The 71,343-nt window shown below is 49.7% G+C and overlaps 1 protein-coding gene across 1 annotated transcript; it reads right to left on the reverse strand.

The window, feature by feature from the left end:
* Positions 1 to 9,083: 9,083 nt before the first annotated feature.
* TBX5 (T-box transcription factor 5) lies at positions 9,084 to 46,418 on the reverse strand. Its single transcript, XM_013295791.3, has 8 exons — positions 46,243 to 46,418; positions 44,477 to 44,571; positions 41,749 to 41,868; positions 40,861 to 41,008; positions 38,518 to 38,670; positions 29,760 to 29,851; positions 18,434 to 18,660; positions 9,084 to 10,099 (listed from the first exon to the last, which is right to left on the reverse strand). The coding sequence occupies exons 1-8, from the start codon at positions 46,387 to 46,389 to the stop codon at positions 9,516 to 9,518; spliced, it is 1,566 nt and encodes a 521-aa protein (XP_013151245.2). The 5' UTR covers positions 46,390 to 46,418; the 3' UTR covers positions 9,084 to 9,515.
* Positions 46,419 to 71,343: the final 24,925 nt, after the last annotated feature.

Raw genomic sequence — 71,343 nt, forward strand, 5'->3', positions numbered from 1 at the left:
TCTATTATCATTAATGTACAAATAACTTATCCCCTAGTTATCCCACTCATCTGTCCTGCAGGAGGACAGGCTCCCAATAGCACAGGATTTAATTAATATATTTCCACCACACTGAACTTCATCAGGATGGCTCAGATTCAAAAAAAAAAAAAAAAAAAAACCACAACCACAAGACCTTTTTTCCAGCTTAACCCTGCATGGGCACATATGTAACCTGTCTACAGGAGCATTCCTACTGAATCCCAGTAACAAGCCCCACTGCAGACAAGACTGATGGATAAAGCCTTTTGGTTAGGGGTTAGATGGTCCAGAGACTATGTTGTAGCTTCATTTCCTAAAGAAATGAGCCTAATCAAATCACTGCAGCTGTCTCTTGGGAGCTTTTCACATTCCCCAGCAAAATTCAACCACCTTCAACAGAAAGACAATTAAAAATTTCAAGTTAAATATTGTCAAGGGTCCTCAGTAAGAAGCTCTTGAGCTTGAGGAGTTTTTCAAGCTAATTCACTTTTTAAATAGTACCTGTTAAACTTTTCCTGGCTCACAAAGCCTCCAAGGTTTGGCTTCAGAGTAGGTGCTCATTTAGGTTATATATAGCTACCGTTACATCTCAGCTAGCTGCACCTCACAGGAACAGGGCCACCTCTCCAGTTCTTGGAAGTCAGTCCTGGCCAGAGCAGCAGCCTCCTGCCAACCAGTGGGAACAGGAGACAGCACTACAGCCTGGACCCAGCTAACGAACTGAGGGGGTTCATGTCCCATCCATCAATACCAAATTGAGTTGTCCTAAAAGCTGCCACAACCAGATGAGAAAGGAGATATCACACGCAGCTTTCCTGTACTTTATTAACAGCTGTGTAAATATGAGCAAAATCCAAGCAACCAGCATTAAAAATAAACCCATATAAGGATCAGCAATACCCTGGGATGGTGATAATCCTGCGCAGACCAACAGCTCACTTCCTTACAGGCAAGAGTCTCCAAATATTGGTATAGGCTGAACCACGATGTCTGGAAGACAGGCATTACGAAAATACTTAAGACTTTTTTTTTTTTTAATGCTATAGCAAAACTAAGCATGAGGTAGTCATCTTCTTGGTTCCTAGTCCTGACTTTGCTATGTTTCATTTTTTCTTTTGAATACTGATTAGAGCTGAGCAATATTTTGGGATGGTGGGGTGGCATGAGGTGAGAATTGTCTTTTTTCCACCAAAAAAAAAAAAAAAAAAAGCAGATTACATCAAATTGCCTTTACATAAACATTCAACAACCACCATGAGAACTACTTTTACCTCCCAACCCAGAAGCAACGTTTTATGTGAAAGTTTAAGCAGCTTTGATGTTTCCAATTCTAGGAGATGCTTTACATAGACAGGTATTTTATTGTTTCAGGTGATTTGTTTAAAAATGGAGGGAAAAGTACAACTATTTCTTTGTGAGCTTAGCAAATGATGTCATTCAAGCCTAAGCAGTGTTTTGGTGCTGGTTAAATACACCCAAAAAAAGCAGTTATCCACATTTGTCCTAATATTGGTATTTAATTTCCTTTGCAAACCATTTCTGGAGGCTTTGAAGGTCACCCAGCCACGCAAGGCTGCCTCACCTGTGGCCTGTGACCCTGGCTATGCAGTGCTGCCTCCTTCCCTTGCTACACCATCTCAGTGTAGGACACTTGGAAATGAACCAGAATAGAATTTTATTATTTGCTCCCCACGTAGGCAAGTGCTGCAGCCACTGCCAAGCTGGGTTCGTCATCACCACCTTGACTGGCATCGACCCAACAGTAATATTGGTGCCTGTCACTCAGCGAGGCTGTTAAAGTGTCTGTGTACAGGCACACGCTCTCATAACTCACTGACCAGCTCCAGACTGCTTACAGCATCATGGACCATCCGTGGTCCATTGACCTTCTGCCTTAAATTAAAAGCTCTCTGAGTTTGCAATTACTTCTCCTTCCCTGCCCAGGCAGCCCAAACGCCAGGCTCAGGCAGGGTAGCCAACACTACTTGAACAGCAGCAAATAGATCATGCTAACTTAGCTGCTCAAATAGGCTTCGGCTAGGCTTGCTTTCCACAGGTTTGTACCCCACAAAAACCATCCTGTGTTTTAGCGGGCTGCAGTGTTTCTAATTAAAAGCTCTGATGAAGAAGGTACATGCAGACATCCTCAGGTTTACAACGATCTTGAGATAGAAAATGCTGGGGGACTCCCAGCCTAAGTTTCTACTGAACACTGGGACCTGTAACTGCCTTTGACAATTTCCCATAGTGTTCTCCGAGTCCAAACTGGCAAGGTACAGACTGGTTAAGTAGACAACAAGGTGTGTGGAATATTGGCTGGACCATCAGGTGCAAAGGGTGAGCATTAGCAGCAAAAAGCCCAGTTGGTGGTTGGCTACTAGCAGCATCCCTCAAGGGTCAGTATTGACACCAATGTTTGTTAATGTATTCATATATTAATGACTGGGGTGATGGGACAGAACACTCACCAAGTTCACAGATGATACCAAACTGGGAGAGCCACCAACAGACTGGAAGGCAGAGCTGCTACTCTGACAGGCATCAACAAGCTGGGGACGTGGAATGGCAGGAGCCCCATGAAGTTCAAAGGTTCAAAGGCCAAGCCCTGCCTCTGGCATGGCCAACCCCATAGCTGCGGCTAGAGAGCAGCTCTGCAGAAGAGGACCTGGGGGTCCTGGTGAACAACAGGTTGAACAGGAGCCAACCATGGAACCTTGCAGCAAAGATCAGCTGCACCCTAAATCTATATGAGCAGAAACATAGCCAGCAGGTCCAGGGATGGGATCATAAAGGATGTATTGGAAGTCCAGACACCAAAAGCAGGAAAAGAGGAAATAGTACTTCATCATGACCACCTCATTACCTTTTGATGAGAATGTTCCCCTGAAAACCCCAGGGACAACAAACAAATTTCTGATTCATCACAGCCGAGGTCTAAGTAAAAACTGGAGTGAAATATTGATGACTTGGGGATCCCTGGAGCTAGCAAGGAGGATATCATAACGAGCAATGAGGAAACCCTGCAGTGATACAGGCACACATTAGTAATGGCATTCTCCACATGCCAGATCACACAAAGTAGAGGAAAAGCAGCGTATTATCATAATCATAATAAAAACAGTAATACATTTGTTTGGACTTATGCAAGAAAAACATCTCAACACCACCCTTCACAGACGTAAGTACCACAGGAGCCCTCAGTCCCTTATTAAAGGGCTCACTATGCGCTGCAGCAGGTTTCTGCCCCTTCCCCCCTCCAATTTAGGGCTGTATTTTCTGTTCATAATTCAAGCAACGTTTTTTTGCCTTGAGGCAGGTTACAATTCATTTGTTAGGTCCTAAGCAGAGGCCAAACCCCTCCTGACTTGTAGCACATCATATGCTCCTGAGCGAGAGCACTGCATGGGTTACATAAAAACCCATTCATAGGGACCAATTTCCACCTCCTCATCACATCCCCATTTTTCACTTACTTGTGCTTAAACGTGTTCCTGAGAGCAGCAGGGCTGTGGAGCTGACAGCATCACTAGGAACTGCAGATGTAAAACTTCTGTGGCAAAGCCCAACCCTGCTCTTGTCTCTGCCTTTAACCCCTGTGGTGGGAGGGCTCATCCAAGTGGAAATGAAGCTGGGGGCAAGCCCTGGGGAGCATCTCCAGCTGCTGCTGCCTAACTTAGGGCAGCTGCAGGTCCCACAGGACTTTCCCCCTGCTGATGGGCGGCGATGGGCATTGCCCAAGTATTCCCAGGAGCGGGGTGATGCCAACAGCACAGCCGCCTGGGATGCTCAGACAAGCAGCAGTGTCCCACCACCAGCCCTTCTGACTGTCAGTAGGAGCTGTCACACCTAAACATCTGTATTTGTCCCATAGGGGAAACACGGCAGGCACTTGCTGACCCTTAACTATCCTTTACTGCAGCTGAGCCCTCCCAGGTGCAGGGCAAAGCCTGCAAAACCCACTGCCAAGCGCAGGCAGAACCAGCCACTGGGGCTGGAGGGTTGGTTTCAACAAGGGAAGCAGAAGACATCAGAGCCACTGGGTGCGGTGGGCTCCGAGTGAAACACGTCAGTATTCTGCTCGGAAAGGACTTCAGGTTGAACAATTTCCTTTGAAATTTCAAGAGAGTAAAATCTTCTAAATGTAAACAAACTATTTCTCCTTTTTTGGGGGGAGTGGGAATTTATTCAAGCCACTTTCTGAATGTTTTCCGTTCGCTTAAAACTTGGAAATTTTTATGACTCAGAAAAATGCAGCAAAAGCATTCAGTTTTCCAGAGAGAACTCAAAAAAAAAAAAAAAAAAAACCACCAAATTATTTTTTGTCTGGTGATGAGTTCTAGTCCCGCCTCCAGACAAGTCATTTCTTTTCTCTGCCTCACTTTCCAGTAAAATTTCCAACTTCTCTACGTATCCTAAAACCCAACAAAGAAGGAAAAAATGGGGTGGGGGGGAAAGACTCAGAATCCCCTGAGAGTCTCATATAATCACAGGACTCCAGAAACTGGAAACTTTAAGAGAAGAAAAAACAAAAAAACACAAAAAACAACAGTTTTGCAAATCGCATGAGATCCATCATAAAATTGTCAGGGTTGGCAGCACCATAAAATCTATGATATTGTGGCCTGGATTTATGACCAAGAATCCTGAGGCTTTGGGATATTTTTTCCCTCAGCCCTCAAGGCACAAAGGTAGTTTTTGGGAGGTCGGCTCTGCCCTGGCAGCACAGCACCGAGCAGCAGAAGGGTTACTGCCCCTCTCAAGCATCCTTGTCCCTAGGGAAAATCTCACCAGTGCAGATTTGGTAGCTGCTGACCCCAGCAGGTACCAGAGTGGGGAAAAGCCACCTCCCAGAATCACTCAGCATCCCAGCTGTTGAAACCTGAAATGCGGAGGGGAGCTGATAGGGGCAGACAAAGAGCTCTCTGTGTGCCTGCGCAGGGCATCTGCAGCCTCTCCAGGTACCAGCCACAGTAACTGCAGGGAGTATTTTAGCCCAGGAAGGCAGCTGAGAAAACAGCATTGTGACCACAGCCCAGGAATTCGCATTCGCTCTTTAAAAGATGTTTTTAGCTGAGGCTGGGTTTCTTTCTCTCCTTCTCCACTTGAAGGAATTGTGCAGCCTGCACTTATTTATTACAGTTCATCTATAAAGCCCTGTTTTTCTTCTGCCTGGTGATGTTTCATGGCCACTTTCCATGCTGCCAGAGCACCAAGCTTGCTCCAAGGCTCCTCACCAAAAGGGAGAGGTTTGAGGCAAGGAGGTCCCCTGCCCATGAGGAGGAGGACAGGCCACCATTGCTTCCCCTACCCACCAGACCAGCAGCCCTCCTCCACTGGCTTTGCAGGGTTCCCTTTGGAGCCCAGCTCCCTCCTCACCAGCAACACAGCTCGCCCTCCAGCAAGTCCAGCTCTCCTGGGCTTCTCCACCATTCCTGTCACCAGGCCCATGGCAGAAGCACCTCAGGTCCAGCCCACCTCTGACACCCTCAGTGGCACTTATGGGAAACCACCAAGCAATGCTGAGGATTGTTTTGTGGCTCCTGGGACTTGTAGGCAAGAAGGGAAAGGCTAGTGGTGGCCATGCTTGTTCCCCTGTACCACGGTCTTCCTCAAGTTTCAAGGCCTCTTATGGATGAATTGCCAGTTTAGCTCTGAGTAGGGTGAATTTTGCAACCTCTTTTGTCCAATTCTTCCAATGACAGTAACTCCTATATAATTTTTTCCCTTTTTTTTTTTTTTTGTTGGTTTGCTTATTGTTATCGTCATCATTATCATACTCTGCCAAGGAATAAGTCTGTAAGAAGAGAAATGAAGGAAATTGCTTCAGGCTTTTTGTAACATAAAATCACCAACCAATCACACTCTCCTCCTTGACAGCTCCCAGTATTGTTCTGGGACAGCTGGGAAGAAGTACAAGCTGTTCCTCAAGGCTCAACATAGACCAGACATGCTCACATCCACGGTGGGATTCACCATGGGTCTTTGAACAAGTCACCTTTGTCTTTCATCTCCTAGCCACCTCCTCAGAGTTCTCCTGCTCATTCAAATGGCACAGCGGGCTGCGCTCATGCAGCACAACTGGGCTCCACCAAGGCTAAAGCCCAGAAGTGCTATATTGAAGCAGTAGCCAGTAACAAACTCTTTTAAGAAAAGGAAAAGGCTATGTCACATCCTCCCACCCACCTTTGCCTTCATCCCAGATTTTGCTGGTGTGACAGGTCCATCCTCCTGCCGCTGATGGCCTCCTTGCTCCTCATGCCAACTTGGCAGCACAAGGCTGTGTCCTCAGGGAGCCACCTGGCTTTTCAGCAGCCAAAACCCAGCGATGAGAGCCCACTGTGCCACCGCAGACTCCACCAAAGAGCCTCGGCGCTTCCCTGAAGACCCAAAACAGCTCAGAGGAAATTAGGCACGTTGAAAGCTTGAGGCTTTCCTTCCAAAGCTTGAGAAGGAATGTACCACGTGAGTTTGGCTTCCTTAATACTCTTTGAGATGCATGGCACACATTTCTGCTAAGACTTCTTTACTTACAGAGTAACTGCTGGCCATTTAATTACATGTAAATTACCATATAGTGATAAGATGATTACATGATTAGCAGTGGGGTAACAAAGCCTGGAAAGTACAATGTAATTGACAGCTAAATGCAGTGTAATTTTTTTATTCCTTAACTCAAAATGCAACTTAACTCAGTCATTAATCTGGGACAACTTCACATTCTGGAGGCACAGCATGTGATTTACTGAGCAATGCAACATTTCAGTAATTCCCTGGGAGGTGGCTTCGCGAAGATGAAGTATAACTTGAGGTCCCAGCCATGCCCACAGAAGGGTTACATGATGCCTGCGTCTCCTTCTGCCTGCAGATGTGGCCGATACCCAGAGCAAGCTCCCAGGGTAGCGCAGCATCGCATTTTGACTGTGTCTGACCCAACATTTATGAAACCCAGTTGCTGCAAGCAGAAGCCTGTAGAAGCAGAGACAGCTGAAGGAAGAAAGCTGCGTTGTAGCCAGCGCTGGGATAGCCCCAGCAGACACCACCCCCTAGGTCCCCTCTGCCATGGGACACTTAGGTGGGAGCATCACCCGTGAAAGGGCTTTACTAATCCTACTCACCTTCTGTCCCTTTGCAAGGTGTCCCTAGATGTCTGGTGCCCAGAGGCCACCAAGGCTGCCAGCCACGCATTGGCAGTGCCACTGCTGCAGGCGCACGAGCTGCTGCCAGTGGGCAGGCTGGGGACACCTCCTCTGTTCGTTCCCTTGACCTGGCCATGCTGCTCCCTGGGGTGGCCATGGCACACCAGCCACACGGAAGAGACGACTTCTCTGCTGGGCTTCTCAGTTGCAATCTCTTTAATTCTGTCGAGCTGATTTTCCCATCTTGTTTCCAACCCACGAAGCACCTAACATCCTCTCCTCCTTTGCTGAGGTTGGGACACGGCCCCACACCTCCCCTGGGCCAGATGTCCCCCACCGACCCCACCAACATGGGAATGGAGGGCAGCTCTATCTCCACAAGGGCTTCCCCATGTCACCCCAGCACCCACCCAGATTCCCAAGGTCGCTTCTAAATCTGCCTTGATGGGAAAGTGACCCCAGGAGAGCACGTCCCTTGGGGACGGGCTGGGTGGGAAGGACCTGTGGGACCCAGGCAGTTCTTCAACGGACAAGCAACAGCCCCAGACACAGCAGCCTCAAGCTCCGCCCATCACTGCCTAACAGCCATCCTCATAGGGATGATGTACCTGTTGTGGCACACCAGAAATAAACAGAAGTCACGCTCATGGGCATTAAGCAGAAAGAACAAAAAAAAAAAAACCACACCAAAAAAAAAAAAAAAAAAAAAAGTGGGCAGGTCCCTTGCCGTTGAGAGTGCGTGACATTTATTAGACATAAATTGGCACACAAGAACAGGAAAGCATAGCCAGGTAGGGATTATTTTCTTCTTCTTAGCTACATGGCTTTGGATACCTGCCTATAATCCCTTCCACGCGCATACCGGCATTACTGCACGTTCACACCCACGTTCTCAGTTGCTGACACACAGGTATACCTCTTTTGTTAATTAGAATTACTTTTAATTAAAAATATATGTAAATTATATAGTGTGCACAGCTTGGAGAGAAAAAAAAAGAAGAAAAGAAAGCAAACTTTGGTTTCAATAAAAATTTTAACCCCTTTGAATCAGCTGCTTTGCTGGCTTTGTGACATACTATGAGTTACTTGAACTCCCATGTATAAATAAATAGTACCAGGAAATTTTACACCTGAAAATTTTTGCAGTAGACATTTTTACTTACACACATTTGCTTTTTCTTCTCTTCTTGCCTCCCCCCACTCCCAGCCTCTCACGATCACAGTCTGCTCCTTTTAAACACATTTACTTAATATCTCACTTAACATACTCAGACCAGTATCCCTTTTTTTTTTTTTTTTTCCGGAAAGGAAGAAAAAGAACTCATGATAAAACGAAAGTCCAGGATTGCAAACAAGCATCATCATCATTTTTATGAGCAAACTTTTTCCTTTCGCTGTCTGCATGCTCCCCCCCCCCACTCTCCCCCCGCCGCCGCTGGCTCAGAGCCTCGCTTTCCGCATGCCAGTAAAAATTCGGCAGGAGACAAGCTGCGGATGTTTTCAACTTTGAAAGATACCCCACGCTTCTGTCAGAAACAGCTGATGGATCAGGAAAGACCGGGAGATGGGAAGGAAAGAACAGTGAGAGAATTACACACAAGTGGGAAAGGAGATAAGTTTATGGGGCTGGCTCCTGCAGGGACACGTTTTGGGGCGTCTTTAAGGACACATGGCACCCTGCAAGGAGCAATTCCATCGTGGTACAATGTCTGGGCGAGGTAGGTACCTGCTTTTCTTATTTGTGGGTTAACAAGGATAACACTAACAAAAAAAAAAAGAAACACCACTCCAAAATCCACCCTTGGTAAAAAGGGCTGGTGTGCCGGTGTCTTTTTTTTTTTTTTTGAGAAAATGGAAAGAAAAAAATATATATATTATTATTTATTATATAACATTGTCAACATCAACACCACAAAAAAAAAAAAAGTAACATCCTAGTTGTTTTCGTTCAAGCATTCTGACTGTGTTGAGAAAGGCAGCAGGAGTTTGGTGTCCCTTGGAGAACAAAAAGAGCAGGAGGGTGGGGGGGGACGAGGGCACAGGGCTGGCGGTGGCTGCAACACAAACTGGGTGGGGATGGTGGCAGGGGAGAAGTGTGCCGATTTGTTGATTTTTTCTTTTGAAACAAAAGAAAAAGGAGGGGGGGGGGGTAAGTCACACCGAGGCCGATGACTATTTCATCTGTGGTTTCAATCAGTGTCCGTCCCTCTCGAGTGCTATCGGTGAACATTCAGTTAAAACAGTCTTGCAAAATACTTTCACTTTTATTATCGACAGGGTATTTTTTTCCTTTTTCTTTTCCCATATTTATTTTTTTTCCCCCGTGGCTAATGCTCTTGCACTTTCCTGACCGCCTCGTTAGCTGTTCTCGCTCCACTCTGGCACCATGCCCACGCCGTGGACTGAGTGGTACTGGTGGGGCGAAAGGGTTCGAGGCACGCCGTGGGAATACAGGAATTCTGCAGGCTGTAAGCTGCTGGGGGGGGACTGGATGCCAGTTTGAGGTCCACACTGCCGGACGATGGGTTGGTGAGAAACCGAGGTTTGGTGCTGAAACATGCTATGGGTATCTCCTATTTGGGGGGAGGTATGATTGGCCACGCTGCTGAGCCGGGGCATCAGCGGCCCCGAGGTGAAGTGGGCAGAGAAATGCTGGTAGGGTAACCTGTCCATCGGCTGCATGGCAGACACTGTGCAACTGCTGTAGGATGGCACGCTCGGCCAAGTGTTACAGCTGATGTCTTCCAGGCTGGGCACAGGGTCCGTGGGGGGAGCGGAGCTGGCATACATACATGCTTGGCGCTGGGCTGATTCAGTCCTGTATGAAGTGTTCAGTCCCTGCTGCTGGGGGTAACTGGACCTGTAGAAAGGATCCTCGTCTGCCGGAGAAGTTTCCATGTAGGGCTTCTTGTAGGGATGCTCGGTGGTGGAACATTCCTCATCTGTTGGGAGAGAAAACTCCTGGTAGCGGACAACAATACCATGCCCTCGACTGAACCTCCGTCTCCACAATCCTCATTTTCCCAAGGACACAGCCCGCACAGGGCTGATCCAGGCACTTCTCTCAGTTATATCAGTGTAAATCCAGATGCCTTCCTTGGAATCGATCTGGATCAATCCTGCTGAAACCAAGTCTTGCACTTGGTCCTGTCTGCTGGACTGGGGCAGGGATTAGTTAGAAGCTCCGGGAGGAAAATTAAGGCTCTAAGATGCTGGAGGGATCCTGAGGCTTAGCTTGCTTGGTGATACCCCATGCACACCCCCACACCCCCATGTTCCTTGTCTCCTTTCTGCTGCCAGCACTTTGACCAGAGGAGTAACATCTGCCTCCAGATACAGCGCACCTAACAGAGAACCCCACTCCCAGCTGCGAGCCTCAGAGCTGCAAACCCAAAGCCTTTACAATGATATATTTTCGTGATAAATGAGACAAAAATGGAGATCACAATAAAAATCCCCCCAGGAGAGCATCAGCGATCGCACAGTTGAGACAATCAGACTTGGCGTTTTACAGCTCCAGTCTTTAGCTGTGCCAAGGGAGCTGGGCACATAAATCCAAGCAGGGCTGTGTGCTGGAGCCAAGTGTAACAAGAAAGAAAAGTAAATTTCACAGCTAGAAACAACAAGGCACAGCTTGCAGAGCCCTTTGTTTCCTGGAGCATCCCAGGCCAACAGAGGGAAGGAGATAAACAATTTAGGTGAAACCTCTAGGGTGAAGCAAAATGAATAAATAAATATGCACTTATTTATTCATTCACAGGGTCATCAAATGAAATCCAGCTCTGCTGGAATGGATGGCAAAGTTCCCAGGGACGAGCACTTCACCAAGAGATTTTAAGGACAGCAAAGCAATGGAAGGGGAGCTTGTTCTGACCCAGATTAACTTTGCGGTTGCTTCAAGAACAAGATTTCTGGTGCTGGCAGAGAAACATCCCACTTTGCTTACAGCCTTCTTGGCTGCACCCTTTCAACAAGGGTAAAAATTTCAAAGAATACTGCAAGAAATGGCCCTTTTCAAATTTTTTCAGCCAACATGTTTTGAGCCATAATCTTTTTACCTCCAAACTACAAAGGAAAAAAAAAAAAAAAAAAAAAAAAAACAGTTCCACAAAAGAAGAGGACTACAAGCATCTGTCCCCCAAGAAGCACTTGCAAAAACACAGGTGCTGTTTCCGGGCTGCTCCAAGGTGAATGCCCAGGTCTCCCCTTCAGGAGGTGCAGATGGGCAGTGCAGGCACCTTTTGTTTCTTGTAAGCACGCACAGCGCACACCCTTATTGCTATAAACAGCATCATGCTTTCTCCTGGAAGCTGCACCCACTCCACTTGTAATACAACCCATTACTCCAACTCAGGTGTCTACCAAGTCCAGCTGCCGTTAGTCTTCTCGGCCTGACAACCCCAGAAAACCTCAGGTACTGAGGTAACACACCTCCGAGACTTTCCCCTTGGTGTCCTTTGTTAGCAGCTGCCCGTAAATCCAGCTGGAAAGCTGCAGTCCCATTTTATCCTTTCTTCCTGACGGCAGCAAAATGTGGCTCCTTAGTCCCAGCGATGCAGAGCCCTGACAATAACGTTACCTTCCTCCTCTGCCTCCTCTTACACCAGGACAGAAAGCAGGATGGGGTGAGCGAGCAACACAATCGCACCTTTCCAACAGCTGCAATGGTCAGCAGAGAGGCACAAAAGTGTGTCACCCTCCTCAATCCTGATCAGGTTCATTTTATATAGGAGTGGCAGAGAGGATGCCGTCCCCTGAAAGGCAAAAGCTGGACGCACGGGTCCGAGCTCCCTCCTGAACACGGGGCTGTCACAGGAGGTACATCTGGGAGAACAGCCTGAGCTCTAGCTTTTACAGACAGCTCAAAAGTTTTGGATCCCTAACCCACTACTGAGTAATAAGAACACTACGGTGGAAAAACAATGTCTTGTAAAATAAAGCATTGTTCTGCTAATAAAGTTTTCAGCATTAAACCGCATTACTCTGCTGGCATTAGGAATCATTGGCTTGGGGTTTGACTGTTTATTTTATTTTTATTTTTTTAAATATACAACACAAAACAGTCAAACTCTGTTTTTCCGTTGTGTAAAAATGTGCCTGACTTACAACCTGTGGTTGCTGATTTTTCCATTTAGCCCAGACATTTCACCGTCTGCCACAGCCCAGCCAGGCAGAGCCACAGCACTATGGATCCGCTTCCAGAATTCATCACAGGTGAAGAGAGAAAAACAAAAACAACTTGGATTTCAGTGGAAACCCTATAGGTTTCTCTCTTCTTCTGTAAGCTCTCGCGGGCGCTCTGCTGGTCTCTCTAGAGCCAGGCTCACCAATGCCATATGTGGAAAGGGCACCATCGCTCCTGATTTTAAGATGTGTAAGGACACTGCACGCATCTCCAAAGAGGGCATTGTCACTAACGAAGGATTACTGCACACCCTAACAGCATCTGCCTGCCCTCTGGCCCCTCTTCCTGATGATTTTCCCATCTATGTCATCTCAAAGTGCTGGAGAGGGAAGAGAACAGTCCGTGTTCATCATCAGATGGGATGATGCAGACCAGAGATCCTCAGCTGGCACCAGCTGATGAATTTACACTGGTCCAGACTCTCTAGTCTGATCTGGCATCATCCCATAGCTCCTCACAGAGGCAACCAGAGCCAGCACAGAGCAGGCAAAGGGCATCCCCATGGTGCATGGAGCAGATCTGGGAGTGGAAAGAGGACATTCTCAAGTAAGAGAACGGCAAAAGGAGGACAAGTCAAACAGAGCTCTCACACAATGCTGAAGGCTGCAGTTTAAATTCATCCCCACTTGCTCTGGAGCCTGGACAGTCTTTCTCAAGACCTTAATCCTCTCTTTGAAGGTCCTCTCACCTCCTCAGCATCAGCGTAAGCAGAACATATGACACAACTGACCGGTCTGCCCTGGGTTTGATTCTTGATGTTGGTTCCCTGATAGCACTTCATTGTCCTTTTCCTGTTGTCACTGAGCCCTAGGAGGTTCTGGGCACTTCCAGGAGATGCTGACCATCCTTTGCTTTTGTTGTTATTCTTGGAAGCCAAGGGTGGTGATCAGCTCTTGTGACCAGCCCCTCGATACTGCACAAACCTCAAAAAGCAAAAGGTTCTGCCAAGCAGGGGAAGCTGCCAGCACTTGGGAGAAGCTGCTCCAAAGTGGATCCAAGGAAAACGGAGCCTGCAGAATGGGATGGAAACTGGCTTCCTCACAAGGAATTTGATGTTCTATCTAATGAAGGAGCTTGAGCGAGAGCATAAGCAGTTCCAAGATTTCCGGTATTTACTACTTCCAGCTGGGTTGTAAATACCACACAAATGGCTTTTTAAATGGAATTTTCCCAATTCCAGGATTAAGGCCATCCAGAATAAAATGCAAACATGTAAAATCTCTGGACTTCAGGGTGCACTGGGCCCACCGTTTCCCCTGGTGTAAATCAGGAGAGCTCCTTTCCCATTCATGACAGTCAGCTCCCTGGGACGGAAGACAATGAAGAATGGGACCCAACTGTTTTAGTTTTTAAAGCTCACCCACACTTCCAGGGCACTACAGCAGGTTCCTTCTGACTTTATGAGGGAGACACAAAGGGTGATTATCACCAACACGGTTGTTTTATCCAGTCTGGTTTCTAGTGTGAATCTAGCATGAGCCTGAACAGCCAATACTGGTGTGCAAGACTGACTGTCAACGATTGTCAAAGAAGAAAAAAAGGCAGATTCAACCAAAATGAACATCCCTAGAGGGCAAATAAGATATACATCCCAGGACATGAGAGCTAAGACACAGTAATTATTTCAGCAGTCGCACAGTTTGTGATACAGCTGCGTTGCATTGCAGGGGAACACAACAGAAAGGGTGGTGGGGCAGAGACAATCCGACCCAAAAAGCTGGAACCCCTTCCAGAGGCAGCGAGCTGCTGGCACTGCCTGCAGAGGAGGGCAGGATGCTTACATGGTGCTGCTGAAACTACAGGACTGCAAGCAATGTGGCTGCACAGCAAAAGATGGGTGCACACCAGCCCCCTGAATATCTCCCCACCTTGTAGGCAGGCTCTTCTTCACCCTGTGTCCCAGCAGCCACCTTTCCCTGGGCTCCAGTGCATCTACCCAAGCTGCAGCACAGTTCAAGTCTTGGCCAACTCGTTGCATCCCCTAACATCAGGAGGACAAACAGCATGTCCTCCAAGAAGACATCTCATACCTGACTTTTGTCCCACAGAGTCTTTGAGTGAAAGAAGGCTGGGTGGGATGAGGGAGAAATCAGTTCAGTGTCTCCACCCTAACAGTGCCTGTTCTTGGGGAGAAGAGGGAAAGGCATTGCTGTATCTCCACCGACCTCATCAGAGCAAGAAGGAGATGAAAAATACATTCTTTTTCCCGGTCAGGGTCATGTCCGAGCTAGGTGGCTGAAGGATACGGTCCTCGCTGGTTGGAGCCAGTGGATTCTGCCACGTTCCTCTTCTCCCTCAGAGTGCCAACATGACAACTTTTATAACCTCCCCAGGGAGAGGCTGTTCCAGTCGCCTCCTGTTCAGCATCACAAGCATCCCAGAAATCTGCCAAGTGGTTGAGATTGTGTAAGGCTGGGAGGGAGCAGAGGTTTAGAGGGATGGCTTTTTAGTTCACAGGAAATCTGAGGGAGAGGATAACACAAGGGAAAACAAGCCCCAATGCCTTAATTGGGACGTGGGGCTAAAATGAAAGACAGAAAGCAAGCTGCCTGCTGGTAAGTCCTTTTGGGCTTCTCTGAGCACAACAATGAGAGAGGGAGAGATGGAGAACAACCAGAAAAAAGGCAAAGCTCTAACTGGTCTTTGTTGCAGCCTAAAAATCCACATCAAGAACTGAAGCCACTCCTTGGTAGAATACAGGATTGGAGTTAATCCATCCGCTCAAGACCAGTGGCTCAGTGAAATGCCATAATCAATCTCAGTGTGGAGCTGGGATACAATGCAGGATGATTCTTGCCTTGAGGATTGCCATTCCCCAGTGTTCAGCACACTCAGAACATGCTGGAGCAGCAACCCCACTGCACCACACTGGGGTCATTCCCAATGCTGCGACCTCGCAGTCCCACCTGCACACCAGGAATTGCCAGATTTGGAGGTCTGGGATGTGTCCTTCCTTCCTTCCTTCCTCACCCAGAAGAGCATCACCTCCCTGAAACAGAGGACCCTTCAGAGATAACACCCCCTCGCAGCCCTGCTGCTCTCCCCTAATGTAACCGCATATCAGATCTCCTGAGCGAATCCATCTTTGCCTTGACAGCTAAGAACAACACTGTCAACCACAGAGCTAAATCTTTGTCTTAGGTCACCAAGGAAGTAGAAGTCGAATAAGGTGCCTTCGAGTCGCTTGAACACAGACCTATTCTTAACTGAGCCTAAACCAAGACTTGACCTCCTGATTAAAAAGGATACAGAGAACTACCATGAGATGTCAAAGCTGGAAGGAGCCGTATCTGAGAGACTATCTTGGAAAACAGTGGTGGCATTTGCTACAGAAGATACAGACGCCAGCTGGACTCAAACCCAGCTGCCCTTGCAAGCACTTATCCTTTACCACAGCCTTAGGAAAAGGAAATAATCTGCTTGAGATAAATCCTAAACTGACTGAAGAGGAGTCCATGTTTGGGGAGCTGTTGTCCAACAAAATCAATAAAACTTCCAGTCCAGAAATGGGGACAGGGGTGCATTAGGAGTAAACACGCTCCTGCTTACATTTTTTCTTAGATGGTGAGGCTTGGCTTACACAGAAAAGTAGGAAAGCAGGCGAGCTGTGAGGGAAAGCTTAATATTACACTTAGAAAGGAGAGGTTGGAAAAGGAAGAAAAAGACAAATATTACAGGTAAGGTTATTTTCCCAAGTTCAGTAAAGATCCTCACTCAGTGCTAGAAGAAAGTGCCACGCTCAGTTTGAGTTTGGGATGAAACCTTGGATCACTTTCTGATTTATCTGAACAGAACTGCTCATCTCTAGTGACTTTTTTTTTTTTTTTAATTAATTTCACTTTGCAAAAAGCTGCTTGGCAGCTTATGTTGGCTCTCTGTTTCCCATTAACTTTGTGTTTCTTTTCTTTAAGCCCTGGTGGCTGTTTTCGATTTACTAGATGTGTGGGGAGGGGGAAATAGGCACAGAGAGGAAAGCAGAGACTCAGGCTCCTGAGACGTACGGCTTCGCGGAAGAAGCCGGTGGTATCGCACAGGACACTGCTTCTCTTTGATTAAAGCATTTGGCGGCTTCGATAAAAGGCCCTTAACTGCTTGTGCCACTCAAGCCATCGGAGAGATAATGAGGGGCCATCGGCCGTACACACAAGGGCTCCCTTTGCCAGTCTCCAGCACTTTCGCAAGGGCCACGCAGGCCAAAAGGGGCCGGGGAGCTTATTACAGGGCAGATAGTCGTCTCTTTTGTGACAATAAGAGGAAGTGAGATAATTGGGGGATTGAGGGAAACCACCCATGGAGACACCACTTAGCGAGAATCCCAAAACTGGAAGGAAACCTCTGTTGATTCCTTATCACGTTACAATGTGGAGGCGAATGATGAATTGCCCTGCAGTGTGGGGACACGCAGCAGTCGGAGATTGTCCAAAGGGGTTGTTGCCATTTGGGCCAGCTTGTTTTGGTTAGTTTTTGCAAAGGGGAAGAGGAGCGGTGAAAGCTTGGCTCCCAGGGCAAAGGAACACTGAGGATGGATTGCAGGCTGAGGGATGCCAACGGTGAACGGGACCTGCCTTTCCATGGCTGACAGTGGGGCTCTGCAGCAACCCAGTGGTGTCCCAGCACCTCGCACCCACAGTCCCACACCAGCACGGGGGTAGCAAGGGCCACACGCGCCACCTCTGACCTTAGGGGACACTCTGGGAGGCCGCTGCAACTCCTTATTCCCTACCTTACAGCCAGCTCAAGTCCAGCATCACCATTTCCAATCACAGCTTTGATACACTCTATACGAGCACAAGGATCACCTGGTCAGCTGTAGGGGTCAGGAAACAATGCCTCTGTTTTCCACTGTTTAGCTTATTCTCAGGAAACTATTAAGATTTGTCAATTAGTTTTATGTATATATATATACTTGTACACCACACGTGTGCTTTTACAACATTCAGGGGATTCACCAAGGAGGTGACAGAGATTTCCACTGCCCTCCTGCCGCATCTGCCAGCACTTCCCAGCATCCGCCACCTTAGACTGTGTGTCTACAGCGCACATCCCAGCACCCCAGGGGTTACGTTACTAAAAATAATGACATGTGGCTGACTGATAGGACCATGCAGGGAAGCAGGAAGGGATCTGCAGTGGAGAGAGGCTAGTGGGCTGGAGAAATTCTTGGTGCATGCAAATGCCATGATGCATGCTGACTCCTGTGAGCTTTTCCCATGCAATGTAGACTAAATCCTGAGAAAGGGCAACACGGCTAGGCAGCAACCATCCCCTGCCCACCTCACAGGGTTGCATTCAGCTCTGGAAATTCCCTATTTTTTTCTGTAGGCCTGTGGTGGAGCTGATCTGAGGCTTTTGCTATCTCAGTCGTGCAAATGTTTCTGCATCTAAGCATTCCCATTGCTTTGGGAGAGGAAGGGAGAGACTGCAAAGTGCTCGCTCCTGCCCGAGAACAATTATCCCATCGATATCATGGGGCTCTTCACGCCAGGACGAGCTGAGCAGTCAGTGTAAAGCCCTCACAGTTTGATCCCTCAAGCTCTGTCAAAGCAGGTCAGTCGCACCAGAGGGGAACGAACATGGATATCATGATTTTCAATCCCACGCCCCATTCATTAGACCGAGCATTTAAGTGGAATTGCTTTCTGCAGACAGGCAACTGTCTCCCAACTGTGAGACTCTTAGTGGAAAACTGTGCAAAATCCAAGCTGTCAAGGTATCTCCACTTGGAGATTAAGCCTGTCTGAGGGGCTATGGAGGCAGATAAGTCATCGTTATCTCCAGCACCAGCTATCATACTGAATGTGGATTCAACGTGGGTGAAAGGTACAGCCACCCCTCCAAACCACTCACTCCCAGCCTAGCAGCAGAGACGGAATTTTAGGCTAGTGCTGGTGAGAGAGAGGAGCCACCCAGCCCATCGGGGGGGAGCTGCCCACCTCCAGAGCACAGCCTTCATCCCTTACTCATCCTCAAGTGTCACCATAAAGCAGGCTGGGGCTGTCCAGCCTGTGGACAAGGGGAAACATCAGAAAACCACGTTGACAGTCATGTTAGGAAGGGGAAAGAAGCGAGCAGGGAGCAGCCAAGGTCTGACCTTTTCTCTTGGTGCAGTGGTAGATCTGGCTGTGCTCCTGGGAGATCGGGTAGGGGTTGGCAGGCGGTAGCAGGTCCTGGGAGGTGCTCGACACCCCATTCTCACACTGGTACTGGGAGCCCAGGTTGGAGGAGGCAGAAAGGACCCTGGTCTCACCACTGAAGGGGCTGTGATTCGAGGACACTTTTTGTCTCACTGTGCTCCTGGGAACAACCGGGTACTCTTTACTAAAAACAAAGAAACAAAACAACAACAAAAAAAAAAGGCAGAAAAGGAATCAATTAATAAATAAATCAGTGGATTAATAAATGAAGGCAGCACATTAGTGTCATGGTGTTTGTTTAGACTTTCAGAGAAATAGAGACGTGCCTCCCGGGAGACTGCAGCCCCGTCACACTTTATCCATGCAGCACTTTTCTATTTCCCTTTCCTTTTAGTATCTCTCCCTTTAGATTTGTGCCTCTCCACCACAACTGCTATTTTACACCCATAGACAAAATAGATATATGCATTTATAGCAAAATACACAAGATCAGTATTTACATATTATGATAGCATTTCTAAACTATATTTTATTTATATTGTATATGTGGACATGCACATGCTTGTAATTAAAAACTTCATTTCTGCCAAGCTGACTTGGAGGTGGATTAAATATTTAGGTCTACTTTTTCTACCATATGGTAGCTGTCCCCATTCCTTTTCCTCAGGGTCTGCCAGCCTGGTTGTCCTGGATGGGGGATCCCTGGACCAGGGAACAAGCTCTGCTCCAGAGCGCTCAGAAAAGAGAAATAAATAAAGACCTGATGCATGCCAGAGCCACATGTCTCAGTGGAGCCAGGCTAGAGGGTGAGCACTAACAGAAAGTCTGGTTCGTTCCCTTGCTGAAATCTGGTTTGAAGCAGAGATGCTTTGCCAACACTGGCTGAAAATCCCCTCTCCTATGAGACCCTACAGTGTGTTTTGGAGACATTTCTCTAAGCACATCTGCAACGTGGCTGGACAAGATTATTCCTGCTCTGCAGGGGGAAGAACTGAAGCTCAGTAAGGTGTCCCAGAGAACTCCAGCGAGGTGCAAGCCTCCTCCTGGGCTGTCTCCGAGGCAGCTGGGTGCTCCCTGCACCCAAGGACTCGTCAAAATGCATAAAGATCAGGTGGTTCAGCACCATCTTGTGAAGTGCCACCAGGCTCAGAGCAGCCAGAGCCTGGGTCCCAACACAGGCTTTCTTCTTTGAGGACCAAGCTGGCTTTGAGGTACCCTACTCACCTGCCCCAAATCGTTATGCTGGAGCAAGGACAGATCCTTAAATGCCATAAGCAGGCTCACCTGGCCACTTACATGTGGAGGAGGAGCCTTGAATCTCCAGTTATGCCCCTTAGAGAGAACCTATCACTGTAGCAACTCAGAACTTATTTACAAACTTTAACAATACCAATTATATAAACCTACTCACAGCAGGAAGCTTTCATCCAAACCACTGCTGTGGTGGCTGCCAGAAACATCAGCAACTGAGCTGCAGTGGAGGGGAAACTCACCCAGGAGCTCAAAACCAAATAAATGTGTCTCTTATTGTGCCATGAAACCTTTCCAAACCCTGGCACTGGTGGCTTGCTGCGGAGAGCCTATTCCAAAGGTGGGGGTTCTTCCCCTGAAGCCCAGCAGCTCCTCCCCACAGGGCTGTCAGGAGCATGGCTTTCCACCCACTTGGGCTGGCTTACCAGGCAGCTTTTTCCCAGAACTGAAATCCAGGCTGTGCGTGAGGAACAAGAGAGAGACGGATGGGGAGGAAGCAGAGATTTATGCCTCAAGATACCCTGGCATCCATGGCTGTCTTGCGTATGCGGTGGGCTGCAGAGGACCTCTTTGCCTATGGACACCCAGCACTAGCACTTCCACCACAGAGGCTCTTGCTAGAGGGCAGCTTTGGTGGCTCTTCAGGAAGGTCAGGGTCTCCAAACCTCATGGGTGACCTTCAAATCTTCTAGGTTCTAGAGGCTCTCCCAGCCCTACCAGGTCACGGTGCTGAGCTGCCTGCTCCTGTCGTGCTCTACCTTCACACAGCAAACTCCATGGAAATAGTACCAGCAGGACACCCCAGAGCTGCATGCCCACCATGTTTCCCTTCCAAGAGACAATCCATAAGGAGGTGACACATGGGCCTTGCCCTTAGCTCTCCTCCCTAATGAGAAGATGCTGCCTGGATTGGCTGCTTCCTTATTCCTCAGCTCCACCACCACCACCACTCAATCCCCCAAGAAAAGACAGAGCCTTGGGGGGGGGGGGGGGGGGGGGGGGGGGGGCGGGCATGTTTCAGTGGGATACCTGTGAGCTACCAGTGGCGGAGAAGGAGAGACATAACATGGCGTGATGCTACATCATGTTCTCTTTGACTTTTTTGGAGGATGTACATCATGTTCTCTTTGACTTTTTTGGAGGATGCACTCTGGATGGGATGTCTCTGTGGGACATGGATTAGATCTGGATGGGGGTTTCTTGCAGTAAATCCTCACAGTAGCTCACAGGTATCCCACCACATCAGACCCTCACTGTCTGAAGCACCACACAAACACTAAGAAGCCATCCCCATCCCAGATACTTCTTACCTAAATCAACCCTTTCTCTGTCTCAATGGAGAGCTGAGAGGGGAAAATTTTAAAAACTCAATTGTTTTCTCTTGATAAAAAAGTATTTTCTTTCCATTAAGGAGCTGTATGCCCAGAACAGCAATATTTTTACCCTGAGTGCCAGCACAGGTGGTGTCAGGATCCCACGCTACTGTTGTGCGCTGGGGACCAAATCCCTTTCAGACTGCACTTCCCAGGGGACACGGCAGCCTCCAGGGCCATAAGAGAGGACCATTATGTTCTGCCGGAGACATGGCAGGAGCAGGGAGTCACGCTGGAGAGGGAACAGGTTGGAGACACCAAGTTTCCAAACAGCAGTTCCCAGGAGGTATCACCATGACTTCTCTCCAGACTGAAATGTTTCCATTTCAGTCAAAACATGTTGCGTGTTATTTTTGCCAAAAAATCAACTATTTGAGGAGGGAGAGGAAGGAAAGTATTTTTTAACTGAATATCTAAAATATTCTCTTCACTTTGCTGTTTTTCTATACACAAAGGCAGTTATCTCTGTATTTCTACTTTTTTCTTCCTTATAGGAACCAAGCTTTAATAAAAAGGTGTCTTTGGTACCTTGTAAAGCAACAGTCATCTTGACATTTATACTGTTCCCTGAGCCCACTCAATATGCAGTGTGCACAGCTACCATTTTTGGTCTTTAAAAATGCATCTTCTTTTTTTTCCCCCCAGTACCTAAAAGTCACCATTTCCAAAATAGCTGGTTGTAATCCTGAGCCACAGTTTAATGGAATGAAAGGTTTTGTTCACTGCTGGCACAAAATGACTGTTGTGTCCAGAAATTTTGCTCTCAAAAAAAATTGTAGCAAGGTAGGTAGGGGAAAAAAGCACTAAAGCCTGACTCAGACAGGCAATATAGGAAATTGTCCACACAGCAAGGCAGAGACTGTTTGTTCATGGGCCAGAATGTGAGTTTTACACAGGGGTGTTAATGGGCTACTTTTTTTTTTTTTTTGCGTCAAAAATTATAAAATTCAAAAGAAAAAAATCAAAGTTGGTTGGGGAAAGAATTTACAAGGAAGGAAGCTGTCACTGGTCTATTTAAAGTCTGTTGGAGGCTAATGATGAACACTGTTAGCGTGGTCGGTGTATTACCATAGCAGAGGGGGACAGGGAGGAAGGGGGGAGCCACATCGTGCAAGGTGCTGTGCAGCTCTGCACCACCAGGCTTCCAGCTGAAGGGCCATCAGGAGAGAACGTTACCTGGATTTTCATTAGAGCTTGAGGGAAGAAATCAGGGATGAGGATAGATGTTTCCCAGACTCGTGGGATCAGACACCAGCTCCACATAACTGCCTCCTAGTAGCGCGCACACATTCCTCTTTAGAGTTCAGTGTATAACCCTGGCCCTACGGATCAGGCCTTACAAGTAAATTCTTCCTGCACTTCCCGAACACTTCCACCCAAATCAGACCTCTGCCAGGTGGAATTAGCAAACTCAGTCTCCTTTTCTCTCATAGTATCTTCCCCCTCCCCCAGCCAAACGATGCCCTCGCCACGACAGACTCAGGAGCTCCATAAGATCACTTATGCCACAAATTCATATCTAGCAAAGAAGTCAAAGGAGCAAATTCAAGAAGGTTTTGTAATCTCAGAGCTGGAAACCATTTTTGCTTCTGCAATCTAATACAACTTGTGGAAAAATTATAAATTTAATTATAAATATAAACCATCACAGAGTGACATCCAGTCCACTTTCTTGCTTATCACTATGCTGTAAGAAATTAATACTTTTCAATCTATTTTCATGTGCAGACTTGATGCTTCCTAATGTATCAGCCAATGCATAGTAAACACAGCTACCAGCCAAAAACCTTGTTAAAAATCTCCTTGAAGCTCCACAGTTTATAACCAGGAAGCTTCTGCACTGAAGCATCCAACCCTACTGGCCCTAAGCAGATTATTTGTGATGAAGATGCTTCTGCTACTTCTGCAACAAAGCATTATATACCAAGGCCTTCCAGAGATGCTGCAGCTTACAGGAACAAGACTTCAAAAAACTTGTATGATCCTTGTGACCTGACATTTGATATCTGTTCAAGGTCAAGACGAGGCATGATACAGATTTCCTCATGGTTAGCTGCCACCAGGTTCTTACAGCATCCTTTGAAGCTCCTGAGCTAAGCACTGTCTAGGTCTTGTTCACAATGACAATTCCCAACCTAAAATCTGACAGAAGGTATAGCAGTGGCCAAACACGGTAATTCCCCTCCACTCTTTCCAAATTGCCAGGAGATTTTAACACCTCCTTGGTCAGTCACTGCAAAAGGACAAATGTTTGCCATCCATCCTAACAGTACTGTTCCATCCACTCACCCAGCACCCATGGATACAATGGTGCAGAATCAGACCCCAATTCCAGATGTGCAAATATAACTCAAAGGCATTTGGGTTTATATTTCCCAGGCCACCAGCTGTTGGTCCTTCCTGCTGAGACTCGAGAGTAGGAAAGAAATGGAAGTCAGCCATAGCAGATATAGAAAGAGGAATGAGGAAAAAAAAAAAAAAAAAACAAAAACTAACTGGAATAAATATACCATCTCACAAGAAAAATAATAAACCAGAGAACAATTGTCAATGTGCATTCATTACAGCTTATTTCCAGCATGTTGAAATAAAATTGAACCACCCTCAAGAGACTGTCTGGAGAGTCTGAAGTGGACAAACTACAGCAGGAAGGGTCTTGGTAGAAGAGGAACTGCTGAGTACTTCCTTCAGTCTTAACCTCAAGTACGAGCTCTCTCTGCATGGGGACTGCAGGCCAGCCCCACAGAAAATAATACCCTAGGCTGGATGTCTGGTAATGCAAGTCAGAATGATCACTGAGAAATATGGAAGGCTGTTCACTGCAGCATTCTCCACCAACATATCAGATGTCCTGACTTCTTGCCAGAATGTGAAGGGGTCCAATAACCCTGGTTTGGGTGCATGGTATGTTAACAACCAGTGCTTCCATCACTCACCTGAGCAATGCAGCCCAAAGAGATCACTGCAACAAACCCAAGAACCAGCCGTGAAAAGAACCAGCTAGAGATCTAGAGCCGTCATTATCAGACAAATAAAAAGCTAGATTCCTGCAGACAAATCCCACTGTTCATGTGGGAGTAAAAGGAATACGAGAGGAGACGAAGAACGGCTGTTGGCCAACAGCGGCAGCATCCCTTCATGCTGGGCTGAGCTTCTGCAGATCAGGTCCTACTGGGCAGATCCCCCAAAGATGGGGAAAAGGAGGAAACTGCAGCTACCCTGTGCTTCTTGAGCTGACTTTCTCACTTTAAAAGAGCTGCAGATACCCTCCAGTGAAGACTGTAGAGCCTTGGTTTGGATTTCCTCTGAATTCCATCAGATTCCCTAGAATACAGTTCAAGCCTACAGTTTCCACTGGGGCTTTGACCAGGAAAATTCCCTTGGGGACATTTGCTGGAGGAAAGCATCATCTCTTCAGCAGATGTTATAACTCTATGTCTCACACTGAAAATGTTTCAGACAACACATGGCTCTTGGGAGATTTCAGTGACAGAACATGGGAAACAAAAGTGGAAATGTAAAGATGCAATGAGAAGGTGCAAGAAGAGCAAGGCCATCTGCAGTGGACCAAGACCTACTTGCATTAACCAGCCTGGTACCTATCAGTCCAACACGGTGTTAGCATGCCAGTGCAGACAACCCTTTTGGAAGCCTAGAGGCTCGTCTGTTTATTCTACAGGCATCCCAAAAGACACTCTCTTCTCCATTATGCCAGCTCCAAATCGTGGTATTGATTTTATGTCCTTCGTGTCTGGCCCAGTTTCTGTTCTCAGCTACACCAGGGAATCCTTGGAATAATTCCTTTGGAGCCAGGAAGATTACTGTGGATTAATGCCAAAAGGCAGCGAACTGTGGCTCATGATCTTTGACAGAGAAAACACATACATAACATCAAACTACACTGCCACTCTTCTTTGTCAAGTGGATCATTCTGGATCTTTTTCTTTCTTTGAAAGGGCCCAGGATACCCATCAAGAGAGCTAAAAGCTACCCTTTCATGTAATCATCTTTGCTCTCAATAGCTTTCCCAATAAGAAGCTTCAAGGACTACATTGCATTAATTTCAATGAACAGTAACTAGGGCCCAAGATTTCCAGAAGCTCTTCTGCACCCATAATAACACTGAAGACAATGGGAGCTACAGATGATCAGCAAAAATTGGTTAAATAGTTTAACAGTATTGCTCTTTTACAGTGCTCTAGCCCCAGACCCACAAACACTTCTCCCCTGCTGTCTTTTGGCAGTCACAGATTAAAAAGAAAAAACAAACAAAAAACCCAAAAGCGATGACTTGCATGCAGCCCCCCCCAAATCACTCAGTAGCTATAGTTCATTAGTACAGTTCCAGTGACTCTCATGCATGGGGAATTTTAAGGGCGAAGTCCTACACTGGCATCTGCAATGCAGATCCCATCATCTCTCTGCATAAGCTTCACCCTCTGTGGATTTCTGCCACGTGTTTTGCTCTTGCTCTCCACACCAAATTCCCCTTGGCACAGGCAGATGTTCCAAGCGGAGACAAAAGGAATTTTTACAGTACAGAGGGGCAAGACATCCTAAAGGAATACTTTGCCTAAAATTCCCAGCATCACAACTACGTAATTTTTACCTGATTTATGCTTTTCAATTGCAGCAGAACCACAGGATACAGATGCAGTATAACTCACATTACTCTACACATTTTCCTCTAGTGTGTTTTCCTTTATTTATTTATTTATTTAATCAAGGAAATAACAAACTTGATCTCATGCTCAGAAACTTACAAATTTTTGAAAACCCGTTCTCCCAAAGCACTCATCCTGTCAGAGAAACTGCTAAAGGGCTCCTGTGTGTCTCGGGAAAGAAAGGCAGTAGGGGAAAAATGAACATGTATCGGAAGTCTGTGTTCACTGGAATTTGGATCTCTCTGGAGCTCATGGCTATTCTTTCTGAATGAAGTTGTCTGCTGCTGCTGAAAGGCTTAATATCACCACTGAATGAAGTTTTCTGCCTGGACAGACTTACTAACTTTTCTTCTGGGAGATAGGAGGAGAAAAAAACGACCCAGAGACCTTGCAAAGGAGAAAGCCAGGGAGAGGGATGGACTTGCAAAGACATCCCCATCCACCCTGCAAAGCTCCTGTCCCCCGAGGCCACCCAGGCCAACACATTGCTCTTGCTTGGCCAGAGCACACAGAGGCAAGCAGAGATCGAGGGACAGTCCTCAGCAAGGCACCCGAGACCTCGCTCTCGGCACTGGAAGTTGTCTGTCTTCCCTGCTTCCTCTTCCTTCCTCCCAGCCCCTACCATTTGCTAAGTGTGGATGTTCAGTGGATGAATTATCAGGCCAAGCCTTCACCAGCACCTAGACCTACCCCTACCCCACTGCAAGACCTGCTCTGAGGTCAGTGAAATCAGTTGGGACCCAGCAAACTGGTCTCCCTCCCATCCTCTGACAGCCGAAGGTGCAAGGAGACCACCAGAGCCGGCCAGATGGCAATTCTTTCTGTTAGGGTGGGCTTTATCTCATGCAGTTTTAGCTGTTCAAAAGCAGGCATCTACTCTACACAAAACATTCGGAGTCTGCAGGCAAGACAGGCAGAGGGAGGGCTCCTCGCCCACCCTGCCATCCATGGGGTGAGCTCTCAGGGCAGCAGCTTTGCCCTCTGAAAGTGCCCATCACGCTCTGCTTTGCACAGAGGGAGCCCAGGCACCAGCCCAGCCCAAGGATGCTGCTTCCAGACAGCATCTTCAACCACCATGCACCTGATCCAAGCCCCACGCAACACACGAGGGCCTCAAGGTTTAGGGCTGGAAGCACATCTTCCCCAGGACTCATGCCTCCAAGGCTGCTCCGAGGTGGGCAAGCATCGCGGGGTGAGCAGAGGGACATGCTTTGGCCATAGCTGGGGCCAGCCTTCCCCAAAGCAACCCATGCAGCATCACCAGCGATGTCTGCTGGGCTTTGCTTCTCCCAGGGCTGCTTTCAGCTAGGAGACACCCCTCTGCAACAGCCCTACGCAGGGGATGAAGAAACTTTTGAGATTTAAATAAAGAAAACCTAGAGGTGCCGAGGCTTTCCTCAGCATGAAAAATTAATTCCCTTATTCCTTCCATGGGTAACCCCCTTAAGGAGATAAGCAGGGACCTGATGAATGTCAGGTCACCAGTTTCCAGTACAAAAGGCTGTGCATTGTTTAAAAAAAGTGGGGGTTTTCCAGCTACTTCTTTTCTATAATGAAGGAATAGCACTAAAAATACATCCCACCATATTCTCCAAGGGCATAAATAGACAGCACTCCCCTAAAGCCAAGATAGACTTACTTATACCTGCCTGGTGGGGAGTGGGTCCATCACTGGGAAGCAACTTCACTACATACGCACGCACACATTTATATATTAAAATATATATTTTATATTTAATTATATTTTAATATTATTTATATGTTAAACCTATATAAACCCACAAAGGCAGGTCAGATTTCTCCAACATGCTCAATCCTGAATGGTTCTTTATGCTATATATGCAATTTATTTTTATGTATATAATTTATTTTATATATGTTTTCATATATTTTTATATATCGTTTTGTATATATTCAGATATACATAAAAAACCACAAAGGTGGGTGCATATTTGTCTAATATTTTCAACTTTGAATGGGTCTTTATTTTACTAGAACAATCTATCCCGCTCTCCCTTAAAAAAAAATGACATTGTTGTAAATGTGCTCAGTCGTTCCTACGCTATCGGTACAGAGGACAAGTTATTAAGGAAGTGAGCATCAGAAATCATCCTGTAAAGTCTACGCTGTCGACTTTAACCCTTTCGACCCTGCCAGCTCTGAGTGGGTATATTTATATATTCCAAGTGTTTCTGTTCACTGTATCACCAACTATGACCGCAGGCCAGCATAAAAATGCCAAGCAATTTTTAGCACAAGCTCAGCATGGCTAGATGCCATGCTCTTCATATGGCACGAAGCCCTTCTAATAGTCCTCACTGTTCTACCTCCTCCCTTCTCCTCCAAAAAAAACCCACGATGAATGTAAACCTTCACATCTTTCCATCGATCGTAATGAAAGGGTAGTTTAGCAGCAAAAATGTGCGGGGGACATCGTCACTTAGGTTCCAGTAGAGGTTGGGAGGCTGGCACGGGGCGGGGGGGCAGGGAGGGAAAGCTATTTCAAGTGGAAGTGCACCCATAAATAAATAAATATTGACATATTATGCCAGGATGTGTGCTGTCGTTGGAAAGAGCAGGCAGGGAACACAGGACACATTCAGAAGACCACAGAGATGATTTAGATTGAGAAGAGTAAGTGTTATACATACAATTTTATATATATATATATATAAAAAAATATATGGTTTTTGGCTTTTCTGGGTCTGAGCCTGAAAATGTTTGTACACAGGGGTACATTTGCACATTTGAGTAGGGTTACAGGCGCAAGCGTTCGCAGGATTACAGGCAATATTTGTTGCCTGCCAGTGCAGTTTGCACAGCTACAGAGAGCCACGCGCAGGTCACCAGGTATGGCAACCAGAAGAGACTCCGGCATCTGTACTCCAGCCTGCAGTGACCACCTACAGCCAGCTCCCAGGCAGGCTGTGGAGAGAGCCCACCCAACAGAAGGTCACAACGCAGGTCCCTACAGCCCTCCACCGAGAGCCAGCTCTGCTGGTCCCGGAGAACAAGGGAGCTGAGTCACGCGTGCCCTCCCGGACGGAAAATGCTATACTGAGCATCTACATCTGTCTTAGCTATCATCATGGGTGTGGCACCATTCCTGCAAAACATTTGCACCAGGAAGCAACTTGACACATGGACAAAGTTCTCAGTGAAGTGAAAGGCATGAAGTTAATTACCAGCAGGACCTGATATTTAGAAAAGGGCTTTAAACAGGATTTTTAAACAGGATTTAGGTTTGATTTTCAGCTTAAGTACTTGCATCCAAAACTGAGATTCAAAAAGACCTCTTCAGCCACCTGGCCCTGGAGATCCCAACGTTTTCTAACACCCGCCTTCTTCAACCTGAAACCATCACGTCTACGCTCCTGCCCTGCAGATCCAGAATCGACCAGGCAAACATGCCCCTCCTGCCAAAGACCCTCTGAAAGCCAAAAACCAGCACAACACAGGTCTCCACACCAAGATCTCTAGAGGCATCTCGAGCATCTTTAACGAACCCGCTCACTGAACAAGGCTGTGAGCTTTGTCTTTAAAGCACTGCCACCTGGGGCAAAAACACCCAACGGCTCTGCTGCCACAGCCTGATGACCAGAGCTTCTCCGAGCTAGTCCAAGTCTCTTGTTGCTTTCAACAGGTTCAAGGCCACATGCGGCTGCAGAGACATCTGTTTAGCACAAAGCTAGAGGTTGTTCTGATTGAGGATGTGTCAGAAAGAAATACAAGGTCCCTGTGGCCAAGAGAACAACCCGCACGTGGGAGCCTGCCTCTCTAACCCAGCAGCTAAGGCATTTATCTCTGGGTGGGAAGTCCTGGATTTTGGCCCCACATCCTGATGATATTTCAACAGCTTGACGTAAAACGCATATGCAGATGCCAGAGAGGGGACTGCCACCAAGTCTTGGCTTAGCTCAAGCCACAAGTGACATGCAAAGCAAAGCCCAGGCAGCTCTCATGGTCCTGAGCGCCACGCCAGAGGCACGCGTTACCTCTGCATCCTGGACATCCTGTGGAGCTCCATGTCGTCGCTGCCGCGGAAGCCTTTGGCAAAGGGGTTGTTCTCAATCTTTAACTGGGTGATCTGAAAGGGAGGAAATGCAACGAGTTCATTGCAAGTCCAAGGCATGGCCTGGGAGAGAGGGGATATTGTTTATTAAACCCAAGTCAATAGGGATGTGGGGGGAAACAGCTTTCAGGAACTCAAGTCATCCTTCAGCTCAGGCATTGACCGTTCCACATGGGCCTTCCCCTAGATCACTCCACTGGAAAAATACCTCCTGTCAACAACCTCTCGCTTCTCTCAAGCTTGTCCCATAACTAACACGTGGAACTGCACACACACAGAGATTTCTCTCTGGGGGAAATCTGCTTTCTTAGTGTTACTTTCTTTTTGCTTGGGGACAGAAAGGGCTGCACTAACCACGCAACCGGGGTGGAAGTCATACTGCTTGAACAAATCCCACTGACACCAACAAGTATTTTCTTGTCAGTATGCAGCCATGACCAAAACCTTATCTCACAGACTGGTGAGGCTCATCCTTTTCTGCGTTTCAGACCAGCTAAATGCACCCTAGGTGCTTTGCATCTGAAATCCTTCCCCAAGAAGCCCCACACCTGTAAGCACTGCATGGGCTACGACTTGGAGGGCAACTCCACCTCTGTCCATCATGTCTGGGAGGAATATTTGTTGCCCCATTAATTCTGGCAGGAATCAAGAGGGACTAGTTTGCTCGCTTAGTTGGCTACCTTCAGCATCTGAGACTTGCTGGGATGAACCCCTCTCAGTCTCTTAACTTTGGTTCTCTTATAACATCTTAGTTAAATAGCTGCTGTACCGAACACACCCGTATCCAAAGCAACTGTGCAGCTCAAAGAGATGCAATTCCCCCCTTCACATACCTCTCCTGAGGGCTTAGGTGAGCAGGTTTTCTCAAGCCAGGGGTTGTCATTTAAGCAAATATTAACCCGCAACGCCCTCAAATGCCCTGCTGATCTTGTACGAACTCACTCTGCCATGCCAAATTTGATGCAAATGCTTTGGTGTCTGCAGAGCAGGACAGAGTCTGGACCAGGTGTGACCTAGCTGTGATACCCTAACAGGCAGAAGAGGCAACACTTCCCCTTCTTTTCTTTCTCCATCACCACCTAGCAGTGCAAGCCCTCAGCCAGGAGTTGGGAGAGCCACTTGCCCAGGAGGAGAGACAACCCTGTGTTTGCCATCGGAGGAACTTGATGCACTCACCACATTTTATGGAAACACTGTCCCTCTTTCCTATTGAAAGTTGGCCAACAGGAAGGAAAAAGTCCAAGATTAATGGCGGGAGAACAGAGAGAGGTTCATGTTCACCAAGTCAAGCACACACAACTGGACCCACCTCCTTGCCAAAATTCAAAGAGAAAAATCTGGCCCAGTTAGTGTCAATAGCAAACCTCGCCAGGTGTCTGCATGACCAGATGATTTTGCTATTTTCTCATCTTATAGCATATTTTTTTCCAAAGGCCATTTGTTTATTTGCCATTTTTGCCTAACGCAGCCCCAATCTCACACAAAGACCCCATCACCCCTACACTTTTCCCTATGGGCATTTCCATTAAATCAGGACCTAATTTAGTACATAAACAGGGCATTGCACTTTTTTTTGTCACACATTTCAGATTTCAAAGAGAAGGGTAAACAAACAATCTATTTGGTCCAATTTGCCATTTGAGCTGTTCTCTAGCAGTAAAACAGGGGCGCATTTTGTAATTAAAACCCCTGAATAATTAGACAACCAGCTGTGTATTTTGCAAAGAAACTGCCTATCAATTTCCACGAGAGTGGTGGTGGCACTTTTATAATGAATAATAGGCATTATTCAACTTTTTGAATGTTTCTATGCAATTTGCGTTCTGCAGCACACTAAATGTATGAGTTGTCCTCACTTGCCGAACCCAATGGCAATATTTGCTCGCATAAGTGAAGTCCTTCACTGAGCGAGGATTTACAGTATTGGCACCAGCACACAAATGTACAAAGGGCCAGATTCATCCCAACCTAACCGAAGGCATTTTAACCAAGGCGCCTGCAACTGGGAACCTCGTCTCCCAGTGTTCCTGCTGGAATCAATGGAGAGAGATGGGGACTGCCAGAGGGCACTGGGGCTCTGAGGTGGGTAGCATTGCCTTCACAGGTCCCCAACACTCTCCATTCACCAAAGAAGCAGCCGTCAACACACTAGCCCCTAATTTAAGATGAATGCCCTGTTTGATGAATCAAACCTTTAGTCACCCACAAAATGGACAAAATATCATATGGGACCTCGATCTTGCAAATATATTGCTTCATAAGTAGAGAAGTCCCCTAACCCGCATCAGGAACACACTTGCAAGCAAAGGTGTTAAGGTACGTGTTGGCAGCAGAAAGCCCCAAGCAAAGCATGGCTGACTTCAGCCTCCTTAAAATGAGAGATCTGCTAGATTGAAGGCATCTAGAAACCAGGGACTACAGAAGGTTTTATATTAGGTCTCAGCTCTTTAGTGTGCTTCAGATGGATTTCAGCAGCTTTCAGAACACTTTCCCTAGATGATAACTTGTGGCATCAGCCCTAGCCCTAAGCCAGGAGAATCCAAGCCAGATCTACCGAAACCGTACACAACAAAATAGAAAACAGAGAAAAAGTTGGTGAATCCCTGCTTTAGAAAACAGCCTGTGGAAGATATTTTGTTTGGCCTGGTTTTGTCTGACTTACAAACTATTTCAGAGGTGGAAAAGCAAACAAATGGATGGAAATAACCTTCTCTAGATCAACTATGCCATAGCAAAACTCTTGTTTAATTGACACTAACTCATTGAGGAGGGAAAGAAAAAGCTGTCAGAAAGTCAAATGACAATTACATCATGAAAAATAAAAAACTACAATGTCCTGCAAGGTCATTAAGACAGAGTGCCCAGGGCCAAATTACATAGCACAGATTCAATAAAACTGTAGGGCTTTGTGTATCTGTTACTGAAAGAAACTGATGGCAAAATTTGTTTCTGACCACTGATTTCTAAAGCTCCTGTGGACCCTTCTGAGACAAGAGCTTTCCAGGGTGAAGCCTCCCAGATTTACACTTTTCAGGGCTTGTCTGACCCATGGGTTCATCTTCACTTTAACAGGAAGCGACAGCTCCAATGACATCTCAGCACCGCTCCTCTGCATTCTTTTCTCTGGGCTAACTGACAACAAAGCACTTCTGCTGAGACATTTCCAATGGCATCCTTAACTACAGCGTGGTAAAATTTAACTCTGCATCTAGTTAAGTTGAGGAAAGATTTTTTTTTTCCTTTTTTACTCCCATATGGACATGTATTTATATGGGTATTTGTGTCTACGGGCTCACAAATATTGGTATGGCCAGGGTCAAAACTACCACTTAGTACTACTTTTTATCAAACACTTGCCATAATAAGCTTTTTCTGAATTGCTTCTACTAACTTGACAAAATATTCATAGGGCTGAAATGTTCCATACCAGGTACATGCCCCAGGTTCCATTCTATTTACTTATTTTTCTATAAACCAAACTAGTCCCAGGGTTTTTTGAGCCCTTCAGCTGAGGGAAAACACACACCCTGACCCCCTTGGGCTCTTCTGGAGGCTCCTGAAACTGCCCGAAAGGCTGGGCATTCTGGGAGAGGGACTTCACATTCTGCGTGGGATGGGGATCTTTAGTTTCTGAGCTCTCTCCTTGTGAACATCTGCCCCACTTGGACAACTTAAAAGCCTGAGTGGGAAAAAAAATATCACCATTCAGGTCTCCCCATTTAGTGCTGAAGAGGTTGAGGTGACTACCCTTTGAGCTGAGCATGCATGGACCTCCCCGTGCTTTGGGGATACATGCTGTCCCTGCCCTGCAGTAACCATAGTCCAGGACCATCACTGCCACCACTCCAGCCGTCTATACTGGGAGCGACTGGGAGGCCGGGCTTTGGGCTTGAAAGCATAGAGCCTTTTTCTTTTGCACTCTTGCATACATATCCCAGGTGGAAACCAAGTCAGCGTGGAGGAGGAAGCCAAACCAGAGTAGTGGGAAGGAAAGAAGTTGATGAAGACAAGGTGCCTGCTGAGACTACGTACATCTGGCCGGGACAAAGACAGGAGCTGGACAGAGAGCTGGGACTCGGAGCCCGAAGTAAAGGCCAGGGGAAGGAGGGGCTACAGGCTGGAGGGAGAAGATGCTGAACCCAGAAGCCAGTGAAGGAAATGGGAAGGACTGAGAGCCAAAGGCTGGTCAGAGGTACTGGTGAGAGACAGAGGGGCTCATTGAGGAGGCTGTTGGCTGAACTGGGAGACAAGGAGGAGGATGAAAAGAGACAGACCTTGCACAGTGTTGGGTTGCGGGGGAAGGAGGGGGGTCGGGAGGCAGGAATGGGACTGGAGAGAGATAGGGTGCCTTTGCAGAGCTTTGGGAGGGGGTCTGGACTGAGTATCAAAAGGGCCCAGGGGCTCGGGACTGGCTGAGCACCCTGTCTTGGGGCTGGCAGGGAGACAGGGACAAGACTGAGAACAAAAGGGTAGAGGGAGACAGGGCTGGTTCAGACACAGGTTGTGAAGGACAGAGGACCACTGGAAGGAAGCACTCTCCTACCAAAGTCTGGGACAGGACAAAGCACTTGAGAGCAGAGATGTGAGGAGCCCCAGAGAGGGTCAGTGGGAGGAGAGGAGCTCACTGTGGTCCCTGAGCAACCAAGGGCTGCACAGAAGCCATCAGTCCTGGCAATGAAGAGGAGATACATGGTCTCACCTCACTTAACCCCAGGGAGCCCTGCCTCTCTCAGCTCTTGAAGGACCCCCCTTCGGAGAAAAGCCTGCCCTGAGTAAGGAGAGGGGCTGCCCCTTCTTGCCATGGAGGTGGAAAGACACAGGGCCACTGGCCCCAGGCGGAGCAGGGTGAGTGTGAGGGGGACAGCTCTGCCGGGCTTCTTCGGGGGACTGGACTGGGTCCAGTCTCTGCACAAAGGCACTCCATGGGATGCCAGCCAGGTGGCCTCTACTGAAGTGACAGAGGTGGCCGCCTGCAACCAAAGCCAAGAGGAACTGAGTTCTCACGGCAAAACATCCCAGCCCAAGGGCCTGCCCACCTCCAGCAGTGGCTACACCTACTCAACCTTGCGAGACGCCTCAACAGAGTGGCACAGGGCCACGTGCTCAGAGGAGCCACGCAGGCAGCTCTCCAAAATCCGGCAGGATGAAGCACCAGTCAACCTGGCCAACTTAACACCACTCTTTTAATACAGAGGTCTTTCCGGGGGTGGGATGAACCTATATATTCAGAAAGCCCACCAGCTACCTGGGAGCGCATCAAATTAGTCTTGAGCCAGGCCCTTCCCTGGTCCTCTGCTTTGCTATAGTGCACATAGCATTTCTGGATGCCTATAGCATCCCAGCTGGGGCTAATGTTTCCTCAAAAGAATTTGGGCTACCAAGAATGTTAAATAACTTAGGGGGGAAAAAAATCAGCATAAAACTGGATATCCTGAGGGGGGGAAACCAATATAAAGCCCAAGTCCAGCTAACAGGGAAAGTAGGTTGTAAAAATTAATGAGAATAATTGTTGTGAATTCTTGCTTTTGAAAGAACCCTCATGAGGGCAGAACCTTAATTATTTCTGTCTATTAGGGTTCATTTCCTGGTCCTAAGCAGAGAGCTAGTACCTAATAAATACAAGCTAGTAACTCAATGATTTAAGCTACAGCAAAATGGTACTTAACTGCAGGGGAAGTTAATATTTAAGAATCAACCTGATTGCAAGCACCCATTGTGTAAATTGCAAGGAAATGAAATGTGCATGTGACCTATTTTAACACCTCAATATTTCTGGGGTATTTTTTCAAGGTTGCAGAGAGGGAGGAGGTGGTCAAGCAAGCTGCTGACAACTGCACTGAAAACTTTACCAAAACTTTCTTCGTAGCTTAAGCCCTCTTTTTGGGAGTAGAGCTGGGGAGGGGGAGATCCCCGTGTGCTTAAATATCATTTCAGGCTGTCTAAAATATCAGGGGAAATAAGCACAAGCCCTACACTGGGATTGCAGCTGTGCTATTGAAATAAATTGATGGATCTGAAATCAGGCAGGTATTTCTATAAGCTGTGTAAGCATAGACTCAAATGCATTTGTGGGCAAGTCATACAATTAATACAAGCTAGTATAATTCACCTATAACGTAGCTCTGGAAACCTAAAGCACATGCACGTATAAATTTGTGCAGATCTACACGTGTGTGTAAAATACATGGGTGTATAAAAACTACGTGTAAAATGTGTTGGTGTATACAAGCTGTGTGTGATTGCGTGGACAAGAAAGTTTGTATGAAGGATGCGCTGCAGGTAATGGGTGGAAGTGAGACGTGGCTGTAAATGGGAAAAAATAGTGCACTGAAAAAATGACGTGGGGACGGAGAAGCAGACCCTCCTGGGGGGCCTCAATGCAGACAGGTGGTACTGCAATCATTGAGGGCCACAGGAAATAACAGCCTGCATTGCAACATGAAAACATGTTTTGCCCAGCAACATCTCAGCTGTGAAAGCTGAGAAAACTCAGGTTTCTGCCTGTGGAAAAGACCCCACTTAGCCACTCAACTCAGCTGACGGATCTCACCCCTTGCGCACAGCCAGCATCTGCAACAGCATCAGCTGCGTGCCGCCTCGGCCCCAATATTATTCTCCATCTGCAGTGGGGCAAACTACAAATTCTATTCCCTTCCCTGGAGGGAGATGCCATTTAGGGTAGGTCATTCCCTGGTTTATTTTTATGGCTCTATCTTTCTCAGTTGAGTCTTTAACTTGGGGCTACAGCCACTCTTTGGTTGTTCCCCCAGTGATTCAGTGCAGCAAGAGGAGGAATGCGTGTGCTGGGGGGGGCGGGAGAGATGTAAGTGTATGTAAGATGTGTAGAGGGGTGTGTAAAATATGTAGTGGTGTCTGTGCGCGGGTGCATGCGTCTGCTGGGATGCGAGCGCGTGTGTGTCTGTAGGGATTCATGCATTTGTCAGTGTGTATGTTTTGACAGAGACGGATACGCAGATGTCATTTCTTATCAACCAGATGTTGCTGATTTACAATCAAATATTCTTGCTCCTCCTAATATGGCAGTTTTCCCAAACTACTGTACTGACATGCTTCTGCTTTGCTTTTGTTTTATTTGCATGATAATTTCTTTTTCTATAAAACAGTCCTATTTTTCTTCAAAGGAAAGCAGTTAAATTCAGGCCTGTTTTCTCACAGGGAAATGCCTTTAAAGCAAGCAGTGTGTCCTGTTTTATTAACTCCCAGTTCTATTAATATTATATTCTTTCTCTGAATCCATCAAGCAGAAGTTAAACTTGATTTTATAGCATCCACAGTGGAGTTATAATTTAAGGCATAATTTGGCGAGGACTCAATTTGGATTCAGTTTGCTTGTCCTGGTCGTGCCAACAGCTCCTATTTTAAAGGGCAGGGAAGTATTTTCTTTTCTCCCTAGTTACGGTGAAACACTCTTTCTTCCCCAGCCTGCCTCTGCTCTCTGCATCTCCCTTGCCAGCTGATGAACGGAGGAAATGCAATCATTTCACGCAGGTTTAGGAGCTTCCTACTTACATCTCCAGGAAAGCATCCAGGATTTATCCAGGGTGTTAAATAATCTTTCTCCATTTGAAAAACAATGATTTTGCTCTGTCAAGTGCAAAGGAGCCACCCTACCCGCCCTAAGTACAAGGAAAAGCTTGTAATAATCGCTTTCTATGCAACTGGGGGAGGAATTTTGGGGTTTTATGAAGGAAAATTGGCTTTTCATGGGGCTTGGCCCTAGAGAGTGTCTGCGGGCAGCAGTGAAGGATAGTTGGTGAAAGGCATCCCTAAGTCTGGCTGAGAACTACCCCATGCCTAAATCTTCCTCCCCAGCCCTGCACCTTCCTCCTCCTCCTTTCTCGCTGGGTGAGGAAGGCCAAAAGCTGAGCAGGGGAAGGAGAGAGGGCAGCAGGGTCCCCCTGCAGGGGCAGATGGCGGGGGTGGCAGCAGGAACCCACACATGTCTGCCCATTAGCACCCCAATAAAACCCTCATCTTTTTTTTGTTTGTTTGTTTCTTTTTTTGCGCTTTGTTTTGCTTGGGCAGGGAGGGAGCTGATTTCAGGGAGAGAGCCTCCCTTTCCTTCCAGGGCCTCCTCACTGCCAACCCCGCAGCCCCCCACCGACCTCCCTGCAGGGGGGGGCAGCCAGGGCAGGACTCCTTCCCGAACAAAGGGCCGGAGCGCGGCCAGCCCGGGTTATCAGCGCCCCGGCTGCGGAGGGGAGCGCCAGGCTCCCCCCACCAGATTACAAGGCTTTGACCGATGCCGGGGTGGGGAGAAGATAAAGCCAACTTCCTCGCTTGGTCGTCTCCTCTCTGAGCAAACCATCCTGTTGAGCTAATTCCCCCTCAGCTCACCCTCAGCCCTGTCTTTGGATGCTTTGTGTGGCCAGGAATAACAGAGGGGATGGGATGGGTGTGTGGTGAGAGGGAAGGGGAAAAAAGGAGAAAGGGGGGAGGAGAAGGAGAAAAAGAAAAAAAGGAGAAGGGGTGGAAAAAGATGGGGCAAGGAGAAAGGAGACAGGGCAAGGAGAAAGGAGACAGGGCAAAGAAGAAGGGGGAAAGAAAAAGAAGAAGGTGGGGGTGGATGGAGGAAAAAGGGGAGCTGAGGCCCTCAGGAAGAGCCCCGGGAGCAGGGAAGGAGAGGGGACGTTGTTCGCGAGGGCAGCCCAGCCACTCACCTTGTGGTTTTGGTAGGAGGTGACAGCGATGAAGGCAGTCTCCGGGAAGACGTGGGTGCAGAAGGCAGTATTCTTGGAGCCGAACCCGTTGTTCTCGTCTGCTTTCACGATGTGGAGCCGGGGCTGGTATTTGTGCATGGAGTTGAGGATGATCTGGGCAAGGGGAGAAGGAGAGGACACCCCGTGGGAATGGAGGGGGCACAGCCCGGTACAACCCCCCACTACCCAGGGAGGGGGAAGAAGAGAAGCAGGGCCCACATGTCCTTGCATCCCTTTCCCCAAAATCTCCTTCTTCAGGGCTCCCCCAGAGGGCTGATGTAGGTGCTGGGGTGGGGGGACATACCTTTCAAGGACACCCCACACACTCACACACATCCTGACTAAGGAGCCCATCAGGGCCAGGTGATGCTGCTCCTTACCTGCTGCCCCTCTGCCAGCACTGGGCTGTGCTGCTGTCCCCCCAACACCCTCTGAGGGGTGGGGGGCAGGTGGGGAGCCGGAGCTGCCCCCCCAACACGTGTTAGCATCCTGAACCTGCTGCTGCTGGGGGGGGGGAGCCTGCCACCTTTCCAGGCCCTTCACAGCCCCCCAGACCTCCCAGCCCACCACCACGACGACCTGGGCACCACAAGCCCCCCCGGCCCCCCACCGGGATGGCAAAAAGGCAGGGAGGGGGAAGGGAAGCGGAGGGCTGGAGGGATTTATCGTGTCCCCCTGCCAGCCACCCACAGAGGATGGGAGAGGAGGGTGGCAAAGGGCGGGGGACACGACAGGGACAGCGCTGTGTTCAAGATAAAACGCGGTCCCTGCTCGGAACCGGGTTAATCTCGGGGGAAGGGGGCGGCGGGTGGGGGGGGGGCGGCGGGGGGCCGCTAGGTCACGATAATGACTGCCGGACCCTGGCGACAGCGAGACGCAGCGCGCCCCGCCGCCGCCTCCCCCGTCCTGGGGGTTTAAGCAAATTGCTTTGACATCCAGGAAAGTCGTAGACATCAACGGTGAACGATCTAATGGTTTTTAATTTCATTACAGCGACTCTAATTGAGAGACTCCTGGTGCAGCTCCTCCTCTGAAGTCCCTTATTGTCCTCTCTGCGCCTTCGGTTTCTTTAGAGGGACTTTTCCCCAGAGCCGCCTGCTCGCAGCAGGGAGTGCCTGGCCCCGCCCCCCCCCCCAGGCCGGATCCCCAAAACCATCCCGGGGGTGGGCAAGGTCCCCCCAGCTGAGCTGCTGCGGAGTCCCTGCCCTCCCCTCCCTCTTCCTGGGGGGGAGCGGGAAAGGTCCTGATCCCTGGAAAGCAGCTCTTGCAAAGGGCTTTGCCCCCAGCTCAAAGCAAAAATGAAATAATCAAAAGAAAAAAAAAATCGACACCCCCCCAACTGGAGGTGGAAAGGAGTGCTGTAAAAAGATGTTCAGCACTTCGGTGGGCAGGGGACTCCGTCTGGCTGCTTTGCCCAGCAGCATCCCCCCATCGCTTCTCAGCGACCACGTGAGCGAGGATTTAATAGCACAAGATTTATCATTAAAAAGCGAAGAAATAAAAAACTTGGGGGAAAAAAATGAAGCCGAAGTGTTGAAAAGAGACTGGAGAAAAATACGCTTTTGGAAGGGATGGCAGGATCTGGATTCGCATACCCGCTTAAGTAATTATATATTTTTTTTATAGATATATATATTATTCATATTGCACATATATATTTGCTCAGAGGAACACGCATCTTTGGAGACCTCCGAAGGAGGGCTGTTTCTGGCTGCAGAATTCACACAAGCTTTCACAGCCCCACGAGTCTAGCAAAGACCTTTACATGTCCAAAAAGCTCTAGCGGGATTTCAATTTTTTATTATTATTGTCTTTAATTATTGTTGCAATTTTTTTGGATCGAGGGATTTGCGTGGTTTTATGTCCTATTTCCTCGAATAATTATGCCTGATTGATTTTACCTGTTAGGCAAATCCATGGAGGCAGTGAGCAGATTTGAACGCTCCAGGACTCCCCATGAGATTAAATCCAGGTAGCTAAATAAAATTAAGCCGGGCGAGTTTCACCCACTCGTGGACTCCAGCCCCCACGGTCCGTAATCAATTCCCACACAGTGCTGCGGAACAGTTCATTTTTAAGGTTTATGCTTGCATCTGGGGGGGGACCTTCACCGGGGTTCCTCCCCCCTCCCAGGGAAGAAAATAACAGCCCAGTAACGCAATGGATTTGGGGGTGGGTGACATCGCGTGACCTCGGTGGCACTGGCAGTGGCGGGGGAGACCACGTGTGGGTGCCGTGAGCACGCGTGGGGCCCCCGGTAGCCCCCCATAGGCACGGTGCCCTCCTCCCACCCCCGGTACTTACATGTCCGAAGGGGTCGAGGTGGTTGTTGGTGAGTTTGAGCTTCTGGAAAGAAACCAGCTGCCTCATCCAGTGGGCGCCGGTGGCCGGGGAGTCGGGGTGCACGTACAGCCGCCCGGGCATGGCCGGCTCTGCCTTCCCCGTCACCGACCTGCGTGGGGACACAGACACTGAGCTGCAGCCGGAGGGGGGGTGCCTCCCGTGGGCTCCTGCTCCCCATCCATCCCCTCCGGCGGGGTCCCTCCCGTGGGCTCCCTATCCATCCCCTCCGGCGGGGTCCCTCCCGTGCGCTCCTGCTCCCCCCTGTGGGTTCCCTCCCACGCAGGTGTCCCCGTACGCGGAGGCAGAGCGGTGCCGGACAGTCATGCCGTGCTTGGGGAGAAGAGGCATTTACAAACACTGCTCGGGGAATTAATTGAGCTCTTTGGCACCTTTCCCGTCGGAGATGGCTCTCGCCGTTTCCCCGTTTAACCCATCCTTCTCCCTTCCCGAATTCCTGGCACACAAAGCCAGGAGCAAAGGACGGACCGTGTACCTATCCCTTAAAGATTTTCCTACCCAGAGATATTCATTTCCTTAATACAATTAAACTATCGGCTCCACAACCGCCAACAATCTCATCGTCAAACAGGATTACAGCTATCGTTAGCTAATTGCGACGGACTTTTCTCTTTTTTTAAAAAAAAAAGCATTTCTCTCCCAAGGGGTGTGGGAGCATCCCGAATGGCTCAGGTGAAGCCCCTGCAGCTCAACATCCCTCCTTTGCAGGGGAAAAAGAAGAATGAGCTGCTGATTCAAGGGCATCCCCCAACCTGCGCTGCCTAGGTTTGGCCAGCCCAGAAAGCCCGACACAGAGGTCTCCTCCCTCCCCTTTCCCCCACGCATGCATACCATTTATTATCTGCAAATTTGTATCTGTGGTCATCCGCTGGTACAATATCCATCAACAGTATGTACTTAGTTTTTGGATTAAGCCCAGTGACCTTCACTTTGTAACTGGGAAACATACGCCTATTAAAAAAAAAAAAAAATTAAGTAAGTATAAAAGCGGAGAAGGGAAATTTTTCCGAGGTGGTTTCGTGTGTGTGTTTGCAAGGAGGAAGCAGGGGGGCTCGTTTAGCAAAAGAACAAGGCCACACTCCCAGCCGGTCCTGCCCGAGAGGCTGGGGCAGAGGAGGGGTGCGCCCTCCCCCCCGGCTGCGGGCGATGCTCGGGTACCGCTCCAGGTCCCCACTCCGGAGAAACAGGCGATTTATCCAGGCAGAATTGTAATTAAGAGACTGGGGGGCTGGTTTATTCACCAACTCATATGCCTGCTCGCCTATTCGTATTTTTATTAATTACTTGCTTCGCCAAAACTTCGACTCTCCCTTCCTTGAACAAATCTGATCGTCAGAACTTTTGGAAGCAAGTTACTTCCCCTCTATACATAAACCGCTGGAAGAGGAGGGGAGATTTCCGGAAAGAAAAAAAAAAGTGTATATATATTTCTATAAATATATATATTTAAAAATATGTATATTTCAACCACCCGTGTGTGTGTCAACTGGTCTATGTGCAGATGCGAGAAAAAAAAAAAAAAAAAAAGAAAACCAAACCCTACACGCACTCAGGTGTAGCACCAAATCTGCCCGTACACAGACATCAGCAAACACACCTGACAAATACTTGGAAGCCCTCGGGTACACACTGAAGACAGGGGCTTTTCGAAATATTTTCCATTACTGCAAGGCAGGGACTTAAAACACTGGTGTTATTTTAGTTTGAGCTTTCCAAATATTTAAAAATAAAGCAGTTGAAAACGTATCCCTGGACTTAAAACACACATAAACAAAACCCCCACACCTCTAAAAATACTGCACTCTTCTCCCAGGCTGGGGCTTATATCTCTGCGATAGAGCATCGGGGCTGGGGTTTAATTCCGTTGTAAAAAAAGCTGGGGCGGGGGGGGGTGGTGTGCTATTAACGGGAATTTAGCTTTAACGCTTTACGGGTGAAGAAACTACTAAATTCCACCTGAAGAATGATCTGTAACCCCGTCGAAAACACCTGACCAGCAAGAACACAGATTTCCAACAATAAATATGGGGAAATATATACATGAGGAAACTTATCCCGTATCTCCCCTCAAGCCCCCGCACTGTAAATGTCTATTTTATTACTCTCCAGATGAGATTTCTGTCTGCTGCCATATTTGTTTGAAATTTCTGCAAGGTGGTTTATGTCTCCCCTCCCTGCGCTGCTTTTTTTTTTTTTTCCTGTGAATTCGGCTTTTTCGAGAAGTCCCTCTGCTCCCCCAGCCCCTGGCCCGGCACAGGGGGGCGGCAGGACCTCGGCCCCCGGCAGTTTCCCCCCTCCCCTTGGACACAAGACCCTTCTTTAAAACCGATTTTTCCAGTAGCAGCGAGGTTCAAAAGGAAGACGAGCCGTAAGACTGATCTATTCGCTAAAATTTTATACAACCAGCTCTATTATATTTTTTTCTCCTCCCTCTTCAGGCAAATTTTGGAAGACCACAACAAATGCCAGATGACAGAGCAAAATGAAAGTTTGACTCTGTGTTGTTTATTGTGCCCTTGCAATCTAAAGCTACTACTATTTTCCACCCCACTTCCTCCGAGTATTATAATTTAAAATCACAACGAAAAGAGCCTCTCTCGGGCTGCCCCCAGTTTGCCGTGGGACTGGAGAGACTACTTCCCTGGGTCTCGCTGGCTTAGGCACTCTTCAATTTAACAGTCCTCCAGCACATTGATATTAAGAATAATATTAAATCGCCTCAAACGCACTCAAATACACACGCGTACACATACAAGTATCTATGAATCAGGTTTACTAAGCCGGTGATGGAATCGATTACGCGAATCCCAATAAAGTTGGATTTGCAAGGCTGTATATTTTTCTACACGCCCACGCAGACAAACATACACATATAGAAACGCGTATCTGGACGCAGTTATATCCGCATGCTATTTATTTGCGGACACATCTATCTATGCATCTAAACAGCTTTGCTATCAGTATATAAACAGTAGCTTAAGACCACATATATTTTTCAATGGGGTGGTGTGGGTGTTCGGGATACGTTCGCCTCAGCGTGTGCAAAGTAAGTAAGAAACTTCTGTAAACAGCGTAAGGCGTTGCAAAATCGCAGAAAGGGCCGAGCAGCTCCTTTAATTAATAATAATAACGAAATCGCCGAGAGAGCTGCTCTAAACAAGGTTAGCTTTTGGCCAAGTAGTTGCAACTCGCGTTCGCCTGGAAAGCTTCCAAAGGCCTGAATTTGGGATTAACGATCCAACTGTTCTGGTTAAAAAAGAAGCCAGAAGAAACAATTTCTTCTGATATAACCTCGCAGGGAGGGCTCTCCGCCCGCCCCGGGGGGGCATGGCCGGGCAGGGCTCTGCGGGCGCTCGGGGGCCGTAGCACACACACACACGCGTGGGGGGGGGGGGTCTCGTACACGAGCGACGTGACCGTACCAATGCCAGGGAGAGCGGGGCTACGGCCACACGCCACCCCCCACAGGCAATCCCCTCCCCGGACCCACGCACGACAGAAGGCAGATTCAACCACGCAGACACGAAGGGGAACGCGCACACCCCCCCACCCCCCTTACCTCCCGGCCTTTGTTATGATCATCTCCGTCCCCACTTCGTGAAATTTCAGCCACAGCTCCCGTTCGTGCAAAAACACTTTGATCCCCTCCATGCCCTGCGTGGGAGGAAGGCACAGACCGTCAGGCCGGGCGGTGCGGGGAGACCCCCGGCAGGGAGGGGGCGACCGGGCCCCCACGGCCCCGGCGGGAAGCTCGGAGGGAAAAGGCCGGGCGATGGGGATCGGAGCGCGGGGCATTCCCGAGAAAACCCGGCCGCTTGCGCCTTTGCGAAACCGGGGAGAACAGGGTTTCAGGCCGGAGCGCGGTGATGCTGGTCCAGGGGGGCGTGGGGCAGGATCCTGCGGGCCTCGGTGCTGCCGGGGAGGGGGGAAGGGGGCAGGGAGCCCCCGGAGCCGGCCCCAGCCCAGCCCGCCGTGGGGACAAACACCCCGGTGCTTCGGCCCGGCTGCCAGCCCGAGATTTACACCCCTCCGACGGGTGATTTACACCCGCCAGCTCCACTTCTGCGGGCTGGAGCACCCTGGGGGGCCACCTCTTCTCCCCTCTCCCGTTAATTTTAAACACCTCCCCCCCCCCAGCCCACCTCCCCCCAGGGCTGCTGGCGTGGGAGCCCTGCGAGCCCCACGGCTAGCACCGCAGGGCCAATACATCCCTCTACCGTGGGGTGGGAGGCACAGCCCACCCCCTCCCCTAAGCCAAGCACGTATTGCCCCCACTGAACACGGCGCCCAAGCGCCCCACCAAACCCCGTCAGGGGTCGGTTTCCAAACGCGCCCGGTGGCCCCGGTAGCCGCGGCCGCTCCGGCCCCACCGCCACCTCCCGTGGGCGGCATCCACGGCGGCGGAGGTCTGCCGTGGGGCTTTACCTGCCAGGGGACCGGCGGGGCTCTCCAGAGGGGCTCGGCAGCCGCTGAAGGCGAGGAGACCTCGGTGGAAAAGCCCCTCTCCCAGCGTTGCCCCCCCCCCCGCCCCGGCCCGGGGCTGCCCGTGGGACGGCTCCCAGCGCCGCTCGGCCGAGGAGGGCGAAGCGGGGAGGGGGCTGGCCGCTGCGCCTCGGCCGGCTCTGCTGGGCAGCGCAGGGGGCGCCGGGGCCCGCCTGGGAGCCCACGCGTGTCCTAGCAACACGTGGCACCCGGGGGGCGAGGGCTGATGGAGGGTACGAGGGGCACCCCAGGGTATGCCTGGCCCCAGGGTCGTTATGGGGGGCCCACGCGTGACACCCCCTGCCCTTAGGGCCCATTGGGTGGATGCGGGCAGAGCTGTGTGTGCGTTGAGTGCAGCTGTATCTGGAGGTGTGTGCCTACGCCTGGGTGTACGAGGGGTGCATATATATATGTTTATCTCCTACACAAATATGCACGGGCATAGCAAATGCAGCAAATGCACACAGGCAGCTGTCCGTGCGTGTGCACCTATACACTCAGGCGTGGACACCAGTGGGTGTGCGCCTGCTGCTGCATCAGCGGGTTTCTCGCTCTGGTATTGCGGGTGCTTTTCCGTGGGTGCCCCTCCACACACCCCAACATCCACGCGTGCCCTTCCACGCCGGTTTGGTGCTTGGACCGCCCCCCCAAATCGCACTAAAGCAGGATGAGGCCCACGATCAGGTGAGATTTCCCACTCCCGTGGGGCCTAAAACGACCCTTTGCCGCCCAGAGCTGCAGCAGCCACCCAGCTGAGCTGGTATTTGGGGGAAAAAACGCAGAGAAAAGGGAGGAAAAAAAATATCGGGGGGGGGGGGGGGTGAGAAGATTGTGGGGCCTTACCTGCTGGGTGAAGGCTGCTTGGGGCGAGGTGGGGGACTTGCTGGTGGCCCCCAGCTGAGTGTCCTGCTTGGCTTCAGCCTGGAGCTCCTTGGCCTCCGAGTCAGCCGGCGTGGTCGGGAGCCCAAAGCCTTCCTCGCTATCCGCCATGTTACGAGCTTCCTTCGCTGAATCCCCCACTGCAGGCACACATCGAGGAGAGAGCAGAGATAAGAAACGCATAAGTTAATGCTGACGTTTAATAAAATATATATATATATATACACACATACAGAGGAGATGGAGAGCGAGCCAAAGCGCTAGGCAGGGCTACCCGGCAAACCCGCTCTGCCCACAACTCACTTCCAGCTGCCCGGGGAGGGAACAAGGCCCTTTAACTTTGGGAGAGGGAGAAATAAAGACTTTTATTTATTATCGCAGCCCGCAAGGGATGATAGGATTTGGGGAGGGGGGGGGAGGAGGGAGGGGAAGGGGGAGGCGGTATTATTAAATGCATCTTTTGGAAAAGGTAAACAGCGCATTTTAGCTCTGTCTGGCAGGACACAGGGAGCAAGGAATCGGGGGGCCGTGGACTGGCCAACTCATCACATAAGTGACTCCAGAGGTTGGAGGGCAGAGCTGGGGGGGGTAGTGTCCCCCAAGCCTTGAACACCTCCAATTCCCCTGGGCTCACTGCGGCCGAGGGGGCTGAAAGCCCCCACTTTCCTCCCAGGGAAGTGGGAGCTTTCACCCCACTCCAGTTTCAACCAGGCAAATGCCATCGACATGCGAAGCCCCTTGTTTAACCCCATTTTCAAAGAAAATTCAACTTTTGGCACCCCTACGGATAAAAAAAAAAGGGGGGGGGGAGCCTCTTCTTCCCTCACCCCGTACAGTTGCAAGCAAAGCAAAGGATGGAGGAGATAATATAAAATATAAAAGTACAAATAAATCAATCATCGAGACACTGTGCAAGGTAACGCGCACTCGGGCTGGTGAAACACGGGGCGGAATTGGGGCTGAACCTAAACCATAACATTTAGAGTAAAACTGCACCAGCAGAGAAAACGAGCTTAAAAAAATACACGGTTCACATCTGATGCGAGTATAACCACAGTGATTTTTAAAAGCAGTATTTTGACGTAGCTTTAAAGGCTCTATCAGGAATGGTAAAAGTTTCAAAGCAGCACCAAAGAAAAAAAAAAAGATAAAAGCAATTGAATTATCTGTTAGGTTTTTTGTTCTTAGGAGTTTAGAGTTTAGTAGCTTTAAAAAAAATAACTCTTGCATGTTTCAAAGAAGAGGATTCATTTTTGAAAGGCCAGCCATATGGAGACAATATTGGTTTTAAGTACATGAGAATGTTTTGAAATGAGTTCTTCTCCCTGCAACAATATTTAAAAGCCGTTTATAAAAAAAAAAAAAAAAAAAAAAAGGAAAAAGGCAATTCTCCTTTAAATGCAGAGGAAAATTGGGAATGGAAAGGAGGGGGGAGAAAAACGATCTTCCCTGCTAGTGGTGGGTAATATATACACAAAGTATATATAATTTAAAAGGACAAAAAGCAAAGGGACTCCAGGTCCACACCTCTGGAGCTAAAGATCATGTACAGCAGCGGCCCGTGCCCCCTCCCTCCCTCCCCCAGCGCTGTTTTCCCACCGCACACCAGCTGGGCGCCTGGCAGTCACTGGCTGAAGGGCGAAGCAAAACCGCTGCGAGCGCGGAAAGTGCGCGGAGAGACGCGGGGCCGAGGGACACCCGCGGGGGCCGCTGCCCCGGGCCTGGCCCGCAGGGGCAGAGCCGCAGCTCCAGGGACCATTTAAGGCTTTTCTCTTCCCCTCCTCTTCTTTCTTTTTTTTTCTTTTTTTTTTTTCCCTGGACTGTTGTGTTGGTTGGGTTTGTTGTGGTTGGTTTTTTTTTTTTTTTTCCTTACTGCAGCTTGGGAAGTGCCGGTTATCTATTTTTTAATCGATTTCCCTCCAGCTTGGAGCTATTATTGCCCCTGAGCTGGCAAACTTTCGGGGAGGAAGGCAAAAAAAAAAAAAAAAAAAAAAGGCATGTTTATTAAAACAAAGAGGGACCCAGCCATGGCAGCGCCGGGCAGCTCGGCTCCAGCCAGCCTCCCCGATGCTCTCCGCGTCCAGGCATAATTAAGCAGATATAAAAATAATAATTTAAAAAAACAAGGAGGGGGGGAGGGACGGCAAAGAATAGCCCAACAATTAAGAGCAATTGGCGATCGGTGGCTTCTAATTTTTTTTTCCCCTTTAAAGAGCTTCTGAGAAGAAATGGAGCTTGACAGAACCAGGCCGCGATGGCTGTATAAAAAATGCATCTTGCCTTGCTAAAGTAGCACCAAGTGGGTTTGCAGGAAGGAAAAAAAAAAAAAGGGAGGGGGGAGAAAAAAGAATATCCACCTTCTGCTTTTGTTCCAGCTTCGCCCCGGCCCCCCCAGCCCCACACACCGTCGCGGGAGCCCTGGGGAGAGCAGCCCCCTGCCTTCCCCTGCACCCCACATCTCCCGAGGCCTCGCAGCTCCTCGGCACAGACAATTTGTGGCTAACAAAGCCCCCAGCCAGCCACTTTCGCTCTCCCTCGGTCACACACAAGCACACACAGATTACAGACACCGACGGACATACATGGCAATGGAAGAGCTGTTACCTTGCTTGTTGAATTCCATGCAATCAATGCATCTCCATATATATAATGTATGTGTATATTTTCCCCTTTGCAATGGAAATTACAATGGGATCAGGCTTCTCGTGTGCATATTTCCTTTTATTTATTTATTTGCGGATCAGCATGTGAAAACCCAGCCTGGAAGAAAAAAATCTATCCAATGCAAGCCTGCTTGCCTGCTTCTCTCTCCCTCTCTCCCCTGCTCTCTCCAAACACTTCCAGGTTGTCAGACGCACTAGAAAGGATCCTGAGACCGAGATAAAGCCCCCACCCCTTTCTCAGCCTGATCTGGAAGATACAGTTTTCCCCACCCCACTCTTTCTACTCCCCAGCTAAAAATAATTTTAAAAATAAAAATAGTAATAAAAAAGAGGGAGAGGACGAAAGAAAAGGAAAAGAAAGCAGCACCCCCTTGGGGAAAAAAAAAATAAAAAAAAAAAAAAAGGAAGAAAAAAGAGAAAGTTTCGGGCGGGCTGGCAATCGCCGCCCCTCCGGGCAGGTTCGCGGCGCTGCCGCCGGGGCTGCGCGGAGCCGGACGCGGAGCAGAGCGCGGAGGTGACGTGGGCTCGTCCAGCTCCGTTCGCCAAGTGCCGGGACCCACTGCCCAACCAGCTGGGATCCTGCTCCGGAGAGACTGACTCTCACACAGCCCTCCCCCCCGCCCCCACCCACCAAACCTCCTTTTCCAGCCTATTTTTCTGGCCGGCAAACAAGAACAAGGCACAAAGACAATCATCAAACTCCCCAGCAACCCTCCCCCTCTCCCTTACCTCCTTCCCCGCTCCCTCCCTCCCTCCCTCCCTCCCTCCCTCCCTCCTTCATCCATCTCTCCCAACCAAAGAGAAAATTCAGCGCCTGGGAATATCCCCCCACACCCCTTTGAATAAATCGCTGGCTCCGCTAACCTCGCGCCACCCCCGCCACCCCACCACCCCCCCCCCCCCCCGCCCCCAAAGGCAGCCTAGAGGTGTGGATTTAAACCCAACTCTGTATTTGCTAGTGCTCACAAAGGCCTTTTATTGGGGGGGGTGTGTGTGTGTGTGTGTGTGTGTGTGGAGAATCCCCCTAAATGGACTTGCCTAATGGATATAACCTGGGGGGGGGGCGAAGAAAAGGGGGTAGGGGGGTGAAACGCGTGGGAGTGGGACTGAAACCCAGCGAAGGTGGATCCCGGGGGATGTGCGTGGGGTTGTGGCCCTTGTCCTCCCTTCTGAGGCATCTGGATCCTTCCCCTGCCCTTCCCCATCCTCTTCCTCACCCCACGCCGCGCTGCCCGGCCGCGGCTCGGCTGCCCCGCAGCCCCCCGGAGCTCTTTGCCGTGCTCAAATAATCAAACCGTCAGCGAGGAGCGGGGAGGTGGGTTTATCTGCATCTTCCTTCGCTCCCTCTCGCTCCCTTTTTTTAATGTATTATTTGGAGGGTAAAGTTGAATAGGTCAGCGCAGGGTAAACAGCCTCCCTGTCGCATTCTGCAGGCTGAAGAGAACCAGATTGGCGAGGCGGATTTTTGATAAGACTCGGAATAAATGGCATGGTTTAGATCTGCCCACCCTCCTCCTCCTGCCCCCACCCTCTTCTCCTCGGTGTGTCCCAGCCCCCCCCCCCCCCCAAAAAAAAAAAAAAAATCCTTCACTTTTTTCTGCCTCTCGGTCATTTCTTTTGCATTTCGCGGAAGTTTTCAGCAAATCCACCCTCGCTCCCAGCTCTCGCAGGGCGCGATAACACCGGAGCCCTCTGAAAGTTTGAGGTGAGGAAGCGAAAAGTCTGGGGGTGAGCGGCTATTGGGGAGGGGGTGCGGGGAAGGGGGGTTAGTTTGGCATCTCCCAAACCCTTTCCATGTGCACGCCAGTTCAAACAGCTACTGGAGAAGAAACAGCCAACAGTAAACGGTTGCAAATCAGAATAATAAAATAACTGCACTTGTAGCCGCAGAGAATAAGCCAGAGAACGCTACTTAAACAAACAGAACAAAGCTTGCCCCATATTTCATTATTTTTAGAGGGGAAAGGAGCCGTGGAGCCCTTCCAAACACAAATAAACGAGCGAGCAAAGCGGGCGGTGTTTCCCCGGGGAGGGGGGGCGGCAGCAGCAGCCCCGGCCTTGGGGCGAGCGGGCAGCTCCCGCGGAGCCCTTCCCACCGCACGGGCGCTGCCGGGGAGGGTGCACGTCGTGGGGCGAGGGGCGAAGGGGAAAAAAACATAATAAAGGAGGAGACCACCGTGCTGCTGGTGCTGGGCGCTGCGGGGAAGCCGGGGAGGAAGCGGCGGCTGCAGCCGGCCCCGCAGCGCCCGGGTGCTGGGAGCATCCCCCGAGGCATTCATCTCGCCCGAAAGAAAAGCTTTTTCTCTTAAAAAAAAATATATATATATAAATGAAAGCAGTGGGAAGAAAGGGTTCTCGCAGCTGCTAGTGATAGAGAACACCAGCTCCCCTCCCCTCGCCAGAAAGAAAGGCAAAAGTGAAAATCCCTGAAGTTTGGAAGAGGGAACCCGAGCACGGCCGCTGCCTGGGAAAGCACTCACCTCTCCAGTGCCAAACTAGCTCTCAAACACCTTGAAGACAAGTTGAAAACGATGCAAATAAATCGAATTTATTTCCGTCTGCAGGTTGGGGGGGGTGGGGGGGTGGGGGGTGAAGAAGGGGTAAAAAAAAAAAAAAAAAAAAAAGGCAGCTGGGAAAAGGACAGCAAGTCCAGGCTCCCTAGGACCGTAACGTCAAGGCGAAGGAGCCGTCCAGCTAGAAGCCGATTTGTGGTCTCAGACAAATTAAATATTACTGTTTATTACAAGCCATACTCCGATAAAATAAAGAGAGTTCAAGGCGATAGCTGCTATCTCACGAGCTTTGCTCCTATAGGACACGGAGACGTCACCAGCCACGCAACTGGCCTATTCTGTCATGGTTGACTGCAGCAGTAATGGAAGGTTAATTTGTATTATTCTCCCCTTTTTAAAGCTCTATCAGTGAAATTCCTGCCTTTCCCCGCCCCCCCCCCCCCCAAAAAAAAAATCTATTCGGTGCAACGCCAAATACAGAGAGGCTGTGTGCCTGCAGCCTCTCTCTATAAACGCGTATGTGTATATATACACAGAAATATGTATATATGTATTTTCACAGGCCAAGACACGTATATATGTGGGTGTGAGGGGGTATATATCATACGTGAGTGTGTATCACCCAAGCAGGCAGGGAGTCACTGGGAACTCCATGAAAACCTGCTCTTTCTTGGAATGAAAAAGGAATAAACCAGTAGCAAAGCTCCCGCTTTACCAGGAACAGCCCAGTTAATCCAACGGTATCGGTGTTATTCAGCTTAATTATTTTAAATTTTAATATTATTAGAGCGGGCAGGAAACTTGTCAAATGAAAGCTCAGGCGCCTCTGAAAGCAAGCACGCTGGGCTATATATAGTAAATGATAACCTGGTTATTTGCACAGATTCAAGTGTGCTTCGGGAACCAATTATTTGCCCTGATTAAAAAAAAAAAAAGTAGCAAATCAAGGCGATTTTTTGCCAAATGAGATTGACAAGGGAAGAAAAAAAAAAACCAACCACCCAAACCCCCAAAAATCTCTCCAAGTGCAGCCAGTGGCTGCAGAGGAGCTGCCGGCGCTTCCCTGCGTCCCAGCTGTCCCTCAGCCTGGAGGGATTTTGGGATGCACTCGTGGGTCCTGCAGAAAGATTTCACTCAAAAAAAGATGCTAAACCGTTGTTTCCTCCAACAGAAAGAGAAAGGGGGAGAAGTAGGGAGAAAGAAAATAAAGAGCAACAGCTAAGGAAGAGAGAGAAGTTCCTGCAGGAGCTGGACACTGCAGAGGGTGAGTGTTCCCAGGCAGAGACCCCCAGCCCTGCTCCTGCCAAGGGGGCTGCAGGCAGCCGTCCCCTCCCGGCCAGCAAAATCCTGCTGGATTTACCCGGGTTCCCCAGGCTGAGCTCTCTCCACTAACACCAAGCTCTATAGACACTCGGGGGAAGCCAGGCCCTTAGCTAAAACCACCAGCAATGATAGGGAAAAAAGGGAGGGGGGGAAAAAAGGGAGGGGGGGGGAAAGAAGGGAGGGGGGGGTCGGGGAGGAAAAGGCCCCCTCTTGCCCCGATATGCCCCAGTGCAGCGCTGGATCTGGCCACGCTCCTCAGCTCGGGGTCCTTCCAAATAACCCAGATGGAGGGGAAAACTCCTCGGAGGGTGATTCTCTTGGGGGAGCAGGGCTGGCACTGCCTAGCCAGAGGTGCTGGGCCCCGACCCGCCGGGGTCCCGCTGCTGGGGGGCCCGACACCCCGCCGCAAAAAGAGCAGTAGGAAAGCTTGCACACGTATGTATGCAGATATATAGATATCCCTATAGGTGTACATGCATATATGAGTCTGGACACGCAAACAGTTTGCAGACGCACACCATCCCTTCCCCTTACCCAAGCGTTGACGCAAATTTTCTCTCTTTAGATTCAACGTGCAACATAAACGCGTGAGTGCAGAGATACGTGGCTATGCGTGAATATATGTCTGTTTATATACGTATACAGACACAGACACACGCTCACATCCCAAAATCGTACGTGCGTGGGGCTGCGGATAACGAGACCGTTATGCACGCTTGCACAACAGCACCTCTACAAGTGCAAGCCAGCAGTGCCCCGTCCCTTATACAGGCGCGTGAATATATACATTTCACCTATGGATTACCCGCAGGTTTTGTGTGCGCACAAGCATCCATCTGCCCTCATCCCCTGCACAGCTCAGTGCCTGTGTGTGCAAGCCTGCACACACGCAGAGCCCGGGTGAGCGGACAGATGTGTGCACATCGCCCATATGTCTTACCGCATACATATATATATATAATTTGTATATATAAAGAAAAATATTTGTTATATATATATAAGCTCCTGCATGCATGGAAATACTGGAGCGTCCATCAGCATCCACGAACCCAAACACCCACACCATGGGCACTTACCTACGTGGGTGTGGGAGTGCGTGGCTGGGCGGGGGTCTCCCCGAGCCCTCAGCAGTGTCCCTCCCCCCGGGCCTCGATCCCTGGTGCTCAGCTCCTCGGCGCAGTCAGGAGCGCAGGATCAGGCCCGCGCAGCCCGGGCCCCACTGCCCCTCGCGGGGGCCTCAGGCCGCTGGGAGCCCCCGGTTTTGGGGGCCGCATGGCCGGAGCCCTGCGCAGCCCCTCTGCCCTCCTGCTACCTTTGGAGGGTGTCACTCGCCCTGGAGGTTTCTCCTTTCGGATTTTACCCTGGAGAGGTGGAAGGAGGGGGGGATGGCCGGGGTGCTGGCTTGCAGTGGGGTCGAGGTGTCAGCAGTAAGAAATAGTGCCGAGCATGAACTCGCTCCCCCCGCCCCCCCACCCCACCCCCGGCTTTAAAATCACTTCTTGGGGCGGCTTAACCACATGGAAAAGCCTTTTGCATTCCGCCCGCAGCCTGCGGCTCCGCGCAGCCACCCTGCCCGGAACAGGGCAGCGCGCCGCCGGCCGCCCCCGCCTTGCACAACAGAGAGATACGCATATATATACACACACACGTATATACACACCTCGGCATTTTTTGATTTCTAACGCTCTTTTTTTCTTCTTTTTGTCCCCCCCTAGATTTAACTACCCCATAGCAGGGATTTCCCCCCCCCCCCCCTTTCCTTTTTTAGGTACTTTACTTCCCCACTCCCGCTAGTTCCCCTTTTATTCCCTTTTGTTGACCGCATACCCGCTTTGGCGAAACACGCACCTGGGCGTAAGCAAGTATTTAAAATGATCATCCTCCCTGGAAGCGTTTTTGGTCCATTCACTTGGTTTCTTTTTTCTAAATTACGGGGGCAGTGACTGACGGCATTGATGGAGGGTTTATCAGTGAGATCTTTGTGTCAAAGCAACGCCAATACCGTTCTCCTCGTGTCAGTATTTCCATTACAAAATCCTGCATTTAGTGGTCTAGAATTTGTCCGCTTAGACAAATCTACCCTTCGGGGGTAGATACCTGGGTCGAGCTTTGTTTTATTTTTGTATAATTACAGGTGAACAGCATTTTTTCATTTAAAGTTTGTGGGTTTGGGGTTCTTTTTTTTTTTTTTCCCGCCCTTCTGGCTGCTTAAAAAAAAGTTTGCAATTAAAAACCATTCCCCCCCTCCCTTCAGCCCATTAATTTCCCAGGCGAACTCCAGACTTTAAAACGGTGACGAAAATGAAAAATAAGCAGCCGGGCAAAGGAGGGGTGCAGAGCCTCGCGTGGCGCGGCTGCAGCGCTGTCCTGCGCAGCCTCCCACGCGTGCCCGTGGGATGGAAGTCCCTTTTTCTCCCAAATGGCAAGCGGGGAGGGGGGCGAGAGATCCCAAAGTCAAGCTAGAAGCATCCCTGGAGCAAGGGGGATCTAGCCCCTCTCCACTGTCTGCCTAAAAAAAAAAAAAAAAAAGCAGCTGTCCCGGAATTACTCACAGCCCGGGGGAGCAGGGGCTCGGCCCCCTCCCCAAGTTTGCCCGTGGGCACAGTGCTGCGCTGGATAAGGGGGAGTTAGGCTGCATTTCTCCCCTCCTCACCCCCAAGAGAGGCAGTCGGGGTGATCTTTTGGCACGGGGTGCCCATCGGCTCCCCCTCCCCGCCTCGATCAATGACTGATGCTCCCGATGGAGGGGGGCGCGTTATCGATGGCAGAATGGAAAGGCTAATCCGCTCTTGCCAAACAGGGTGTCAATCAGGGCGTTATCTCGGCCCGAAGAAGAAAATAAAAGCAGATAAGGCCTTCGGCTCTCGCCCTGGGAAGAAAGCTAATGGGGCAAGAGGGGGAAAGTCTTCAGCGCCCCGTGCCTTTCCCTGAAAGTGATCTTGCAATGACCTTGAAGGGGGGGCGGGGGGGGGGGATGGGGAGAGGAGCCCGAACTGAAAAGCCTGAAACCCCTCGCTGAAGGCAGGCGGCACAAGCGACACCTGCAATTGGTCCTGCCATTGCCCCCGCGGCGGTAGGGCCGGGGAGACGAGCCCTGAGCGGGGGGGGGACAGCCCGGGCACCGCACAGTCCCCTCACCCCGGCAGACTGGCTTCCTCCCTTTCCTTCTTTCTTTCCTTCTTCCGATCCACCTCGCATTCTTTCTTCCTCTCCTCCGTTTCTCCCCCCTTTTCTCGCCCCCGTTCGCTTTCTCTCCCCTGCCCTAAATACCGCAGAGCGAAGCGCAGCCGAGCCCGGCCGATCCGTGATGACCACATTATCCTTCGTTTTCACAGCATCCCACAAATTTCGGGAGCCAGAGCAGCTCCCAGGGAGGCGGGGGGACGGCTGCGGCCCCCCATCCCGCTCCGCGGACGGGAACGGCGTTAACCCGGGTTCACGCGGCTATCACAGGCACCCCAAAAACCATCTTTCCCCAACAAACATCTTTTCCCTAAAGCCATTTTTTATCAGCACGGAGAAAATACAGATTATGTGAATCACCTAAACGGTTCTGTGGCAAGTTTTTTTTTTTGTTGCCTTCAGCAAACATTAGGTGCAAGAAAAAATATTTACAGGAGGGAAAGTGTGTGGGGGGAGCGTATTTTCCCCTTTATAGGGACTTGCCCTGCCTGCTGTGAATCTCAGCGCCCTGCGCGGACAGAAATGGGTCCCCGAGGGGCAGAGACCCACGGGTGTGCCAACGGCATCCGCGAGCCGTGGGGCTCGGCCGCATCCTGCTGCCCGGCGCGCAAGGGCTCGGACTCGCAGGGATGCAGGTAGCTTTCCCGGAGTATTTTTCCACGCCAACAGAAGTGGGGAACGGGGCTGAGGATTTGGCTGCGAATAGATGCCGGTGTTGGCAACCGGTCTGGCGAACCCGTTTTTCTCTAAGCCCACGTGCGCCTCCACCTATACATCGCCACAGATTTATACCTGTTCCACGTATATAAAGTGTTCACGGCGGATACGTGCTTGTCTATTTTAGTCTAGATGTAGAAGTGGTTGGGGGCACAGAAAACGCTGTTGTTCACGCAATTGAGAAAAATTAGGAGTTCATGTCGTGCCTGACTGGTTTTTTTGTTTGTTTGGGTTTTTTTTGGGCACAGACAAGCGTGTTTACCTGCTCCGGTGCGTCTCTGCAGGCAGCCAACACAGGGGCTGTGGGTTAATGCCTTTGCGAGCATGTTTTGGGTACTGTACGCTTGGAAATCGTTCGTTTCCAACGAACAATCCTTTTTAGGGGAAAGGAGCCGTCAAATCTCCGCGCAAAACCCTCCCTGGGCAAAGCCCGGAGCCCGGGCGGTACCTGCGGAGCCGAGCCCAGTTTCCCCCGCCCCGGCGCCGGGCTCAGGAGCTGCCAACCTCCCCGCTCCGGGGGCCGGAGCGGCCGCCGTTCAAGACAATGCCTATTTTCTGTCATTAATAACTCGTTTCTTTGAAAAAAAAAAAAATCTCGTTTGGATCCAAGATTGTTTTTTATGATTCAGTTGGACAAGACGGAACACATGTTAGTTTAAGCAGGTTCATGAAATAGCTGTAAATCAAATAAAGTTTACGAGTTTAGCAGGAAATACTGAAAAGATGAAGAAAAAAAATCCACCGAGGCAGAGACCAGCAGGCTAAAATAGTTGGTGGAGTTTTGTCCTGCTCTGTGTTTCTCTCTGTTCTCTTGTGCATCTTGCCGATTAAAGGCCTCGAGACCCCGTGTTGGCGCCAAGTGGCATGTTATTAATCAGTTATCCCTAGGTTCAGTCCACATAAGAGAGAAATTTAATCACCAGAAACCAGACCCGACATAAAAGAGAAATCTAAAATCAATTCCCGCCCGCCCCCCCCGCCCCCGCCCCCCCCGAAGCGATCAGAACGAGCAGAAGCAATCAAGATCTCGCTCCCTCTCCCTCTTAATTGCAGCAGGAGAACTGCAAACTTCTCCGAGCTTTACCCCGAAGAGCATTTGGAAAAGAAAAAAAAAAAAAAAAGGAAAGAAAAAATCCCCCAAACTCCAAGGACCCGCCACCACAATGCAACGCAACAAGTTCGTCCTTGATCTCGCTATAAAAACGTGATGGGGGAGAAACATCCCAGGCGGAGCCTTTTATAAATGGAAGGTGGGGGGAAGTCACATTTATGGTTGTTAAAATGATCTTTGAAGGCTCCCAGGGTAAGGGCCCGTTGGGGAGGGGTCCCCCTACCCCAGATGCTGGTCGTGGTATCCAGCCCCCCGGCCTAGGTTCCACTGGAGGACGGGAATGATGGGGTGGGGGGGGAAGTGGGGGTGGTGTGTCTTATCCAAAAGCTGCGTGTATGCCCCACGAGAGCTGAGCGCTTGCTTCGGGCTCTTCCCGACTCACCAGCAGTGCCCCTGCCTTCTGCCAAGGCGGTTTGGATGGGAATGCCCAGGTTTGGGTTAGACCGCGTGGGTAGGAGAAGAAATTCTTGGCCCTTCTCCAGGACAGGACAGCAGGGAAGGTCCCCTCCTTCGGGAAGGGTCTAGAGGTGACAGTAAGGGACAAGGGACCAAAACATCCTATTGCCTCCCCAAAAAGTCTGTTGAAAACCGGGGGAAGCCGAGGGCGGCGGGGATCCGCAGCTTCCACGCGTGTTTTGCGTGGAACCAACCCCCGCTCCCCGCCCCGGGTTTGGGCACGGCGGAGCGGGGGGGGGGGGGGGGGGGGCGGGAAGTCGCGGCGGTCCCCCGGTGCGGCTCGGAGCTGTGAAGGGCACACGGGGGAGGCGGGAGGCAGACGGCCGTCCCGGGGCTATATTTGGAAAAGAATTTGGATGCCCTTCCAGCAAATCTGTGCGAAAGGTACCGGCCCGATGGGAGAGGCTGCCCCGGGGGCTGCTCCTTCCCGACCCCCCCTGCAAGGGCCGCCCCACGCTCCGGGGCCGCCCCGGTGGCAGCATCCTGCTCCCCACCCGCGTATCTTATTACTCGAAAGAGAAACGATGCAAAAAAACCCAAACCCCAAAACCAAACTCAAACCTTTGCCTGCCCAAGCCCGAAGAGAGGCAACTTCACCCTGCTCCATCCCCACCCGCGACAGCCACGGTTTGGCAAATGCCCCCACAACCTCCTGTGGGTTAAGGTTTTGCGGGGAGGCTCTAACTTTGTCTGTGCCAGCCAAAGTTCTGCCTTAAAAAAAAAAAGTTTGTTCTGCCCTAAAAAAAAATAATCAGGGGGGTGTCCTGTGGGCCTGGACCTTGGAGGGACGAGGGGCGAGGTAGAGCCGCTGCCTCTCTGCCCTCCTCCCACGCGAGCAAACCTGCTTGGGGTATTTTAACGAAAACTGTGTTTCCCCCCGATTTTTTCACCCCACCCGCACTCCCCCAAAACCCTAGAAAGCACCGATCTGAGATTTGGGTTGCCTGATGGGTTTCTTTTCCCCCTCCACGCTCTATCTGCTCGTTTCCCTACAGCCCAAAGACTGGAAACCACAGAGAAAATAATCAAAGTGCAGCATGTTTTCCCACAGTAGGAATGCATGTTAGCACTCTCTCCACGTCTTGATCCCTTGTTTGCGTGTGGATATCCATAAGGAGATGCCTTCAGATGCAGACGCACAGATGCAGAATGCAGTTGGGGTGTCCAGAAAACACCGGGACCCACGGACGCATCAGCCCCACGGCCTGGGGGTGAGGGTGGCTGCGTGGATCTGAGTATTTCGATGTAAACACGGGAAGCTATAGGCACGAGTGGGCACAGAGCCAGCTTCTACCCACCCGCGCCCGTGTATTTGCCTGCAGCCCGTGGGTGCTCCGTCCCCACTCAGGCCACCGGCGTTGACCTCATAACTCTCCGGCTTCCCTGCCGCCTGGCCGAGCCCCCCTCGGCATGATGCCGAGGAAAAGGGTGGAAAAATCAAAAGAAGCAACAAGATTTTGGGAAGGAGCGGGTGGAGGGGCCTCCCGCCCTGCGCAGGCTGCGGCAGGGGGAGCGGGTGGACTCCGCGGGGGGGGGGTGGGGGTGGTGGTGGCGGGAGGAGGGAAGAGAGGGAAGGGCTCGTTCTCCAGCAGAAAATGGTTTTCCAAACCCCCTCGCTGTCAGGCACATCCCTAACTCCTCCTCTGTCTGCGGAGCGGCTCCGCTCCCCCCTCCCAGCTCCCGCAGCTGGGCGGCGTAGGTAGCTCCAGATAAGTGAAAGTGGTATTTTTATAGGCTGATAAAAGAGACTTATCTCGGTTTTCCCGAATCTGACAAAGATTCCCTAATTGGTCATTTGCCCACAGCCGCCGCCCCAGTCCCGGGCCCGGCAGACGCTATTTTCAGCCTCCAAAGGGGGTATTGCACCCTCGGGACCCCCCGGGCTGGTCCCTTCCCAAAGCCCTCGAGATACCTTTCCTCATTTCCACTCACTCGCACACGCCAAAGCTGGGGCAGGCGGGGAAGCCCCGCATCCCCCCACCCCGGGCAGTGCTGCCGGCTCGGCCCCCCAAGCACCCCGGGGGGACCCTCCGAGGCAGCCGTCAGGGGATCAGGCCCCAGGGAGGAGATTCCCAGCCCCATCTTCCCTGCAGGAATCGCTCCCACAGCATCGCCCACCGAGGAGGGCTTGTCCCACTAACCACCCTCCGTGTGTTGGCAGAGCACACCCATAAAGTGCTTATTAGGTCTTTTTGTGACATCGAATACATTCTATCAGCTGGAAAAAAACTCCCCGTCACATTCAAACAGGGCCAAAGTTCTCTCCTATGGACACACAGGAGGTGGAGATGCACAGTTTTGCAACAACCCTGAGCCCTTCAACCCACCCGGTGCTGAGATTAAATGGAAATTTAAACCCTGGGATTAAATACAAACAGCAAAGCAGGGTCACCCCCTTTCTCACACAGCTTCCCAGGGAGCACAGGTCCCCCCAAAACACACTACAACTACATCACCGCCAGCTCCAGCTCTGCTCCACACATCAGCCCAGATTTTTTTCCCCCCTCCAACGTCTTTTAGTCACCAGGCTACCAAAAAAGCCTCCCAAAGCAAGAAGGAAACACATTTCTGAACACCCAGACCTTGCAGCCAGCTCGCACCACAAGCCTTGAAGCAAGCCGGGAAGTCACCCACTAAAATTATTTCTCATTTTCTTTTTTTTTTCCTGGGGAAGGGGGAAGGGACTCAGGGATTAACGGCCCATCTGACCTACCAGTGGTGTACACACATGAATCAAACACAATCAAAGGCCCCAGTGTCAGCATTAGCTTGACCCCTACAACTGGCTCAGGGTTTGGTGCACAGCAAGGCCTGTTCTGGCCAGAGCAGCATGAACCTCCCCCCGGGTTATTAATGCCTGCTGAGGGCTCTGCCCAGCCCAGGCGAGCCCATCGGTTGGGGTTACAGCCACCTCAGCTGCCCTGGGGCCCGTGGGGATGGACCTGGCTTTGCCTGGCTACAGCAGCACCAGCAGGATGGCCCCACTCGGCTGAGTGAAAACAGGTCTCACCGCTTTAAATCATCCATTCAAAATCATGGAAAAGGGGAAGGGAGGTGGTGTTTTGGAGGGGGTTTTTGAGGAGGTTGGATTTTTTGGGGTTTTATTTTCCCTTGAGCTTGTCTTTTGCCTTTTCATGACTTTGGGGGGATCATTTCCCCTGAGTGGTTTTGGAAGAGGAAGCAGCCATTCACATCCCATTGGAACCTCTGCAGCCAGCAGTGTGGGGCAAGGCCAAGTCCCGTGGGAACCAGCAAAGTCCCAGTCACACCATGCAGTAATTTGGGACACACATCCCAGTAAATGTGCTCTAGACTTGGCCTTGAGGCTCAGCAGGTGCTGAAGCATGGAGGAACTGAGCTTTATTGAAGTCCAGACAAGTGCCCCACGGCACCTTCAGAAACCGGAGTGGCACCTGAGCACATTCTTTAATACTGTTCTTCCTCACAGAGAGGAACAAAGAAGAGCACAGCAGTTAGCACCCACATCAAATCTCCATCAGGAGAGCGGTTTGTCTGTAGGAGCCGATTTTGATGTATTTCAGAAGGTACCCTGCAATCCCCTCTTTTCAGTGAACTTTTTCCACACCCAAAAGGGGCACACTAATCAGCAAGTGATCAGCAGGAGGGAAAGCCCTGCCGCCCTGGTCTGCAGGAGCAGTCTCCAAAGGGGATGTGCATGGTCCTGTCAAAGTTTCAAGCTCACCCTCTGTTAAAACTGTTATTTTTAACGGCAAGAGTGTAACCTCCTGTTGTCCCCCCCCAGTCCAGCCTGGGCTATTTTTATTTCTTTCGTGCATGTTTATCATGACTTTTGCTTTTAACCTGTTCTTTCCAAATATATATAAATAAAATCCCCCTATTAAAAGGAAAAAAACCCATGCCAACACAGCAGCACTACCTCTTCAACTTTAACAGGTTAGCTCTCATTAAATCTTGTTATTTTATATTCTGCAACAACTGGATGAACAAAGGCTCACATGGGAAACACCAGTAGGAGCTGGGCAGGGGTCTGCTGGCTGGGAGGGCTGGCACCCAGCTCTGGGCATGGACCACACTCCTGGCTTTCTCCAGGCATGAGCAGGGAGCCTGCAGCAAGGCTCCCATCAAAACCAAGCTGCCAGAAAGCTCAGCGTGCTCAGGAATCAGCCTGAGATTCCTGAGGGTGAATTCAGAGGGGCACTGGCCCTGGATGTCCACCCAGAGCAGATCTGGGGCCAGGAAGAACCATGAAGTTGCAGCTGCTTGAAGCAGTTGCCCTGGATCACCGCTGCTAGTCAGCCAGGCGTGCTGGAGACACCGCTGCTGCTTGTAGCACTCTCTCTGCCAAAGCTTTTCTGCCACCAGATTTCAGAGGAGCAGCATGCTGCTGGATCCCAAACGGCAGGCACTGCCCAGGCTGCCTGTGAGCCACCCTCCTGGGCCAGAAAGGCTCCTCAGCACAGCCACAACAGAGCCAAGGTCACCGGGATGGGGCAGGGAGGACACCCATGTCACCCACCTATGGCAAACACCATGGCTGCAGGGCTAAGACCTCACCCTGAGGAAGTCCCTTGCTGGGGACATCCCTGCCTCAACTTGTTCCCCCATGGCTGCACCCAGGAGCACTCTGCAGCACCCATGGAGCTGGAAATACTAGTTCCTGGCATGCATTACTGTCGTGACACAATCATAGACAAGAATGACCAAGACAGTCAGATGTCCACTTCAATTTCAGTGGGCTGCAAATACCTACATTTCTGACAGCTTTTTGAAAACCTGGGAGTAAGAGCTGTTGCTCATCCCTGTAGATAGCTTCTGGACTGGTTTGATGGTGTCTGCACAGTCCCCAGTATGTAAGTGTCCTTATCACACTGTGCAGTCTCAGGGCCAACAGCATGTCCCATGCTTGCAGATGATCCCCGAGGAGTACCCTGGGGAGACCTGTCATGTTCAGCCCTGATGCCCCCCCCCAACCTAGTAAAGGCAACACCTCTGCATCTCAGACACCAGGCAGGAGCATGGACAGTCCAAAACCTCTGTGCAATTTTGGACCATTTTTCAAACAATTGTGGGCCTATCTGTAAACCGGTGGAGCAGTTTGATGTCTTTCATGATGTCATCACTTAGTACTAAGGTCTTGGGTAGGACAAGTACTTTGAGTTCCCATGGTGGCCTCATCCACTGTGGAAACTGGGCTTCAGCATCACACCACTTTGCAAAAGGATGTAAGAGAACAAGTGAGCGTCTATTCATTCCCTCCTACCCCCTCGCTTAATTCTATCCAGAGCATAAAGCTGTCTACATTAGGAAGGCGGGAAACTCAGCAGAGCTCTAATTTGGGTAAATCTTACTGGCAAATGCTCTAAAATCCATCTGCTTCTACAGCCGTGGTTAAACTGCAGCCTAGATAGCTCTCACTGCAATTGCTGCCGTAACTGAGAACAGAAAGTCGAATCAAAGGGAGCAGAGATGGAAAAGAGAGAAACAGGGTTGGGGCTGCAGGAAACAGAAGCAAATTTGCCTTGAGAACAAGTCCTTCAGTATCCGTTAGTTAGATTTAAGTGGTACTTAGGGCTTTTACAAGCCCTGTGCATCAGAGAGAATTTCATCAGAGGCAGAGAGTAGCTGCTTTATGCTAAATCAACCATGATGGACGTACCAACCCTGAGCAAAGTTCCTCAGGCCAGGACCTTGAGTACACCCTCCAAAAAGCTTTGTCCTGTTTTCAGAAGACTGAGATTGATTATAAGCCATCAATTCAATGTACCACAGCTGTCTGGGGGATTCTGGCAAGAAAAAAAAAGCAGCTCCAGCTAAGTAATGCCTCTTCCCCAAGAAACCTGGGGTATCTACAGAGGGTCCTCCACCTAGCTGCAGTCAGGTGGTGGTGGGATGGAGGTACCTACCCATCACAGCATTTCTGATAAAAACTATAGCCTTTCCATTTCTCCTTCTACGGGAAGTCCTTAGCACACATTTGGCGCAGTTTACAGGATGATGATGACAATGTGTTTCTCCTAAATAAAATCCATTTTTAAAGAGTACATGTGCAATTACTTTGGGTTTTGGCCTGTATTCAGGAAAGAATTTCCCCTCGGGTCAGATTTGGCAGGGACTGGTAAGGTTTTCTTGCTTTCCTCTGTAGGGTGGGCCATGGTCCACTTCCTAAGATCATCTGGACATTTTCACCTAACAATTTCCCTGCTACTGCCGAGACCCGGGACACTGGCAATGCCCTTGATCTCTCCTGCATGTTCGAGTTTTTGTGGCTTTTGGTCTTTTGTACTAACGGTCTTAAATTTGTTATAGGGTGTTGGGAAGTGTTTTATGGCCTGCAGCGTATGTGGTGGATGTTCTGGGGACCCCTCCAGATTAAGCGGCTATTACATGGTCACCTGTAATTGTAAGCGCCTGTACTCGATGAGGCAGGTGGTCCCCTCTCATGCTCTGTCACCCCTCCCTTATCTCCCAGTAGCAGAGCTCTGACATCCAGCTACAAGGCAATTACACCCCCAGCATAGTCATGTGTGACATCTCCCCTTTCTCTTAAGTGTGATGCTTATAAACCAAGGTGACAGGGGATATTAGGATAATAAACAAGGTGAAGTCCTGGGAGTGGGAAATTAAGAAACCTGGGCTCTGCTCCTGTCTTGCTACTAACCGATCGCGTGGAACCATCCCTTCCCTCCTTCACACCCCCTTGATTAGACATTTAGACCATGCTGGTTACCCCAGGCTCCCCATGAAGTCAAAAGAAAGGTGTTTTATCGAGCTCTTATACCTTCCCACAACAGCGGTGATGACTTGCACCTACCCTTTCACAGATAACAGAGAGTTTCGACAATCAGCTTAAATGAAGTATCTATTTTTTAGATTTCTTAGTCCTGATGTACACAGCACGCGACAAGCTCAGCGCTGTGAGGCTGACCTTAGCTGGGTCTCCTGCAGAACAGGGGACCAGGACAGACCCATCCATGTGAAATACAAGACCTTGGAAACCAAAAAAGACATGAAGTGGTAACAGCACGATGCTTCCCACTCTGTGACGCAGGGGTATGCACTGGGGGGTATGTCTGATGCCTGGTTATGTTATTAAGTCTCCATGCAGACAGAGCAGGACAGATGCTGCTGTTGCCTCGCTCATTTCCAAGAGTGGAAGGTAACAGGAATGACGCACATCCTGCATAGCAACTCAGTCCTAAACTGCTAAATCTCAGCCTAGTGCAAAACGATGCCTGTGGATCAGGAATACTTTATGGATGAAGCATCATCCTGAAGCTCATACCTGCCCTATCTGAGTTCTGCTACTCATGTCTCACCTGCCTCTCACAGAGAGCAGCAATTTCGTTTAAAGCACATCATGCTCCTTTAGACCCACACACTTCCCCACCTAGAGAGGACACAGACAGCTTCAAGACCGCCTCCAGAAGCACAGGATACCCAATGGACAGAACTGCTGGTGCTAAGCCACAGGGCTTGCTTGGGATCAAAGGGGTCTGTGTGCTCAAGGCTTGGCCATGTTCTGAGCTCCACTTCTACAAACACGGTCTGCACAAGCCGGGAAATCTGGTCCAAAACTGGCAACAGAAACACCCCCTCCTGCTACCAGATCCAATATGCAGCACAGATACATTTCCCCCTAATCCTCCAAAGAGAAAAACAAACAAGCATACAAATGCCAAAACATTAACTACTCCCCAAATTACTCAGACTACTGCTAATTAGTATAAATTTACAGCAGCTGCACTACTGGAAGTGAGCTCAGACTTCAGCCCTGGAAATTACTAGGGAGCTGAACTTATAGAAATCTACAGGAATGTTCCAGTATACTAACTAACTTCATCAGCATTTCTAAGCCTTCTTTATTCTGCTCATACTGGGGTAACCGTGAAGCTCACAGGCATGAAATCCACAAATGCATTCCCTCTCAAAGACTCCTGTACACAGCAAGTTCAGCGATGTGTGTCCAGAGAACCACATAGGAGAGGGTGTGGAGCGCTCTAGCCTGATTCCTTACACCTCGTTCATCAGCTCTTACTGATCAGCACAGATCAATGTTGAGGGCTTTGGAGGTGTTCATCGTGTTTGGATGTCATTTCTCAGTTTCCTGGTGGAATTACTGAGCAGTGATTTTCTGTGTGCATTATGAAGGCTTGGTCTCAGCAGAATACGATGCAATGCATTTTTCTGGCAGGACAAGCCCTAGATCTGTTTGTTGCTGTTCTTTAGAAAGGTGATCTGGGTAATACTAGCCTTGAGTACCAGCCTGAGTTTGCAGCGTCCATTAGGCTCTGCTATCACCCACACGCCTTAACATCTATCTGTCTCGGCGAGACCACAGAGCTTCTGCAGTAAGTGAAATATAACCATCAATCTAATACAGCATTGACTAGCAGGTCATTTTGGTACGTTGAGTCACCAACTATTACAATCTAGCAGACTTTCTTCCTCGAGTCATTCTCACACACTTAGATCCCACTTCCCGCTCCAGAACTGGAGATAAGATCATAAATAGCTTATGTGTGCTTAAAGAATGGATACTACATTAACAGCAGGTAGGCAGACAGGTAGACAGACAGACAGACATGATGATAAGCCATACATCTGGCATGTAAGTATCATGGCAGTGGAATTACCATTCCCCAGCCAAGTTTCACGCTTTGGGGAGTTGTTTTGACATGCTGTCAATGCCGCACCAGAATAACCTGATTTATTTCCCCTGTTCTCTTTGAAAAGGTCTATTTGGTGCCATTTATTTTGCACTCACTTACTCGCCATCCTATCAGGAGGCGGGAGGTCAGCAGGGTCACTCCTAAGAGAGTATCACGTTCTGTACAGAATAGAGAAAATGCTCTAAGTTAGCGGGAAGGGAAGAATTCATGCTGGGGCCTCCTTTCAGCCTCTGCTCTCCCACAGTGGACTCGTATACCTCTTCCCTTCCCACATCCTTGCTCTTCCTTTCAAATGGAAAAGCCAGTACCACTGTTGCTGCTATCCCACCAGCAGCAATCCCTCCCCCCAAAGAGCCTGCTTCGGTCTGGCTTCATTTGTGCCTCCACCGAGCCTCAGCTGGGAATTCTTAGGGCTCCCATCTCAATCCATTCTCCCTGTATTGCACGATAAAATCCTTTAGTCTTTTCTGTCTTCGGATAGTAAATAGATAGCGAGTCCCAAGTGGCCGTAAGAAGAACTGAAGGCATAGCAGTAGGCAGAAGAGAGACACATTGCTCGTTCCAACAGTCATCGTTACAATGGACCAAGGTGTTTTTAGGCAGAGAGTACACGGGGAATACCCACATCGGCATACACACACTTGTAAACACAGCACTCATGCCTGGTACCCAGCTGACATGGCTCTGAGATAGCAAAACTCACTTCCCTCCAAGCCCACCTCAACCAGGCAGGAGGCACAGTTCAGCAAGAGCTCCATGGCTTAGGGACAGCTGTCACTGTCCCATGGAAGCAAAATATTGTGACAACAGTTCTGCCGCTGAGACACTTTGAACCCCTAAACGCGGACTTAATGATCAAAATGCATTAACTTCAAAGGCAGACAGCACGAGAGAGACGCCATGAATGAGTTACGTGACTTTCTTCTTGTGGAACGTGACATGGATGGGCAAAGCTGGCACAGGAGTGGAAATAGAGCCTGATGGACCCATCTGTAGGAGAAGGAGCAGCCCAGGAAGGCAGAGAGCATAGGCAACTGTCCAAGCCATTTGACTCCAGCAGCAGAAGCTGAGACCTGCAGGGTAGCAAGGCAGGATCTCCCTCCTGCTGAACAACGCCTGCTTCATCACTGCCTCCTGCACACAACTAGTCTTCTGTACACTTTTCTTGATGGTTACATTGGTCAGGAGTGTTGCTCACACGCCCTATGAGCAGACCCAAAGTTCTAACAGGACAATTTTAACCAGAGACCCTCCAGCTGGTGCCTTTGCTTTGTTTAGTTCATTAGTTGGGGAACATCTAAACTCAGTACTAGGGGGTGACTGGCCTGGGCATTAGATCATGGAACAACATGAGCTCCATGTGCAGCTGAGAGCCAACACTTGACACCTGCCTTCTTCCATCTTCACAGCCTGGTACTTCTGCTGCTCCAGCCTATGGGCCTCCATTCAGTTAATCACCCTCACACTTGATAGCTACTGCCTGGCCAGCTGTCCTGATGTTTCCAAACACATGAACCCACTCCCCTGGTCCTCTACACAGAGGAATGAGCATTACACTCGCCACGTCGTGTGTGTCTCAGAAATCACTAGAGGACTGGAAGGATTAGGTATGGTTGAGATAAGCACAGAGACAAAGCATAGACATTTATGCAAAGGTCTCCTTCCCCCCAGGCTGAGCCAGCAGCAAAAGAGGCAACCCTGTTGTCTCAAAAAAAAAAAAAAAAAAAAGCCAACAGTCAAAAATAGAAAGCAAGTACTGTTAGGAAGAATAATAATAGCACCCCAGAAGTAGCAATCAAAGAACCCAGGATCATGATCTAAGGTAACATAAAAATAGCTACAAAGTCCAAGGGAAAAGGGGGAGATATTTCTAGCATGCACACTGCAGAATTCCCTCTGGAAACGCAGACTGGTTTGCTTCATTTCCTCTTCAGCTTTTGCTGAAATATCAAACAGCACAAAAGCCCCCTCTTTGCACTGAGAATACAACTGTTGAGTGCATAAGCTCTCTCCACATCGCATTAGGCACATTTCCATTCAGCAACCAGCCTCTTTTGACTCCCGTTCCTATTTCAAAAAGGAGAGAAATCTGAACCAAGGAGCTGGCTTTGACAGTCTTTTATTTGCAAATCTGCTTGTCTTTCAAAGGCATTCGCTGGGAAACTTCACCGAATGAGAAAAAGAAGCTCTCACCAATTCCTCCATGTGTCTAGAGCAAGGACTTCCTCCGAGGAAGAACCAAGCTCATCAAGGAGGCTCTCTCCTCCTGCTCCCCGCTGATATGCCCTCTTTTCCCTTTCCCACTATTCAGTCTGAGCTCTTCCACATCCTTATTATTTAAAACCCAGCTGCTCTTCCAGTCTCTACTACCCAGACCTATCTCCTCTTCCACTCGCAGAGGACTTCTCCCAGAGCTGCCTAAGGACCATTTCCTATTCCATGTGTTCCTCAAATTAATGTAGCAGCTAGAAACAAACAAAAAAAAAAAAAAAAAGAGGAGAAAGAATGGCAGATAAGCTTTCAAGCTGTAAATTGAGAGCCACGACTACAACCAATGCTGTAAAACTGAGAAAGGCTGAGGGACCGATTCTCACCAATTCACAGACATGGAGCAGGAGGGGATGACAGCCACATCACAGTAAACCGAACAGGCTGGTTGAGATCCCCAAACTGTGCTCTTGAAGACAAGAGTTAAATAATACTTCAACACCCTTCTTAGTTACCCTTTTTATTACCGTGTTTTAATTACCTCAAACAGAGTGTGCAAAGGGATTAGTAAATAACGCTTTCCTTTGTTAACCTTTCTGTCTACATTTTGCTGCTCTGCCAGGATCTGACACCCTCCAAAACAAACAGAAAATACACAAATAAATAAAGGTTTCATCAGCTCTGCAAGGTGTTGAAACAAGAACAGGTGCAAAAAAGCTCAGTCGTGTTAGCACGACGGATAGGAGAGAACATCCCCAGAGTTCCCACTGCAGGATCTTTTTTGGTAATATCGTGGGACTAGGAGAGTTGCAAGGTCTTTTCACATGTGGTTTTGTATGATTTTCTGCAGCTCAGGGGCTGTGCCCTGCTTCTTGCAGTATGGCAGGGCGGAGAAGACTCTCACAAGGACTGCGTGCATAATGCTGCTAGCAGTGCTCAAGCTATTTACCTTTGACCATTTGGGGATCCACCGAGGACATCCTAGCAGTCTGAACAGAGCTGCCTGGCTTGCTACCTTGTTTTAAGCCTTGCTACCATGTGCTGAAACTGTATAATCTAGGCAGCTAAAAAAGCACAGCCTGCTTTCCTAATGTCTTTCTGTGGAAGCAAATACTGCTACAGGGACATCGTGGCCACAGGCGTTGGAAGGAGGTGGTTGTGTGAGGTCATTCATGGCTGAGAAGTTGTCTTCAAGACAACCTTCCTCGTTAAATTGTGGGTCTGTGGAGAAGCAGCGACAAGAACAGCCCAAAGGGCGATGGTACGAGCATGGGCCAGCCCTCAGGTGCTGTGATGAGAAGAGAAGAAACTGCTGGGTATTTCTCTGCCCTCCCACAGGATAACAGCAGCTCTGGAGAGCTCAGCAGCGTGCTGGGTACACTGTGTGTCTCAGCCCTGCCAAAGAAAAGACATCCACTCTCCACCTCACCTCAGCAAAAGCTGAAGAGGCTCCTGCCATGAGCCCTCACCCTCCTGGTGGCATCTCAGCCTGCTTTACCCATCTCCATCTTCCAAGCACCGGCGGGGCTGTGGGGTGCGCTGCTGGGGCAGCACCAAGACCACATCACCCAGGACTTTTTTTCTCCCCAACCCCACTTTGTATTTACATTGCAGCCCCACTTCTTGCCAGTATGCTCTTCCCTGAGGGGAAGGAAAGGGAGGAAAGGGGAGTTTCGGTGGTCAAACCCCAAGGTCCTTCCAAGAACTTTCTCCTGCCACAGAAAGTGCCTTCATCATCCTTAAGATTAATATAAAAGCATCTGAGGTTAATATCGGAGAAGCCAAACTATAAACTGAGAATTATGCTTTAGCCTAAATAAATCATCGCCTTCATGGCTGGGTCTGTCAAGTCGGGAGAGGAGAGGGGAAAGGCTCTGGGAAGCACTGGGACACCCACTCCGGGGTGGAAGCGAGGGGATGCAGCATGCAAGGGCTGAGCACTCAGAGGCCTCATTCAGCTTTGCTGAGACCAACCTCCTTGGTGGTACCCAGGGGGAATCTGCCCTGCTTTTGGGGGGACCCTGGAGGGACAGCCTCCCCCCCCACCCCAGGGCCGCTTCCTCTCTCCCTGCGGGACATGCCCCTCTAATGATTCCCCTGCCTCCTTGCTCTGCAGTTTGTCAGGCCGGCTGACTTCAAGCAATCCTGCATCTGTTTCGCCTAGAGAGCCGCACTCGCCTACATTTTAATAAACCCTATAATTTACACATTTCCCTCATACCCTGTAATTTCACCACCCC

This window comes from Falco peregrinus, chromosome 2 (assembly GCF_023634155.1).
Source record: "Falco peregrinus isolate bFalPer1 chromosome 2, bFalPer1.pri, whole genome shotgun sequence".
Taxonomy (NCBI): Eukaryota; Metazoa; Chordata; class Aves; order Falconiformes; family Falconidae; genus Falco; species Falco peregrinus.

Bases quoted from the DNA above. Each gene is read 5' to 3' on its own strand.
- TBX5 (XM_013295791.3), bottom strand. From the start codon at position 46,389: ATGGCGGATAGCGAGGAAGGCTTTGGGCTCCCGACCACGCCGGCTGAC. The intron at 38,671-40,860 runs GTAAGTACCGGG...CCCCTTGCCCAG, and splicing joins ACCTCGACCCCTTCGGACAT to ATCATCCTCAACTCCATGCA. The intron at 29,852-38,517 runs GTGAGTGGCTGG...CCTCCCTTTCAG, and splicing joins CCTCCTACCAAAACCACAAG to ATCACCCAGTTAAAGATTGA.